Source organism: Vicia villosa, linkage group LG7, assembly GCF_029867415.1.
Source record: "Vicia villosa cultivar HV-30 ecotype Madison, WI linkage group LG7, Vvil1.0, whole genome shotgun sequence".
NCBI classification, from domain to species: Eukaryota; Viridiplantae; Streptophyta; class Magnoliopsida; order Fabales; family Fabaceae; genus Vicia; species Vicia villosa.
The window spans coordinates 46795173-46867261 of record NC_081186.1 but is presented as its reverse complement, the minus strand read 5'-3'; the positions used below and the strand labels follow the sequence as shown (position 1 = coordinate 46867261).

The following is a 72089-nucleotide window of genomic DNA, read 5'->3' as shown; positions in this document are numbered from 1 at the left end:
GACCAACTTTGACAAGGCATATCTTCCTCAATTTTTAAGATATGGAAGAGTTATAGGACTTTTTGGAAATCTCAAGATGTCCTCTACAAGCCACTTTGGAAGCATTTTTCCATTTGAAGAATTTATCTTGATGATATTGGCTTTGACAAAAAACTGCTTTTGGTTGACTTTCAAAAAAGACCTATAATGTTTTAATCCATATCTCTCAAATGAAGCTTTTTTAGACTTGGCATGTGAGATACAAAATTGTAGAGAATTCAATTTCCTTCAAAATAAGCTTTGGATGGAAAATTTCTGATGTTCCATGTGGGAATTATGGATGGTCAAAGTTCAGTTGACTTTTCCTATGAAAACCCTAATTTAGAAACTTTTGGCATTGTTGATTTCTGATCTTTCCTTGATGAACCATGATCAATTCTTGATCAAATGGTGAATTATACTTCAATATAAGGATGTTGACAAAAAATCAGGAGTTTTGACTGTACTTTGACCACAGTTGACTTTTAGGTCAAACTAGTCGACTGTTGACTTTCTGAGCAATTGAGTGATCAATCTTTTGACTTGAGCCCTGAAATTTGTCATGGAGGTAGTGTGGGGTATCATAGACCATATGGGATGTCTTGGAGCCTTAGGTTCATTAATTTTCCTCAAAACAACAAAATCCTAATTCTTGAACCTTGTTTAGGAGAGGGTGTCTTTGAGCTTTGTACCTTGATTTGAATTTGAACAAGAGAAATAGTATGGGCAAATTTTGGGGTATGACACATACCTGCAAAATCAAAACGCAAGACATTCGCAGTATATAAATTGCACAAATAAGCACATAAGCACATAAGCCCTAGGTTCATAGGTTCGACGTACTGGCTTAGGGTGCCTACCCTTCCCATTGGTATGTTCTAGAAGGTCTCATGGGGTTGTTCGTAGCCGCTGAGACTTTTTGTATCTTTGGATTTTAGAACAACTCATTTATCCATGAGGTTCGAGTTTTAGGGGTAGGTTCCCAGAGAGATCAGCCAAATACCAAGTTCAGCCCTCAACAAGGTCAAGCATCGTATCAGACATTTTTGGATATTTAACCCACTCTGAGTGGAATTATAATAAGACTCGTAGGCGATGTAATTCTCCTCTGGTCTTAAATATAATTCCCACGCTTAGGTTTAACACAATTTATATAACCCGAAATGCAATAAAACAGCAAATATTCACATAATCAAACATTAATTTAAATTGCTATAAATAAATTAAATTGCAAATAAATAAATAAAATTAAGAAATTTAAATATTTATATAAAAACATAAACCCTGGAAATTGCAAATAAATATATAAATAAAAAATTTAAATATTTAAATATAAAAAGAAAAGAAATAAAACCTAAACCCTACTCCAAAACCCTAATTTTGGCAAATTGGCCCAACCCTAAAAAATTCGCCAAAACCCTAAATGATTCGCCAAAACCTAAACCCTGCTGCCGCACGCTCGCGAAAAATGAACAGAGTCGCCACTAATATATTTATCCCATAAGGGAAAGGAATATCAGAAAACCTGACAAAGAATAAGAGCGAGGTCTTTCGACCAGAGAATCTAGGTACGGGAGTCGGTTACGCGAGGGGAAGGTATTAGCACCCCTCGCGCCCATCGTACTCGATGGTATCCACCTATGTTTGTTTCTATCTAAAGGGTGTGTACTATGTCTCCCTATATGTGAATGCATGCAAAAAGAAATACGGGGAAAAGAAGGAATTATTTACAATTGTGCTCGTTCAAGCCCCGCGACTTGATGCCTACGTATCCTTTTCAGGAATCAGAGCGCCGTAGTTCGGCTCACATGTTTTTGTTTGTTTTTGTGTTTTTTAGTTGGGCGGAGTTAACGTTCGCGCTCTTGCATAAGGGACGACCTACGATGCGTACGAGCGGAAATAACATTGCCCTTAAGAAAATGAGATGAGAGAGAGATTTTGAGTGTTTCGAGAAAATCCCTTAAGCAAGGGAAACTCGAGTTACTCTTTGGTTGGTGTTTTTTTAGAAATTGGGAACTTATGCTCGAATGGTTCCCTTAAGCAAAGGGAAATCCAAGCACTCGAATGATTCCCTTAAGCAAGGGAGATTCAAGCTTCCATTCCCTATTTAATGATTTTCACTTTTTTTATTAATGTTATAGGTGTTTTCTTTGTATTTTTTAAAGGGGTTTTATTTTGAGTAATTTGTTAGATGTTTTAATGTTGTAAAAGGAAAAGAAATGAAAAAAAGGGAGACTAGCCTAATTTCTAAACCTAGAGTTATTGTTTATACAAAGGAATACCTACCTAAAGTTAACATGGTAATGGAATCCAAAAAGAGCATATTAATTATATCAACAAAATAGGCCAAAAATATGGCCAAAAGTTTAAGCAACAAAATCACACAACAATTATACGAAAATAACATGGAAATGGTACAAAAGAAATAAAAGAAATGATCCAAAAATTAGTACTAAAATTAGTCTAAAAATACTACTATTTTTATGAGTTTTTTTTTTGTCAACAATCGCCTAAAAATCTAACAAAATGTTTAAAGGTTTTATTGATTTTAGAACCTAAAAATAATGGGAAAACTATGTGAAAAAGAACCTAAATCTAATGTGAATTGGCCTGAGTCAGGGGGTGTGAATGGAATTCAGGTGTATGCTGAGTGGTTCGCTCAGGGCCCAGGAGATTGAGGCCCAGGGTGGCGTTTTGTTACAGTTTGCTATATACCAAAAGGGAAGGATGGGCCATGGCAGGGGTGCAGCGCCAGATTCAGTCACAAGGCCCAAACATATTGTTTTTGTTCAGATTTTTTATTATTGGATTTTATTTTGATTCACTTATCATAAAAAAATAAAACAATTAAAGAAGAGAAAACAGGTGAAACGGTGCGTTTTGGCGTTTATGACTATCAGACTTCGTATCTCTGAACCTTAAATCCTTCCCTCTCTCGTTTCCTCTCTGATCGATTTCCGGCGGCCTCCGCCATCATAGCCGCCGTGAAATGGCCCTGAATCAGCAACCTTCCTACATGAGCCTACCCTAAAATCACGCTCCGAGTTCAATTACGTCCACAGATTACACAGAAAATCCTTCGTTTTGCTGGATCATAGAATTCCCTCACGAAACCCTAAGTTCTAGAAACTCAAATTAAATGGAGACAGCGAACGGGAAGACATCAAGACCTTGGGGAAGATGATCAGAGAAAGTCAATCTAACATACAATCGCAAGAAAATCGAAGAAAGGTCGAAGAATTACTTACCTGCGAGAGAACAGTCTGGCGCCTCTTCAAGGGAATTTGGCGAAATATACGCGAGGAAAACTTCAAGCCAGGTATCGTCCTTATTCTTCTTCTCCTTGCGTACACATACCCCTTGCTCCTCTTCTTCTTTTCCGATTTTCTCTTCTTCTTCTTTTCTGATTTTTGTGAACTACTGAGTGAGAATTAGCGAGAGAGTGAATTGTTATCGGTGTTGAATTGTTGAGTACGGAGGAGGATTCGATGAAGATGATGCGTGAGGTTTAGCTCTACCTTGTCGAAGCTTCGACGTGAAACTTCGAGAGGTATGTCGAAGGAGCTTTAGTGAGATGGAGGGTGAAGAAGGTTTTGTTGCATAGATAGTGTGAAATTTGAGAGGGGAAGGAGATGAAAATGGTGATGAACGAGGGTGATGAGAGAATGGCGTAGAGAAGAGGAATGATGTTGAATGGTGCGTGTTCAGAGAGTGGAAAGAGGAAGAAGATGGTGATGAGTGAATGGTGGTGGATGAGAGTGTAGAAAGTGGTGAACGTGAAGGTTTGAATCATGGAGGGAGTAGATGTTATATAGAGATTGAGAGGGAGAGATTCAGTTAGAGATTGAGAGTGATTGAAGGCCCTAGGATCTGAGAGTCGGTTATGAATTGGAGGGTGAAGATTTAGTTGGTTTGAGATGGTTATGAGTTCTGTTATGGAGGTTTAAACTTGTTAAAAGTTAGTTATTGAATTCTGTTATAGTAGTTGGAAGGTGTTAAAAGTTAGTTATAGGAGTTATTGAATACTAGAGTTTGGGAAATTCTGTTATAGGCAATTAGGAAAAGTTAGAAAAATCAGTTAGATGGTAATTAGACTTAGAATCTGTTAGGGAAATTAGAAACAGTTAGTTAGGGGTTGGCTCTGAGTTTTACACTGAAAGTTAGGTGGTTAAGAAAGGTATAAAAGTGGTTAAAATCCTGTTTTTTTTTGTTATAGGAATATTAGCAATTCTGTTACAAACTGTTTGCTAAGATGGGAGTTAGTATGCTATGGTTTTTTTTGAAATGTTATCTGAAATTGAATTGTGGACTGTTTTTTTTTTTTGGAATGATTTTGGATTGGATTTGTGGTATTTTGTGTGTATGTATGGATTGTGAAAGGATGGTGATTTGAATGTAGATCGTTTTGATAACTGAAACAGTTTTTCTCTAAAAAGCGGCGAAATGAACGGTTAATAACAGTAGGTTAGTGTATGACATTTGATGTATGTATGGTATGTTAACTCTTAGCTTGTATGGCTGAATGATTGGTTAGAATGTATCCTATCATGGGCTGATTTTTGTGTGTGAATGTATGGGACTGTCATGACAGTAGGTTCTGAAGTGTTAGGATTTTTCCATGGGCAAATATGATAGCATATGTTATTGACATGGGCTAAGTTTGTATTTATTTGAACTGGTTTTGAATGGTGCTAGTTTTTTGAGTGTTAGTGTTTGGACAGGTTTATTGATTGAGGTATGATTGTATGGTACTGTTTTGGTTTAGTAGAATTTAGGTTAGAGTGAATGGCTAGCTATGTTGAACCGTTTTTTTTGGTTAATCATTGATGTGGCAGCATGGTTTAATTTGAATGTGAAATGGTTTGTTTATTTTGGTCATTTTGAACATAGGACTGAAATTCTGTTAGTTAATGTTAGTAAGAATGGTAAAGTGTATGTATGAGTTTTTTCTTGTTTATACAGGGCTAGTTTATGACTATGTGGTGATGTTTGCAGGTCTGTGATATAGCATGAGACTACCTTGGCACTCATGGAGACCTATGCATGATTTGAAGTCATGAGAACATAATGGTGTAAGAGGGATAGCGATATCGAGGGATGAGAAAAATTGGCGATGACCTGAAGATAAACCCGAAGAGAAGTCTAGGATCGGTGCGTTAACTTTGGTCAACTGTTAGACCAAAAGGTCAATAGTTGACTAAAAGTCAACTTAGGTCAATATGTGTCAATTTCTTGTAATCTTTCTCTCTTTCTTTTCTATGTAATAATCATGTTGACTTGTAATTGACTTTTCAAGTAATGGACTTATTTCCCTCATTTGGATATAACTTTCCTGTTATCTTGAATGAGTATCCTGAATGAATTTTCAATATGACCTTTGATCCCATCTTGAATAATAATAAGGGCAATCCTGCAATCTCGATAAAATATTGGCTTCAATCCAAACCCTTTTTTAAACCACACTTGTGAACTGCATCTTTGCACCCTGACCTACATTTTGCAAATTAATCTATAAATCTTCCTTTTCCTTGACAAAGCTCCTCATTGAAGATAATATTTGAAGCATGGAGGAAAGCCTTGTCCTGAAGTACACAATAACCATGAATCCAGACCCTACTTTCACAGTCCAATGCTTTAAGGAGCACTCGATGAATCAGTGTTATTTGATATGTACACCTCAAAATCACTATGAACCCTTAATGATTCAAGATCCTTGGTCCCAATGTCAATTTTATTGGTTAATGAATGCATGATACGTTATATGACCTAATTGAGAGTATGCAGATGAAATGCAAAGTTTAAGCCAGATAAAAGTAAAGGGGTAGGACAAATTTGGGGTATGACAGCTGCCCCTATTTAATCATCTTAAATCTAAAGGTGAGATTGGCGTTAGCCTTTCGAACATTCGAGGTAGAAGAAGATTAAATACCAAGACCAGAAATTTGTCCTGAAAAGACGGTGTAAGGGTTATCCTTATTTTTTGTTTTTGTTTTGATATCTGCTGGGGAAAGAGATTTTGTTTTTCTGGTGGAAATATTTACAGTGAGTAATTGGATGAACGGTGATAGCTTGTAACGTGGTAGCGGTGCGAATACAAGGTTCTCAATGGAAATGATTGTTGTATGAAACTGTGATTGGAAAGTACGGGTTTGATGGGAAGATAGGATCCACTGACCCAAAAAATTGAAAATAAGGATAAATGACTCGAAACCGGGGTGAGATCAACAGATCCACGACTCAAAACCAGGGTGAGAATAACGAACTCACGACTCAAATCCAGGGTGAGTATAACGGACTCACGACTTAAATCCAGGGTAAAATCAACAAACCTACGACCCATGAAAGAGAATAATGACTTGCTAGGGATTGGAAATTGGTTTAACGGTAAGAAAATATGTATGAATGGTGGTTGTCAGGCGGGAACTGACTTCATCATCAGGCGAGAACTGAAAATGATGGAAAGGATTTTCCAGGGCGGAGACTGGACTTTGAAAAAAGGTTTGCCAAGGCGGGAATTGGGCTTTGAAAAAAGGTTTGCCAAGGCGGAAATTGAGCTCTGAAAAAAGGTTTGCCAAGGCGGGAATTGGGCTTTGAAAAAAAGGTTTGCCAAGGCGGGAATTGGACTTAGAAAAAGGTTTGCCAAGGCGAGAGTTGGACTTTGAAAGGGTTTGCCAAGGCGGGAATTGGGCTTTGAAAGGGTTTGACAGGGCGAGAACTGGACTTTGAAGAATGATTACCAGGACGGGAACTGGATTTGGAAAATGATTACCAGGACGGGAACTGGTTTTTGGAAAATGATTACCAGGACGGGAACTGGAATTGGAAAATGATTACCAGGACGGGAACTGGTTTTGGAGGTTTAGGCTTTATGAGGAATTCATCGGGAATGATAGTTGGGAAACTTATGGGGACAACATTCTCTGTGGGGATGTATTGCTGTCTGGCTGAGTATTGATTCGAATTATCTGGCTTATACTTCGTATGCATGTTTGAGTTTTTTGTATGGCGTAATGATCCACTTTGATGGATATGCTACGCTTTTGAGGATGCAATGTTATATGCAATGGAAACTATATGCAGAGTGCCAAATAAAGGCATTAGTGGTAGAGAGGCAGGATCATTGGGGTCCGTTGCTTGTTGTTTTGAAATGTAGCTTTGTTGGGGAGGTAGTGACTTCGTTTGACTTTCCCTACATCTTGAATTGCTTGGGGATTGTGAGCTTGAGGAGATTCCCTCGATTCACCATGTTGGGGATGAGAAATCCAGATAAGGAGACCAGGTTGGGGAAGTGGAACAACTCTCCTGAGAAATAAACTCATATGCTTGGGGAGAGACCAAAGTTCCAGGAGAAATAAACTCCTATGATCATGGAGAGACAATAAAACTCAGAAGATTGTGCCCCAAGCTTCGTGAACTACGAAGGAATTTGCCCCAAGGGATCCTTAGAGAGATTTGTCGAATATCGACGTAACTTCCCCAGATTGGTTGAACTCAAGAGAGATTCCTCGACTTAATTGCCCCAGATTGACCAACGGTGAATGGATGCCTCAGTTGACAGAGTCTTCACACAATCTTGCCCCTCGGAGTGATCAACCTTTTGAAGTGAATGGCTCATGGGATCGATCAACTTTTTTTGCAGTTATTTATTGTTTGATCTTCCTTGATGTCAAGTCTTTATTCACAAGTAAAAGATGATTGTTTTGAAGATGATAGTCCTAATGCAATGTTTATGCTAGCTTCGAAATCAAAGTTTATTGAAACGATGTTGTGACATTCAGTGTTTGAATTATTTGTCATATCGATATCAATGCAAATGGTAAGCAAACATCTAGGAGTCAGTTTTACGCGAATTGAATGTAGTATGATTTCAAAATAAACCCTGCTTCAATTAGGTCTTTTAAGGGTTGTAACGCGGCCTGGTTCACGGTTTTAGAAAGAAAGGATTTAAGGCTCAAAGTCTAACCTAACCCACCCATTCTTCGTGATGTTCTCCAGTCCTAAGTTCAACTTAACCTGATACGAGCGTTCATCCTTCAAGAGGAGTTTGAGATGATTGAAGAATCAATGAAGTATTTGGACATGGCAGTCACTTTACCTTTCGTTTTTGGTGTCTGATCACACGACTTTGTTCCTTTGATGAGGGTCTTATAACAATTGTTTTTCGCTTCTGCTTTGCTTTTTTGTTTCCCTAACTTTTGCCTGGAAATTTTTTTTTGAATTCTATTTTGGAGTCCAGCGGGATGTCCTAATTTTTGCCTAAGTCACTTGTTTTCAAGTTGTTGACTTAGCGAGCTCTTTTCTTTTTTTCAATCCTTTCTTTTTTGAATAAGTCGTGTGATCCTGAATCTTTGATTTGTGGGAGGTGATTGTGCCTGCCCCATTCTTTGATTGATGAAGGATTACCATTGTGGTATTGACTTTCCTCGACCTTTTGAAAGATAACCATTGTTGTATCCTCGGATGCACACTCTTGATGAATTTTGATTGCTCGATCAGGTTAATTGAACGCTACCCTGCCCCTGGGTTAAATGTGAGGGTTTTTTTTGTATAGAAAAGAAACTCCTACTTCAAGGCTCAAAGGGGTTAACGAGGGTCTATCTCCCTTATATCTCCGGTGTTTGGGGATCTGAAACAATGCCTGTACATCCTCAGCGGGGTTTTATTCAAAAGCACACAATTAGAGATTTTGCGTTTTTATTATTTTTCATCATTCTCCTTTTGATGTTTTTTTGCTTTAGTCAAGAGTTTGATATCGATAGACAGAAATATATGAGTGAACACGAATGGATTGATTCGAAACTAGCATATGCAATGCATTTTTATTTTTATTCAAACCAAACAAGTTTTACATGGAAGAAACATTTAACAAAACAAGGAAAATTACAAATGAAAATGCAAAAATGAATTGATGATTGCCACAATTGAGGGGGCTTGACTCCGACTGGACTTATTGCTCTTGAATACTTTCTGCAATTTCTTCCAAACACTTCAGATTACTTCAAAAGAAAACTCCAACGAAGTCACCCAAGAGTTGTAAAATTTTGTCTTACTTTAGGGATTCGAGCAATGCGAGTGATGCAATGCTCAAGATAAGAGTACGTCTTGCTTATCCCTCAATCGGGAGCCCCAAGCATAGATGTTGTAGAAGTATTCACCATCAAACATGGAGGAACCTTGCATGGCCATCAAACTTAGAAAAGCTATCTGTTGTGAGGAAAGACCAAAACACCAACTGAACGCCCATCCTCACGGGTACAACTGAGCATAAGAACCTTGAGAATGAGAGATGCTTCCACAGAACACTCTTGATTACCACCTGGAAAAGATTCCGACGAAGTCACCCAGGAATTTGTAGTGCTTTTATTATTATCCTACCAACGAGTTTAAACAAGGAATTTGTTGATTTTGGAGACTTTCTGAAATCCGGGCTCTTACTCGGGCAAGGGAATTCCATTCACACACATGTTTCCTCCTTGAAGGGTTATCTACCTCTCGCCAATCAATTGTTGTACTTTGGCTTTGAAAGCGTTGCAGTCCTCAGTTGAGTGCCCTACTGATCCAGCGTGATACCCACATTGCACATTGGGGTCATACCCAGGTGGAAACGGTGGAGGCTTCAGAGATTTGGGAGTCACCAACAAGCTTTGAACTAGATATGGCAGAAGTTTACTGTATGTCATAGGAATTTGGTCCAACGGAGCATTTCTTCGTCCCAAATTACTTCTAGGTGGGCACTGATTCAGATGGCCTTGTTGATGTGGAACACATTGCTTTTGTTGCAAATACTGAATCGGTTGTTGTTGGACCATCTGGGGTTGTTGATTGATAGTGGTGGCAAAGGCTTGTGGAATATACTGGCTAGGAGAATTTAGGACCATCTGATAGGCAGGAACCTAAACCTGAGGATAAACATGGATTTCCTCTTCTTCAATCTCAGAAACTGCATTTGTTTCACTTTTCTCTTCTTCTGTGAGTTCGGAAACGTTGGCAATATCCTGGATTTTACCCATCTTTAAGGCGTTTTCAATTTGTTCTCCTACGACAACCAAATTTGAGAATTCGGAGGAAGCACATCCAACCATCATGTTCAAATAGGGATCTTTCAAAGTATTCATGAACATGTCTACGAGCTCTCGTTCCAAAAGTGGAGGTTGGACTCTGGAAGCTAATTCTCTCCATCTTTTTGCACATTCTTTAAAAGACTCATCAACCTCCTGAGTTAAACTTTGGAGTTGTATTCTAGTAGGAGCCATGTCACTGTTGTACTTGTAATGCTTGAGAAAAGCCTCTGCTAATTCATCCCAAGTGCGGACATGGGTTCGTTCAAGTCGTGTATACCACTCAAGGGATGCCCCACTTAGGCTATCCTGAAAGAAGTGCATTAGAAGCTTATCATTTTCTGCATACGGAGCCATCTTGTTGCAAAATGCCTTGATGTGACTCATCGTACAAGTGGTACCCTTGTATTTCTCAAAATTGGGGACTTTGAATTTAGCTGGAATCTTGATATCAGGCACTAGGCACAAATCAATGGCATTTGAACCTGAGGAGCTTCGACCTTCTAAAGCATTCAACCTTTCTTCCAAAAGATGGAATTTTCTCTCATTTTCCTTGATCGGGAACTTGAAAACTTCCAGTTCAGAATTGTTCTCTTGGTGTGAATCCTCCTTGTTAGGAATTTCCACGGACACAGGTTTTGATCCCCCATTAGCAACAGTGGTCGGAGTACCATTGGTCAACTTAACAACACTTTGTCCGAGCTCTTCTCGCCCATGAATAACAGCATGGAGAGTCTCCAAGAGTTGGGTCATCCTCTCACCCATAGCATCCATGTCCTTACGAAGTGTAGCCTGATTTTGTTCAAGATGGTCCATGATTCTCTTCTGATTAATCCTTGTATGATACGGATGTGGGGAAGTCAGTTTCGTTGATGAAGCAGAAATCTGAATTGAAAGGGACCCCAATAAGCTTCTGAGAGAACTATGGAATGCATGATGGTATGAATGCACTGTTTCATTTCCAAGGGATCCTAAAGTCCTTTCACACACTATTTGTTTTGTTCTTTTTTTGAAATCAAAGCATTTTTTGTATAGAATATCTTTTCTCTTTTTCTATTTCTTTTTTGTCTTTTTTTTTGGAAATAGACTTTAGGATCTCTCACAAATGAAGTGGATAAAGCAATGATGTTATGCAATGCAAAAGAATGAGATCAAGGTCCATATAATCCTAGTAACCACTGTACAATCCTCTGAATAACTGATGTAGGTCAGATGTCACAGGATCAAAGGTTCGACGCCTTTTTAGAATACCATAATATCAAGCACCATGAGAACAGACCAAATAAAGGTCCGACCTCAACTCTGAAGAAGCAATGGTATGTAGGAGTCAAGGTTTCCTGTCCCACCCCAATCTCACAGGTATGTAATCTAGACACGGAAAAGTGGTCCCTAATGGTCACTAGGGTCTACAGTTCCCATGGGGTACAAAGTGTTTGAGGCAACAAGCGTGTCAGACACAGTGTTCCATGAAAGAACCTCGCCCAGTTGTGGTACCCCATGTCAAGCTCGATCATAGCAAGCGCTACGGGAGTCAACATGAGCATCCACGCTAATCCTAGGTGTCACTGGCCTGGGTAGTGGGCCTTTTACCTCACACAAACCCCCCACCTGCAAAACAAAGCAGAAAAATATGTGGCCCCCACGGGGACCCATAATATAGTCCAGATGCATGCGGAAAGTAAACATGATATGCAAGCATATATACAAGATATAAACATATAAACAGAATAAATAAACACCCAATAAAAGAAACAAACAAAGGTTAGGATCGACTCGCTAAGTACGGACCCGCAATAGGTCTAACATCCCCAGCAGAGTCGCCAGCTGTCGCACGCTGGCGAAAAATGAACAGAGTTGCCACTAATATATTTATCCCATAAGGGAAAGGAATATCAGAAAACCTAACAAAGAATAAGAGCGAGGTCTTTCGACCAGAGAATCTAGGTACGGGAGTCGATTACGCGAGGGGAAGGTATTAGCACCCCTCGCGCCCATCTTACTCGATGGTATCCACCTATGTTTGTTTCTATCTAAAGGGTGTGTACTATGTCTACCTATATGTGAATGCATGCAAAAAGAAATACGGGGAAAAGAAGGAATTATTTACAATTGTGCTCGTTCAAGCCCCGCGATTTGATGCCTATGTATCCTTTTCAGGAATCAGAGCGCCGTAGTTCGGCTCACATGTTTTTGTTTGTTTTTGTGTTTTTTAGTTGGGCGGAGTTAACATTCGCGCTCTTGCATAAGGGACGACCTACGATGCGTACGAGCGGAAATAACATTGCCCTTAAGAAAATGAGATGAGAGAGAGAGATTTTGAGTGTTTCGAGGAAATCCCTTAAGCAAGGGAAACTCGAGTTACTCTTTGGTTGGTGTTTTTTTAGAAATTGGGAACTTATGCTCGAATGGTTCCCTTAAGCAAAGGGAGATCCAAGCACTCGAATGATTCCCTTAAGCAAGGGAGATTCAAGCTTCCATTCCCTATTTAATGATTTTCACTTTTTTTATTAATGTTTTAGGTGTTTTCTTTGTATTTTTTAAAGGGGTTTTATTTTGAGTAATTGATAGATGTTTTAATGTTGTAAAAGGAAAAGAAATGAAAAAAAGGGAGACTAGCCTAATTTCTAAACCTAGAGTTATTGTTTATACAAAGGAATACCTACCTAAAGTTAACATGGTAATGGAATCCTAAAAGGAGCATACTAATGATATCAACAAAATAGGCCAAAAATATGGCCAAAAGTTTAAGCAACAAAATCACACAACAATTATACGAAAATAACATGAAAATGGTACAAAAGAAATAAAAGAAATGATCCAAAAATTAGTACTAAAATTAGTCTAAAAATACTACTATTTTTATGAGTTTTTTTTTGTCAACAATCGCCTAAAAATCTAACAAAATGTTTAAAGGTTTTATTGATTTTAGAACCTAAAAATAATGGGAAAACTATGTGAAAAAGAACCTAAATCTAATGTGAATTGGCTTGAGTCAGGGGGGTGTGAATGGAATTCAGGTGTATGCGGAGTGGTTCGCTCAGGGCCCAGGAGATTGAGGCCCAGGGTGGCGTTTTGTTACAGTTTGCTATATACCAAAAGGGAAGGATGGGCCATGGCAGGGGTGCAGCGCCAGATTCAGTCACAAGGCCCAAACATATTCTTTTTGTTCAGATTTTTTATTATTGGATTTTATTTTGATTCACTTATCATAAAAAAATAAAACAATTAAAGAAGAGAAAACAGGTGAAACGGTGCGTTTTGGCGTTTATGACTATCAGATTTCGTATCTCTGAACCTTAATTCCTTCCCTCTCTCGTTTCCTCTCTGATCGATTTCCGGCGGCCTCCGCCATCATAGCCGCCGTGAAATGGCCCTGAATCAGCAACCTTCCTACATGAGCCTACCCTGAAATCACGCTCCGAGTTCAATTACGTCCACAGATTACACAGAAAATCCTTCGTTTGGCTCGATCATAGAATTCCCTCACGAAACCCTAAGTTCTAGAAACTCAAATTAAATGGAGACAGCGAACGGGAAGACATCAAGACCTTGGGGAAGATGATTAGAGAAAGTCAATCTAACATACAACCGCAAGAAAATCGAAGAAAGGTCGAAGAATTACTTACCTGCGGGAGAACAGTCCGGCGCCTCTTCAAGCGAATTTGGCGAAATATACGCGAGGAAAACTTCAAGCCAGGTATCGTCCTTATTCTTCTTCTCCTTGCGTACACATACCCCTTGCTCCTCTTCTTCTTTTCCGATTTTCTCTTCTTCTTCTTTTCTGATTTTTGTGAACTACTGAGTGAGAATTAGCGAGAGAGTGAATTGTTATCGTTGTTGAATTGTTGAGTACGGAGGAGGATTCGATGAAGATGATGCATGAGGTTTAGCTCTACCTCGTCGAAGCTTCGACGTGAAGCTTCGAGAGGTATGTCGAAGGAGCTTTAGTGAGATGGAGGGTGAAGAAGGTTTTGTTGCATAGATAGTGTGAAATCTGAGAGGGGAAGGAGATGAAAATGGTGATGAACGAGGGTGATGAGAGAATGGCGTAGAGAAGAGGAATGATGTTGAATGGTGCGTGTTCAGAGAGTGGAAAGAGGAAGAAGATGGTGATGAGTGAATGGTGGTGGATGAGCGTGTAGAAAGTGGTGAACGTGAAGGTTTGAATCATGGAGGGAGTAGAAGTTATATAGAGATTGAGAGGGAGAGATTCAGTTAGAGATTGAGAGTGATTGAGGGCCCTAGGATCTGAGATTCGGTTATGAATTGGAGGGTGAAGATTTAGTTGGTTTGAGATGGTTATGAGTTCTGTTATGGAGGTTTAAACTTGTTAAAATTTAGTTATTGAATTCTGTTACAGTAGTAGGAAGGTGTTAAAAGTTAGTTATAGGAGTTATTGAATACTAGAGTTTGGGAAATTCTGTTATAGGCAATTAGGAAAAGTTAGAAAAATCAGTTAGATGGTAATTAGACTTAGAATCTGTTAGGGAAATTAGAAACAGTTAGTTAGGGGCTGGCTCTGAGTTTTACACTGAAAGTTAGGTGGTTAAGAAAGGTATAAAAGTGGTTAAAATCTTGTTTTTTTTGTTATAGGAATATTAGCAATTCTGTTACAAACTGTTTGCTAAGATGGGAGTTAGTATGCTATGGTTTTTTTTGAAATGTTATCTGAAATTGAATTGTGGACTGTTTTTTTTTTGGAATGATTTTGGATTGGATTTGTGGTATTTTGTGTGTATGTATGGATTGTGAAAGGATGGTGATTTGAATGTAGATCGTTTTGATAACTGAAACAGTTTTTCTCTAAAAAGCGGCGAAATGAACGGTTAATAACAGTAGGTTAGTGTATGACATTTGATGTATGTATGGTATGTTAACTCTTAGCTTGTATGGCTGAATGATTGGTTAGAATGTATCCTATCATGGGCTGATTTTTGTGTGTGAATGTATGGGACTGTCATGACAGTAGGTTCTGAAGTGTTAGGATTTTTCCATGGGCAAATATGATAGGATATGTTATTGACATGGGCTAAGTTTGTATTTATTTGAACTGGTTTTGAATGGTGCTGGTTTTTTGAGTGTTAGTGTTTGGACAGGTTTATTGATTGAGGTATGATTGTATGGTACTGTTTTGGTTTAGTAGAATTTAGGTTAGAGTGAATGGCTAGCTATGTTGAACCGTTTTTTTTTGGTTAATCATTGATGTGGCAGCATGGTTTAATTTGAATGTGAAATGGTTTGTTTATTTTGGTCAGTTTGAACATAGGACTGAAATTCTGTTAGTTAATGTTAGTAAGAATGGTAAAGTGTATGTATGAGTTTTTTCTTGTTTATACAGGGCTAGTTTATGACTATGTGGTGATGTTTGCAGGTCTGTGATATAGCATGAGACTACCTTGGCACTCATGGAGACCTATGCATGATTTGAAGTCATGAGAACATAATGGTGTAAGAGGGATAGCGATATCGAGGGATGAGAAAAATTGGCGATGACCTGAAGATAAACCCGAAGAGAAGTCTAGAATCGGTGCGTTGACTTTGGTCAACTGTTTGACCAAAAGGTCAACAGTTGACTAAAAGTCAACTTAGGTCAATATGTGTCAATTTCTTGTAATCTTTCTCTCTTTCTTTTCTGTGTAATAATCATGTTGACTTGTAATTGACTTTTCAAGTAATGGACTTATTTCCCTCATTTGGATTTAACTTTCCTGTTATCTTGAATGAGTATCTTGAATGAATTTTCAATATGACCTTTGATCCCATCTTGAATAATAATAAGGGCAATCCTGCAATCTCGATAAAATATTGGCTTCAATCCAAACCCTTTTTTAAACCACACTTGCGAACTGCATCTTTGCACCCTGACCTACATTTTGCAAATTAATCTATAAATCTTCCTTTTCCTTGACAAAGCTCCTCATTGAAGATAATATTTGAAGCATGGAGGAAAGCCTTGTCCTGAAGTACACAATAACCATGAATCCAAACCCTACTTTCACAGTCCAATGCTTTAAGGAGCACTCGATGAATCAGTGTTATTTGATATGTACACCTCAAAATCACTATGAACCCTTAATGATTCAAGATCCTTGATCCCAATGTCAATTTTATTGGTTAATGAATGCATGATGCGTTATATGACCTAATTGAGAGTATGCAGATGAAATACAAAGTCTAAGCCAGATAAAAGTAAAGGGGTAGGACAAATTTGGGGTATGACACCTGCCAAAACCTAAAGGAGCATAATAATTCACCATTTTTAGTTATCCCCAGCAGAGTCGTCAGCTGTAGCAACCTGCCCTAAAAATTAAGATTTAGAGTCGCCACCTATTCTACCAGGGCGAATAGGAAACCCTACGCAGTTAAGAGATCGGGGTAAGATATTATATTCAGGTCGAGGGAAGGTGTTAGGCACCCTTAACCCTTTCCTATGGCTTTGAATCCAAGGTAACAGTTTTATGGCTAAAATTATTAAGGTTTAATAGCTAAGGAAATGAATCGGGAAAAAATGAGATTTATGGGGAAGGGGACTCGCCTTGTTACCAAGTGCCTACGTACCTCCTTATGGAGGATCAGAGTCTACGTAATTCGGGCACAGGGTTGTACGCCTTAGAATTTGATATGATATGGTTTGAAGGCTTTTTGAATGGCCTATCGTAGTTTTAGAAGTTGTGATTTGAAAGGCATTTTGAGTTGCCTGATCGAAGTGATGAAAATTCGTAGTTTGAATAAGTGTTTTAAGATTTGGGCGTACAACCCTGGTTGGATGTGTTTTCGTTAGGTGCGATGATCAATAGATTTGATCATTATATTTAACGAATAAGATAATGTATTGCTGGCCATTCTGACCGATAGATTCGATCGTCACGGACAACAAATAAAATGTATTTTAGTTGTGTAATTAAATTTTATGTTTTATCATCACCTTTCATAACCAATAGATTTGGTTATTACATGACAATGAATTTCGTTATTTATGTTTTATTTATTTTATCTCTCGTCAATGCGACCAATAGGTTTAGTCGGATCGAGGAGAGAATTAGCCAAGAACCCATTAAATCAGAATTAATATTAATAAATAAATTAATTAGATTAAATTTATTTCTCGCCAATGCGACTAATAGGTATAGTCGGATCGAGGAGAAAATTGATTAAGGATCATGTTCTTGCCAAATGGCAGTGGGATTGGGCAAACCCTAATGCATTGTTAATCTTTCTAGGTTTTTTTTTGTGATTTTATAATTAAAAATGATTAAACTAAATTAAATCGAGTAATCGAAATAATCGGAAAATAAATCCTAAAACCTAATATAGCCCTAATCCTAATTTATATCTTAATCCTAATTTAAACAAATTAATTAAACTAAACAAAATTAATTATTATTTAACCTAAATAACTAAATAAATAAAAAGAATATATAGAAAAACCTGGGCTTGGATTACATATGATTGGGTTGAGTGTCCATGGTATGGACCTTCATCCTCCTGGGCGTCAGATCTGAATGGGTGTGATCCTGTGGTCATTGCATGAGAGTGCATAATGAGTTCCCTAGATGGCTGCGCACCGGATCTGTAAGCGTACCCCATTGCAAGAAAATAGAAAAAACACTAATTGACCATTGGGTATCGAACCCAGGTCTGCTTGGTTACCAACTTTCCTCTTTACCATGTGCGCCATCTTTACTTGTTGTTCTTAGGCTGCAAACACAAAATATATATAAAAAACCAAAATAACTTGAATTCAAAACGCGCGTGTCATACCCCAAAATTTGCCCATACCATTTCTCTTATTCAAATTCAAAGTCAAGGCACATGGCTCAAAGACACCCCTCCTAAACAAAGTTCAAGGAATTAGGGTTTTGTTGTTCTGAGAAAAATCAATGGATCAAAAGACTCCAAGGCACCTCATATGGTTTATGATCTTCCAAACTACCTCCATGACAAATTTCAGGTCTCAATTCAAAAGATTGATCACTCAATTGCTCAGAAAGTCAACAGTCGACTGGTTTGACCTAAAAGTCAACTGTGGTCAAAATGCAGTCAAAACTCCTGATTTTTTCGTCAACATTCTTATTTTGAAGTATCATTCACCATTTGATCAAGAATTGATCATTGTTCATCGAGAAAAGATCAGAAATCAACAAATTCAAAAGTTTTCAAATTAGGGTTTTCATAGGAGAAAGTCAAATGAACTTTGAGCAGCCATAACTCCCACATGGAACATCAAAAATTTTCCATCCAAAGCTCATTTTGAAGGAAATTGAACTCTCTACAAATTTGTCTCTCACATGCCAAGTCTCAAAATGCTTCATTTGAGAGATATGGATCAAAAGATTATAGGTCCTTTTTGAAAGTCAACCAAAAGCAGTTTTTTGTAAAAGCCAATATCATCAAGATAGAACTTTCAAATGGAAAAAAGCTTCCAATGTGGCTTATAGAGGACATCTTGAGGTTTCCAAAAAGTCCTAGAAATCCTCCATACCTTAAAAATTGAGTGAGATATGCCTTGTCAAAGTTGGGCAATTTCAAAGAGAAAAATCTGAAGGAAAAGGCTTCAAAATGGATTTCTTTGCAAAGAGGCCCAATATTTTATGATCCAATCTTGCTATGCAAGTCATCTAGAAGTTCCATGTCCAAATCCACGATCATTTGATTTTTATTTTATTTTTTATTGACTTTTTATTCATTAAAAATATGATTTAAGTCAAATAATTAAGAAAGTATGAAGAGATTTGATTGGGATTTGATTTTTAACCAATTTCTATCATCCAAATACTACATATTTAAGTCAATTTCGTGAAGTGCAAGATTGGTGATAGAAAGGAATAATTTTGGCCAAATTTGGGAAGAATAAAAATCAAATTTCAATCAAATTCAATTCTTGATTCAATGAAGATTCATCCATATTTTAGTGACCTAGATTGCTCTACTATATAACCATAACATGCTCAAGCCATGGGGGGATTTGGTTGGCCGCAAAAAAACTCTAACAGAGGTTTGAAAAGCCGTGGAAGAAAAGAACTTGCAGCCAACGTTTTGGATCGGTTCAAGCCAAACAAAGCTTAAAAACACGTCTCTCGACTCTCTCTGAAGCATTCCAGATTAATCCCCGGCGTTAACACATCCGGAACGTGGTCCCATACACTTCGGTTTGTAGCGTTTTTATTTTTTTCGATTATGAGCATTTACGCATTATAAATCCTTTTTGATTATGTAATTGTGTTTAGAGCGATGTTTGTAAGCTTTCTGGGTGGTTTAATCTTACTTTTGTTGTCGGAGAAGAATTCTGCCATGGCTAGGTTTAGGAAGCTTTGAATTGGGGATTTTGTGTAGAGACAATTACAGGTCAAATCAATGGATGCATTGAATTCGTGAGGTCTTGAATATTCGATCTGGTTTCTTTTTTGTGTTTATTGATGATGGTTTGCAGACTTTGATAGCAAGGACATATGGCTACGGTATAAAACTGTGGGTAAAAATCCCTACCATTTTGCAGAAAAACGCATGGAGAAGATGACTCCTTGGCTGGGCGCGCGCTCTTTCCGTTTTAAATTTTAACGTTTTATTTTTATACATATTATTTGTGAAGTGTATGTTAAACAGCGAAAAACATCTGGCTTGATGGCAAGTGGGGGGCGCCAGTGACTGTAAGGGGAGGGGTTCGATCCCCAGCCTTGCACGCTCCCTGTTATTATTTTTTCATCAAAGGCATGACTCAAAGATCCAGCGCTCCTCACTAATCAGAGCACATGGTATTCCTCATGTATCCACCCTTGGATCAACACCAACTCTAGATCTGACGACTATGAAGACGCAACACACCATGGACCTCCAAGGACTCCATCACACATGATGCAGCTAAGTGTTTTTTTAACATTTTTATTTTTAGTTATTCAATAATAATGTTTTAGATATAGTTTTTTTTTATTATTTTTATTTAATAAAAATTCTTTTACATAAAAGTTCTTCTAAATTTTCTTTTTTTATAAAATTATTAATTAATTAATTTAATTTGATTATTAATAATAATTAAAGGATTAAATTAATTTGATTGTTTAATTGTTTAATTAATTAGGTGATTAAAATACCTATTAGGGTTAGGTAATTTAACCGAAAATTTTATTTCTGTCGATCTGATTAATTAGGTTGAGAAACCAATAATTAATTAAATCTGATTTTCTCTTATTATTTAATTTACGCCCGAATCGGGGTTTGCGAGAATTAGCCATACACTGAAAAAATATTTCTTTGTGCATTTTTTTCAGGGTTAGCAACAGGGTTCATTCTACTGTGCGCCACGCTTATTACGAAGCTAAGTCCCGATTTTATTTTCATTTGAATGTTTATTTGCCTTATAAATTTGGTATTAGGGTTAAAACCTCGAAAGTCAATGGACTCTTTTGCACTCACTTCTTTTGTTGTTTATTTTTGCCAATTTTTCAGGGTTAACCTCGAGGCTACCCTCGACTACGAACCAAATCAAATCAAAAGCTAAGTCCTATTTCATATTTATTTTAAATATTCATTCTATTTTATTTTGCTTTTTTCATCAAATTAGGGTTAGCCCTAATTGTTATTGAATTAGCTATACACTCACTACTTTCTGTTTATTTCTCCCTTTTCTGATTTTCAGGGTTTGCCAACCGCCAAAGCTCGATAGTCGGTAACCCTAAAACCTATCTAATTTATTTTTTTTAATTATTATTTATGTCAAACCTCTTGCACTGCTGGTCCGCTGGTTTCTTTTTTCCCTTCCCCATAATATTGTATCTACTTCGAGGTTGTATTGTGTGGCCTTGAAGGCACTTAAACTGTAATATTATATTATTGCGTGGTTAGTAATCCTAGGGAGTGCAAGCCTGCAAATTGATATAGAATCACTAAACTCTACAAGATAATATACTTGAATACAATCACATGATTGATGCACCCACACACCTTTTGGGGTAACCTCTTGTGTTGCCTGTTGCCTGTTGCCTTGTGTTTTAATGCAGAATAGCCAAAGTCCCTCGAGTACAGGATACCTCAGCAATGTTGCCCTCGGTTCATTCAAAGGTCATAAGTCCCTAATGATGCTGCCTTCGATTCGCCAAATATGACCTCGTCCCTCGAAGTTGCCTACGAAGTGCTGAGGTATTCTCTGGTTGCCTAACAAAGATGGCTATTCTGATCATTCCCTTAGACTACCTGCCCCTCTATGGCTAGGGACAATCTTTGGCGAACGATGATTCGACGACCCTTCAACCTCCAAATCAAAGGACTTCCTTACCCTCCTATGGTATGGATAGCCCTGAAAGGCTAAAAGAACATTTTTTATCTAACCAGGTAATTTGCCCTTAATTGCATGCTCTGGTTTAAAATCTTTTTCTACCCTTTTCTCAAAAATCTTCAAAAAGCTACGCTTATTTACAAGCTAAAGTCTTATTTCTTTTCTACACTTTTTCTTTCAAAAAGAGCAAAGCAATTAAGAGCCCATGGAAAACCATGGATGCAAAGGGTGCCTTACACCTTCCCTTTGCATAAATTACCCCCCGAACTCAGTTTTTATTTAAAAGGTTTTTCCTGTTCTTTTAGCCTTTCTGATATTTGGATAAAATAAAAGTCGGTGGCGACTCTTGCTTAACTGCGACATTTCGAATAAAGTCAGTTCACCGTATTACAGCGCGCCCTCACTGTTCTTCTTCTCCGATTGGCTTGCTGCGGTTCAGACGCGATTTGGCTACAAAACCTCTTGTAGCTATAACCTGCAAGTCCTCAAAATCAACAATATGTAATGTAAATTCAAGAAAAGGCCACGAATCAACTCGCAATTGCCTCCCGAGTACGATAGCGCCCACGATTAGGTGTAATTTTGCCTCAAACATGAAACCCCAATTTTGAAGCTCTGAAACCTAACAATAGTGGATTTGTGTACCTGCACTCAAACCTTAATTAATCTATACCGAGATCTTCGTAACATCACTATGAACCAATATATGCAATCAAATTATTCCAATCATGCAAGAATTATGGCAATCGATACACAAAAAATTTCAACAAAACTGTGAGCCTTATGCCATGATTCTGGATGCCTTGGTCATTAGTAACAATTGGTATTGCTTCAGAGAGACTCCAGAAGTATGTTAGAATCAACAAAAATTCGTGACCCAGCTTTCCTCCCCAAAACCGATTGGCTCTTTTTTCTTTGAATTTTTTTTTTGGAATTGGTACGAGTCCTTTTTGTCTGCAGCCCCCTGTTGATGCATTTGCACTGTCTTTTTATAGTGAAACCTTAGGGTTTGATATTTAATTGTCAATGATTTTCCTTTGGTAAGATTTGGTGTTTAATGATTATGTACGGTTTATAAGCGGATTTGAAATTTGATGAAGATTTGATTTTTGGCAGTATCTTTTGATTTGGAGATGGTGAATAGTGAACACGTTTCTACTTTGGTCTTGATTCTTAATTATATTTTCCTGTTTTTTTCTTTTGACTCAAAAGACATAACAATAATTTTTAATAATATTTAATAATAATAATTAATTAATAGTAATAATAATAAATAAAATAATAATATAGTCTATTTTAATTTAACATGAGAAATCAAAATAAAGAATGATAATGATAAATAACAATAATTGAAACTAATAATAATGATAATTCTATTAATAATACTAATCAATAAATATTAACCCTAAATAATAATATTAATATTAATTCTAATAATACTCCTAATAATAATATTAACAATTCTAATAGTAATGAATAATAATAGTTAGTAAAATTACAAAAATAATTCTAATAATAATAATAAAAAGTAAATGGTAAGTTGAAAGAAAAAAATGAGTAAATATAAAATAAATTATAATGACTAAAAAACCCCAAAAAATTAAGATAGATGGACCAAATGACTGGGCTCAAGTACCTTCTAATTTTAACCCCATTTTAATTCCGGATATTTTATAAGAGAGTGGGTTTAACAATCGAAATGTTAAACCCCATGACTCTTAATTTAATACCCCTGATGAATTAATAGATGTAGATTTGATCGGGTAAATTTTGGGGTACAACATCTTGCCGTACCTGTTCTTTTATATATTACTTTATCTAACACTATTATCTGTTTTACAAAAAATTAAGCCAATTCTAAGAGAGAACTAACATACAGTATGCACCGAACAAGAGGCTGTTAGAACAAGATTTGTTCTGATCAATTATCTTAGTTTTGATGATAACAATAATATGAATTTTGCTTAAGATAATATGGTACTCTAATCCAATGCAATTTCCTTTTCAGGAAATATATAAAGAGTACGCATAATTCAGCGCTCAGAAGCTTTGTCTCAAAGGGTTCAGCATGCAACATCAGAACATGGTCTGGCAAGACATCAGAAGATGGTCGAAGCAGAATCAGAACATGGGTCTATGGAAGCATCAGAAGAACAAGAGAACAGAAGCACTGAAGTTCTGATGGTATCACGCTCAGAAGCACTTCAAGGTCAGAAGATCAGAAGATGCTCTGCACCAAGCTGTTTGACTCTGATGATATTCAAACGTTGTATTCACAAGCATCAGATCAGAAGAAAGTACAAGTGGCAAGCTACGCTGACTGACAAAAGGAACGTTAAAAGCTATTCTAGGCTACGTCAGTAGACACAGCGTGAACAAGGCTCGAGGTAGTTGACAAAAGCGTATAACATTAAATGCGATGCTGTACGGAACACGCAAAGCATTAAATGCATTCAACGGTCATCTTCTCAAACGCCTATAAATATGAAGTTCTGATGAGAAGCAAGGTTAATGATTTTAACGATTCTGCACCAAAACAACTCATATTAACTTGCTGAAAACGCTGTTCAAATTCAAAGCTCAGAATCTTCATCTTCATCAAAGCTCACTACATTGCTGTTGTAATATATTAGTGAGATTAAGCTTAAACGATTAAGAGAAATATCACAGTTTGTGATTATCGCTTTTAATAAGCAATTGTAATACTCTTAGAATTGATTACATTAAGTTGTAAGGAACTAGAGTGATCGTGTGGATCAGAATACTCTAGGAAGTCTTAGAGGTTATCTAAGCAGTTGTAACTAGAGTGATCGTGTGGATCAGTAGACTCTAGAAAAGTCTTAGAGGGTATCTAAGCAGTTGTTCCTGGAGTGATCAGTGTGTGATCAGAAGACTCTGGAAGACTTAGTTGCTGACTAAGTGGAAAACCATTGTAATCCGTGCGATTAGTGGATTAAATCCTCAGTTGAGGTAAATCATCTCTGCGGGGGTGGACTGGAGTAGTTTAGTTAACAACGAACCAGGATAAAAATAACTGTGCAATTTATTTTTATCTGTCAAGTTTTTAAAGCTACACTTATTCAAACCCCCCCTTTCTAAGTGTTTTTCTATCCTTCAATTGGCATCAGAGCGCCGGTTCTAAGGTGCAAGCACTTAACCGTGTTTAGAAAAGATTCAGGAAGAGAAAAACGCTTCAGTAAAAGATGGTTGATGAAAGTGAAAAGTCTACACCTGCATCTACATCTGGCTCTGCTGAGCAATACAACGGTAACAATGGTTATACTAGACCGCCGGTATTTGATGGTGAAAACTTTGAATATTGGAAAGATAAACTGGAAAGTTACTTTCTTGGTCTAGATGGTGATCTATGGGATCTTCTGATGGATGGTTACAAACATCCAGTGAATGCCAGAGGCGTAAAGCTGACAAGGCAAGAAATGAATGATGATCAGAAAAAGCTTTTCAGGAATCATCATAAATGCAGAACTGTTTTGCTGAATGCTATCTCTCATGCTGAGTATGAGAAGATATCTAACAGGGAAACGGCCTATGACATATATGAGTCCTTGAAAATGACTCATGAAGGAAATGCTCAAGTCAAGGAGACTAAAGCTCTAGCTTTAATCCAGAAGTATGAAGCCTTCAAGATGGAGGATGATGAAGACATTGAAAAGATGTTTTCAAGATTTCAAACTCTTACTGCTGGATTGAGAGTTCTTGACAAGGGATACACCAAGGCTGATCATGTAAAGAAGATCATCAGAAGCTTACCCAGAAGATGGGGTCCTATGGTGACTGCATTCAAGATTGCAAAGAATCTGAATGAAGTTTCTCTGGAAGAGCTTATCAGTGCCTTGAGAAGTCATGAAATAGAGCTGGACGCAAATGAGCCTCAAAAGAAAGGTAAGTCTATTGCATTAAAATCCAATATCAAGAAATGCACTAACGCTTTTCAGGCTAGAGAAGAAGATCCTGAAGAATCAGAATCTGAAGAAGAAGATGAACTGTCTTTGATCTCCAGAAGGCTAAATCAACTCTGGAAGACCAAGCAAAGGAAGTTCAGAGGCTTCAGAAGTTCAAAGAAATTTGAACGTGGAGAATCTTCTGATGACAGAAGATTTGACAAGAAGAAGGTCATGTGCTATGAATGCAATGAGCCTGGACACTTCAAGAATGAATGTCCAAAACTTCGGAAGGAAAATCCCAAGAAGAAGTTTCATAAGAAGAAAGGTCTTATGGCAACCTGGGATGAGTCAGAAGTTGATTCAGACTCTGAAGATGAGCAGGCCAACTGTGCGCTGATGGCGACAGAAGATGACGGATCAGAATCTACATCAGAATCAGATTCTGAAGAGGTATTTTCTGAACTTACTAGAGATGAGTTAGTTTCTGGTCTAACTGAACTTCTGGAACTCAAGTCTCAGATCAGTCTCAAATACAAGAAGCTGAAAAAGCTATTTGAATTTGAAACAAAGAAGCTTGAGTTGGAGAATTCTGAATTAAAAGAAAAACTTTTAAAATTATCCAATAATGTTGGATCTCCTTCTGATTCAGAAAAATCCACTCCTAGTCTAAACCATATTCTGAAAGAATATGATTTAAGTTTCAGGAAGTTCTTATCTAGAAGTATTGGCAGAAGTCAGCTAGCTTCTATGATATATGCTGTGTCTGGAAACAAAAGAGTCGGCATTGGTTTTGAGGGTGAAACCCCATACAAACTTGAACCTGTTGATGAAATGAAATTCACATACAAGCCATTGTATGATCAGTTCAAGTATGGCCACTCCCATGATATTAGGCACACTTCACATGCTCAAAGTTTTCACATAACACACACCAAAAAGCATGTGACACAACCTAGGAAATATCCTGAAACTCACATTAAAAATTATCATGCTGTTCCTCCTTCTGCTTACAATGTTAAACCCAAGTTCAATCAGAACTTGAGAAAATCTAACAAGAAAGGACCCAAGAAAATGTGGGTACCTAAGGATAAGATTATTCCTATTGCAGATATCCTTGACTGCAAAAAGGACAAAGCACAACATGTCATGGTACCTGGACTCTGGATGCTCACGACACATGACAGGAAGAAGGTCTATGTTCCAAGACCTGGTGCTTAAGTCTGGAGGAGAAGTCAAGTTTGGAGGAGATCAGAAGGGCAAGATAATTGGCTCTGGAACTATAAAGTCTGGTAACTCTCCTTCCATTTCTAATGTACTTCTTGTAGAAGGATTAACACATAACCTCTTATCTATCAGTCAATTGAGTGACAATGGTTATGATATAATCTTTAATCAAGAGTCTTGCAAGGCTGTAAATCAGAAGGATGGCTCAATCCTATTTACAGGCAAGAGGAAGAACAACATTTATAAGACAGATCTGCAAGATCTTTTGAGTCAGAAAGTGACTTGTCTTATGTCTGTTTCTGAAGAGCAGTGGGTCTGGCACAGAAGATTAGGTCATGCTAGTTTGAGAAAGATTTCTCAGATTAACAAACTGAATCTGGTCAGAGGACTCCCTAATCTGAAATTCAAATCAGATGCTCTTTGTGAAGCATGTCAGAAGGGCAAGTTCTCCAAACCTGCATTCAAGTCCAAGAATGTTGTTTCTACCTCAAGGCCATTAGAACTCTTGCACATTGATCTGTTTGGCCCAGTCAAAACAGCATCTGTCAGAGGGAAGAAATATGGATTAGTCATCGTAGATGATTATAGCCGCTGGACGTGGGTGAAATTCTTGAAACACAAGGATGAGACTCATTCAGTGTTCTTTGATTTCTGCATTCAGATTCAATCTGAAAAAGAATGTAAAATCATAAAGGTTAGAAGTGATCATGGTGGTGAATTTGAGAACAGATCCTTTGAAGAATTCTTCAAAGAAAATGGTATTGCCCATGATTTCTCTTGTCCTAGAACTCCACAGCAAAATGGAGTTGTAGAACGAAAGAATAGGACTCTGCAAGAAATGGCCAGAACCATGATCAATGAAACCAATATGGCTAAGCATTTCTGGGCAGAAGCAATAAACACTGCATGCTATATTCAGAATAGAATCTCTATCAGACCTATTCTAAATAAGACTCCCTATGAATTGTGGAAGAATAGAAAGCCCAACATTTCATATTTCCATCCTTTTGGATGTGTATGCTTTATTCTGAACACTAAAGATCATCTTGGTAAGTTTGATTCAAAAGCTCAAAAATGTTTCCTTCTTGGATATTCTGAACGCTCAAAAGGCTACAGAGTATACAATATTGAAACATTGATTGTAGAAGAATCAATCAATATCAGGTTTGATGATAAGCTTGGTTCTGAAAAACCAAAGTAGTTTGATAATTTTGCAGATTGGGATATTGATATATCAGAAGTTGTTGAGCCAAGAAGCAAAGCATCAGAAGCAGAGCTTCTCAGAAGCAAAGAATCTGAAGATCAAGTATCAGCTTCTCTGGAGAATCTAAGCATTTCTGAAGAACCATCTGTCAGAAGATCATCCAGACTCATCTCTGGTCATTCAGAAGATGTCATTCTTGGAAAGAAGGATGATCCAATCAGAACAAGAGCATTCCTTAAGAACAATGCAGATTGTCAATTAGGTCTTGTATCTTTGATCGAGCCAACTTCTGTTGATCATGCTCTAGAAGATCCAGACTGGATAATTGCTATGCAAGAAGAACTGAATCAGTTTACAAGGAATGATGTTTGGGATCTTGTTCCTAGACCAGATGGATTCAATATAATCGGCACAAAATGGGTCTTCAGAAACAAGCTCAGTGAGAAAGGCGAAGTGGTAAGGAACAAAGCCAGACTGGTGGCTCAGGGTTATAGTCAGCAAGAAGGGATTGACTATACAGAAACCTTTGCACCAGTGGCCAGGTTAGAATCTATTCGTCTATTAATTTCATTTGCCACTCAACATAACATCACTCTCTATCAAATGGATGTTAAGAGTGCCTTCTTAAATGGTTATATAGATGAAGAAGTTTATGTCCATCAACCTCCTGGTTTTGAAGACTCTATGTCTCCTAATCATGTTTTTAAATTAAAGAAATCGTTATATGGATTGAAACAAGCTCCCAGAGCTTGGTATGAACACTTAAGTTCTTTCCTTCTGGATAATGGTTTCACTAGAGGAAAAGTGGACACTACTCTCTTTTGTAAAACCTTTAAAAGGGATATTTTAATTTGTCAAATATATGTAGATGATATTATTTTTGGAACATCTAATGCTACACTTGGAAAGGAGTTTGCTGAGTCTATGCAGGCTGAGTTTGAAATGAGCATGATGGGAGAACTCAAGTATTTCCTTGGAATACAAATAAATCAAACATCAGAAGGAACGTATGTTCACCAAACCAAGTATGTGAAGGAACTTCTGAAGAAGTTTAATCTTCTAGACTGCAAAGAAGCCAAAACTCCTATGCATCCAACATGCATCCTAGGTAAGGATGAGGTAAGTAAGAAGGTAGATCAGAAGTTATACAGAGGTATGATCGGATCTCTTCTATATCTGACTGCTTCTAGACCTGACATTTTGTTCAGTGTTTGTTTGTGTGCTAGATTCCAATCAGATCCTAGAGAATCTCATTTAACTGCTGTTAAGAGAATTCTAAGGTATCTGAAAGGTACTACTAATGTTGGCTTAGTTTACAGAAAATCTAAAGAATACAACTTAGTAGGATTCTGCGATGCTGATTATGCTGGAGACAGAATTGAAAGAAAAAGTACTTCAGGAAGTTGCCAATTTCTTGGAAGTCATTTGATCTCCTGGTACAGCAAGAAGCAAGCAACTATTGCTCTATCAACAACAGAAGCAGAATATGTCGCTGCTGCTGGTTGCAGTACACAGATGCTCTGGATGAAGAGTCAGTTAGAAGATTATCAGATATATGAGAGTAACATTCCTATATTCTGTGATAATACTTCTGCTATATGTTTATCTAAGAATCCTATTCTTCATTCAAAAGCTAAACATATTGAGATTAAACATCATTTCATAAGGGACTATGTTCAGAAGGGTGTTATATCTTTAAACTTTGTTGATACAGACCATCAATGGGCTGATATCTTTACAAAACCCCTGGCTGAAGATAGGTTTAAGTTCATTCTGAAAAACATCAGTATGGATTTATGCCCAGAATGAGAAGATGAGAAGTTCTCATGTATGAGTATCTTCTGAAATGAAAATGGACAATTTTTTTTAATCAGAAGTTCTGATTGAAATCTTTTAGAAATTATGATTCGGTTATTACTAACGTTTCATTGTCTAAGTTGATTCAGAACCTCTTTTAAAGCAAAACAGCTGTAACGTTTTATCTCGGGATGGTAAACCTGTCGTTACTGTTCATGGATAAGCGCGCGTGCAGTTGAAGGGACGCCGACCATAGGTAACTGTGCTAGTCACCTCATTTGTCTTTATTATCTCTCCTCACGTCACGTAACATTAAATGCTTTTCATCATTTGCTCTTTTTCAGTTTTTCTTTATATTCTTCAAACACCTCTCCTTCCCTCTCATATTTTCTCTATTCACTCTATCTTTTTGCATTCATATCAAACCCTACCTGTTCATTTTCTGCAAATCCATCATGAACTCTTCATCAAGCCCAGGAAATCATGAAAAAGATCTAAACAAAAAGAGGAAAGCTGTTGAAACATCTCCCTCCAAACCCAAAAAGATAAAGATCACCTATGACCCTCTCAAGGTGAATCCATTCGAAGCAATGTTATCTGGAAACTATTCTAGACGTGTGTTTCAACCCCCTGGTGAAAGCCCTCCATCATCTCCATCTTCTTCCTCATCCTGTTTCCTTCTAGACTCAACTTCCTCTTCATCTAACCTTTCCTCTCCCTCAACCCATTCCGAAGAAATCTCTTCATCTTCACCTGCTGAGAATGTTGTCTCTGATAAAGATTGTGGAAGATCTGCATCAGAACCAAGTCTCCCTGACCCCTCGCCTGAAAGCCCAAGAAGCAGTCAATGAGGCGTTTCACTCCTTCATGGCATGCTGGCACAGACTTTGTCTTAGCTAGGGTCTTAGGATTTGGTCTTAGTAGTTTTATTTTCCTTGTTGCATCTGCTTGTTAAAACATCTTCATGTAATATCTTTTGATTATCAATGAAAAATTTTCTTTGATTTACATTCCAGTGATTTTATTTGTCGTTTTATACATCTGAATCTTTTGAAATATTCTTTTTGATGTTATGACAAAAAGGGGGAGAAGATAAATGATAAATGATTTGATTAATCTATCTCAGTTGCTGGGTAAAGCTCCCACACATTCACTAACAAGAACTGCAAGTTCTATATGGTTTAAGTGTTTTGCAGGTATAAAGAAGTGAAGAGAATCTTCAAAGCAAACACAAGAAGCAAAACCATGGAAACTGAAGCAAGCCGAGTGCTGTCAAGCTTCAGAGATAAGAAGCAAGAAAGAAGAATGAATCAGAAGCACTGATAATAGAATTTGATCCATATTTGTCTATTTGGTCTGACAAAATTCTATTTGCTCTGATACATTATTTAAGCCTATATGGCTCTGATACATATAATGTTATGGCTCTGATACATATCATGTGTTCTAATATACATTTTATGTTCTGACTCGTTCATGCTGACTTTTGTCGTTTAGTTTTTGTTCTGTAACATTTCAGGATGTAGAGATGCTCTGATGATGCTCTGGTACATTCAACAATGTTCTGATACAAATCTAGCATGAAGTGATGTTGGTAGAAATTCAAGCTCTGAAGCTATCCGAGGGAAGCAGAAATTCAAAGCTGCGAATGTTCTAAAGATCCAGAAAATTCAAGTTCTGAAGCTGTCCTGAATGGAAGCAGAAATCAGAAGCTGTGAATGTTCAGAAGATCAAAGAAATTCAAGTTCTGAAGCTGTCCTAGATGGAAGCAGGAATCAGAAGCTGTGAGTGTTCTAGGGATCTAAAGAAATTCTAGTTCTGAAGCTGTCCTATGGAAGCAGAAGTCAGAAGCTGTGAATTCTCTGAAGACAAAAGCTTATATGATCGTCTCTACCGAAATAATCAGGGAAGTCTTTTATTAAAGTTCTTCGAGTATTTATTTCAGGGGGAGATTATTTATCTCAGGGGGAGATTGTTAATCTCAGGGGGAGACATATTCATATGCTTATGTTATAGCTGTGTAATTTGTCTTTTGCCGTATGTTCTTTCTGATCGCAAATTCATATCATTTATATATGTTTTTGTCATCATCAAAAAGGGGGAGATTGTTAGAACAAGATTTGTTCTGATCAATTATCTTAGTTTTGATGATAACAATAATATGAATTTTGCTTAAGATAATATGGTACTCTAATCCAATGCAATTTCCTTTTCAGGAAATATATAAAGAGTACGCATAATTCAGCGCTCAGAAGCTTTGTCTCAAAGGGTTCAGCATGCAACATCAGAACATGGTCTGGCAAGACATCAGAAGATGGTCGAAGCAGAATCAGAACATGGGTCTATGGAAGCATCAGAAGAACAAGAGAACAGAAGCACTGAAGTTCTGATGGTATCACGCTCAGAAGCACTTCAAGGTCAGAAGATCAGAAGATGCTCTGCACCAAGCTGTTTGACTCTGATGATATTCAAACGTTGTATTCACAAGCATCAGATCAGAAGAAAGTACAAGTGGCAAGCTACGCTGACTGACAAAAGGAACGTTAAAAGCTATTCTAGGCTACGTCAGTAGACACAGCGTGAACAAGGCTCGAGGTAGTTGACAAAAGCGTATAACATTAAATGCGATGCTGTACGGAACACGCAAAGCATTAAATGCATTCAACGGTCATCTTCTCAAACGCCTATAAATATGAAGTTCTGATGAGAAGCAAGGTTAATGATTTTAACGATTCTGCACCAAAACAACTCATATTAACTTGCTGAAAACGCTGTTCAAATTCAAAGCTCAGAATCTTCATCTTCATCAAAGCTCACTACATTGCTGTTGTAATATATTAGTGAGATTAAGCTTAAACGATTAAGAGAAATATCACAGTTTGTGATTATCGCTTTTAAGAAGCAATTGTAATACTCTTAGAATTGATTACATTAAGTTGTAAGGAACTAGAGTGATCGTGTGGATCAGAATACTCTAGGAAGTCTTAGAGGTTATCTAAGCAGTTGTAACTAGAGTGATCGTGTGGATCAGTAGACTCTAGAAAAGTCTTAGAGGGTATCTAAGCAGTTATTCCTGGAGTGATCAGTGTGTGATCAGAAGACTCTGGAAGACTTAGTTGCTGACTAAGTGGAAAACCATTGTAATCCGTGCGATTAGTGGATTAAATCCTCAGTTGAGGTAAATCATCTCTGCGGGGGTGGACTGGAGTAGTTTAGTTAACAACGAACCAGGATAAAAATAACTGTGCAATTTATTTTTATCTGTCAAGTTTTTAAAGCTACACTTATTCAAACCCCCCCTTTTTAAGTGTTTTTCTATCCTTCAGAGGCAAGCTTAGAAATTTCGTGTTGAAAGTCGATTTAGCTAAAACTTATGATAAAATAAGCTCGAATTTTCTCAACAAACCCTTCATCGAGCTTGGCCTACCTGAACATTTATCATGGAAGCTATCACAACATACTCTATGAAAGAGACCAATGCTCTTGGCATGTTAGGGAGTTAACTTCACTAGTAGAATCCCAAAGCACAAAGATTATCAGCACATGATTGATAGAGTTAACAACAAGTTGTCCCACTTGAAGGAGAAGCAGCTTTCGATGGGAGGAAGAGTCACTCTGGTTAAATATGTTCTTGAAGCTATCCCAACATACTCTATGATGAGCAATGCTATTCCTAATAGTTGTCTGAAAGAGATTCATAAAATTCAGCGCAACTTCATTTTGGGCGACGGGATAAACAATAAACACATGCATACTATGGGATGGAATATTATGAAACCTAAAGATGAGGGGGGGGGGGGCTTGGCATGAGAAACATAGTTGAGATGAACAAATCTTTCCTGGGATCTTAAGAAAAGGGGAAGTGATTTGAGGTGTAAGGTTATAACATGAAAATACAACAAAAATAGTAGTTATACTGACATATTTGAAGCCGAAAGCTACGACTCCAACCTTTGGAGGAATCTTTTCAAGTTGAGACCTCTGATTCAGCAAAATGAGATAAAAGTGATTAGAAACGGGAAGAACACCAAGGCTTTTAAGGACTGCTGGGTCGAACCTAGACTCAAACTCAAAAACTGCCTTCAAAATAGTAATGCTAACCTTGATATAGACAACTCCACTGTCGTTGATCTAGTTAATGATAGAGGAGATTGGGACTGGACGCTTTTGAGACTCACATTCCCTCTGATATTGTGAATAAAATTGCCTCTAAGATTCCTTCTTGTGACTTGATGGGGGGAAGATGACAGTATGTGGGGAGGATGCGCTTATGGAGACTTCTCTATCAAAACTTCCTACGAAACAGTTACAACAGATGGTCAAATCCACCAAGATACAAATTGGAAGAAAATTTGGCGGATTCAGATTCATGAAAGAGTGAGAATGCTTATCTGGCACATCAAGTGGAATAGCTTGAAAACAAAATATTTTCATCCTAGGCGCAACTTTAGTGACCCTATATGCCATGAGTGCATAATCTCTGGTTGCCATGCTTTAATCTCATTTTTATGCTTCTTCTCTAATCTCTCATCTCTTATATTTTTTCTTATCAATATTATCATTTTCTCTTTTTAAAAAAAATTATCCCACCTCTTCCTCTCTAATATATCATCTCTTATATTCACTCTTTTTCGTCTTCTCAAATTTCTCCTCTCCTCTATTTTTTTTTTCTATTTCACCATAACACTTTTCATATTGTTTTATGTTATAGTTTTATGTTTTTTTATTCATCTTTTGTCTAATCTAAATTGTGTATTTTAAACGAGAAGTTATATATTGTCCAAATTAATATGGTGGATGTTGTTGTTATTTGGAAATATATGAATGATGAAACACAAATTTATGTTTTTCTCTATATGTGTATGTGTGGTTCAATAAATTTTGTAAAAAACCAAACAAACCTAAATCGTATTTGTTTGGTTTGGTTTAATTCGGTTTTATTTATAAAAACTTATTAAGCTAAATCAAACCACATACTTTTTACTCTTGCGGTTTGAATGAATCTACTATCTACTTCTACTATTCTACTATATATTATTTACTAGAAAATTGATCAAACTTTCATTATTGCCCTTTCCTAAAATAAAATTTGCACTACAAATTGGACAAAATGGTAACTAACAAAATCACCCTACCACTTTTCAAATCAATACTAGACACTTGGCACAACCAAAGCTTCTACCATCCATTCTCACTTTTCTCTATTCTCTCCCTTACTTTATTATATCCTCACCCTTTCCCTATTCTCTCTCTTACTTTATTTTAAAATGTAATAATTCAATATTTTATATCATATTTTTTATTTACTATCATTAAAAATATATTTTATCAAATTGAATAATACTACATAGTCATTCAAACAACTAACTTTTTATCTTACGGGTCACTATCAAATTATTACCTTTATTTGAAAATAAAATTCTTATTTTCAAATGTCAAATTTTTTTCTTTCTCCATGTCACAAGTATTTTATTATTATTTAATACAATTGAATTTATATAGTAATTGTTTATTTTACAATTATGTAATTCTATTTATGTTAACATGTGTATCTAAATACATCATTTGTCAAGTTTATCATTATATTTTGTATAATCACACATGCTGCATCGCAAACACCTTATTCACTAATACATATACCGCCATTTTGCATCTTCCTTGACCTAGACGCAATAGTCACATGAAAAAAAAAACTTCTAGGAACATATGGGAGCTTAGGTGCTTTATAAATAGGGATTGAGCCCCTTAGACATGAAAGTACATTTCTAATCTCACATATAAGTTGCTTACCCTCTATCCAACTTTGATATAAGAGTGCCTTTTAAAACAATTTTTTTTCCTTTAAGAGAAGAAGAATACAACTAGAAACTTAGACTCAAGTGGTTACAATTTCTTTTAGAAACAAATAAAAATAAACTTTTTAACTTAACAAGATGATTCAATTAACACACTCACAACCAACAAAGTTTTATTTTCAAATTTACCAAAACTACCAAATAGTACATAATTATTAAGAAAGCAAACAACCAAACATAGGACCATGTCCTATAAACTCATACCATTCCCTTTTATACTAAATGGGAAATCATAAAATACATTTTTATAATCTTATTATATTATAATTCAAACCCAACCAATAGAACATTTTATGCATTTAGAATATAATCATCAACCTTAAGAAAGGTCTTAAGAGCAAACTCTTTAATGATCTCAGGTTCAGGAACCTCTTGGCTATTTTTCTCATACTCAGTGGACCATTTCACCAAGCTTCCATCACCCTTAGGAGTTACACTAATGTCTCCCTTAAAATTCTTGAAGTAGTTGAGAAGGTCCCCATCAATAACACTATAGGTTAGTGTCCTCTTTGAATCATCAACCACATCAATCTTCTCTTTGATTATCTTCACAAGTGGTGACCCTAAAAATTATCACAAACAGTTCAAAATGCAAACAACAAATATCCTATTAATCATTATATAAAATATTTATAAGGAGAAAGTTTAAAAACACCTTCACCAAAAGTTATTAGGCGTACAGAACCAACACTCTTCCCATCACCTTCTAGAATCTCAATGCTTTTGTAATCATTGGGAAAAGCCTTAGGGAATATAGCTGCAGACTCCTTAATAATACTCCAGAACTTATCAGCATTAGACTTTACTTCAATTTCTACCTCAAGCTTTCCATTGGTAGCCAATGCCATTGTTTATATCAATCACAAGCTGAAAATATATGTATTGAATATGTTATGCTTATGAAAGTTTGAGACTCGTATATATAGAGAGAAAATAGGTTGGAAAGAAAAAGAAAAAATAATGTATAATTTAATACACGTGGTGGTTGCTCAACTACCTCTATGAAAACATTTTATGAAGTTGCATTTTATGTAGATATTATTTATCAAACAGAAATAATAAGTTAGAAGAATCTGCATTTTTTTTTCAATTGAAGGTAAAAAAAAATTAAATAATTGTAACAATATTTTCGGTGGTAGTGAAATATGGTTAAATGTTTTATTTTTGGAAAGGTGTTTATTCAAGCAGGGGATTGTGTTTTGGCAAAAAGAGTTAGTTGTTGAGTCACTATACTAGAACATAGTAGTACATAGATGTGGAAAATGTACTATCTAGGGCTTCTTTAAATCACCTATATGTTTATGAATATATTGTTGCACCCCAATTTTTGACCTCTGAGATCCCATCATTTTCTAAGTGTTATGATCATTATCATTATCATTTATCATCATGCATATTTTTATTTACTAACAAAAAAATAAAAAGAAAAAAAGTTTGTTACTTGTGTATTAAAAACAGGAGAATGATCAAGAGGAAGCTGAAGAAATTAGGGTTTTGAGGCCCACAAGAGGTTCAACATTCTCTCAAGATTCAAAGGTTCCTTCAATCAATATTTGGTCCTCAAAGATTCATTTCAACAAGCTCAAAAGCTTTGAATCAACCAAGCTGGGATTCTTCATTCATTCACTCGTTCATTGCAGGATAATTTCGTGTTCATTTGAAGTGTGCCATTTTCAATTGGTGAGATTTAAGATACTTGTTTGGAATTTATTTCATGGTTTTTTGGCTCATGGTGAAGAATTGATTCATATGGATTATTTGAAAGTTGGTACAAGTTTGAAACAATTCATGGAAATTTCACCGAAATTGCAAGAAATATCTTTTAGTCCATTTGTTGAAAGATTATTTCAAGTATGGTTTAAAACCATAAATTCAAGAATTAAAAGTTCATTGGTGCAAGAACATTCTTCACATTACTTTCAAGGATTTTCCATTCAAGAATATCCAATATTCATGGTTCATACAACTTCATTCAAAGATTTTTAAAGGAAATTCAAACATTCAAAAATGAAGTTCATTCTTTACAAAGTTCCAAATTTCAAATGAATTACAATAGAGACTTTGTCCAAAATTCAAGATTACAACATTTCAAGTCTAATTCAAGGTTCAAAGATATTACAACTTTCAAATTCTATTCACTTTCAAGAATACAAGTTCATACAATTCTAAAGTGGAATAAATTCGGATTACAAAGAATAAAAGAAAATGCAATGCTTTCTTGGATTCTTCAATCTTCAAAGTCTTCATCCTTCAAGTTCAAGCTTCTTCATGCTTTCTTCAAAGTCCTCATGCAACATGAAAAAAGAAACATAAGAGGGGTGAATTTAGCAAAAGAATAATTCAAGACAAAAAAGGGGTGAGATTAGCAAAGAGTTAACAAATAATTCAAAAAGGAATCAAAGAGATATTTCATGTCCACTTGCATAGCTCATGTCATAAGAAATATCTCATAAAGAATATTCTTTGCCAATCAAGTTTACCAAATGCCAAACACATCCTTAACCTTTCCTATAAATAGAAGGCCTCACTTCATTGCAAATCACACACAAAAGCTACTATACTACTAGCTTTCTCACTTCTCTCTCTTTTTATAATTTTCAAGTTACAAAGTTCCATAGTTACAAAGAAGGGAGAGGTAGTTCTTCATACCTCACTTGAAGATCTTCATCTTCAAGCTTCCAACCACTTGAAGTTCATCTTCAAGTCTCCCTAATATCCAAAGAGGTGTTATGGCATCACCTTCATCAAAAGCCTACAACATGTCAACAACAATCCAAAGTTGTTAGCAACATCAACAACAACAATTCAGAAGCAAAGCAAAATTCAGCAACATCCACAATTCATCAGTTCATTTCGGTTATGTAACAACAACTCGCAAAGCCACGGTTCAGAATCACGCAACAACAACTATTCTGAAGTTGCAGCAACAACATGTTCAACGGTTCAAAAACACAGCAGCGGCAACAATTTGCACAGTTGCAAAAATTCAGAGCAATACCAACAATAAACTAACTTGCAGAAATTCAGAAAAGAACTCAAAGCTTACCTCAACATCAAAACCAACCGGCAAAAATCTCCTTGCCGTAGGTAAGCCAATTCTAATCTCACTCTCAAATATTGTTGTTGCCATGGATATACTTCTCTGTTAAAATAAAATTTTCAGAACACATAAAATAGCATAAGTTATTGTTGCTATACTGTTAAATCTAAGTAAAAACAAAATTAAGAGGTGATACCTGGATTTTTCCTCTGGTTCTCCTCCCATGGCCGAAAATCATTCACTAAGAGGGAGAGTTTCTCCACTGTGAGAAACCGAGAGGCCAGAAGCTATTGTTGTTTGTTCGCAGCAAGAGAGAGCAGAGATCGTGAGAGCAAGAAATCGAGAGAAACCGAGAGAGTGAGGCAAGTAGCTATGGCTGTTGTTCCTCTTTGGCTTTTTTCAGAAAAGTAACGTGAGGGAGAAAGGAAAGAGGCGCTGCCTCTATGTTTGGTTTTTAGGGTTTTCTCAAAACCCAGCTTGCATTAAGAGGAAGGTGGATCCGGGTCATCCTGACCCGACCCGGTCCGGCCCATCCTTTTTCTTTTTTTATTTTAATTCAGTCTTGGGCTCTCACCCCCTTTCAGGTTTTCTACACCTCTGGCCCAATTATTAGTTCTTTTAACTATTTCTTTTAGTTTTCTTTAAGAAATTGTTTGCATAAAAAGACTTAGTATTTTATTTTAATATAGGATTTAGTTTTGATTTTCTAATCCTTATTAAAAATGACAAAAATATGTTGTGAGATTTAAGTTTTCTTAGAAATATTTTTTATATGTTTAGAAGTATGTTTTTTTTAAAGATATTAAAAACACAAAAAATATTTTAGATGCATATTTAATTTTATGTTTTCTAATTATTTTCTTCCTTCATGAAAAATCACAAAAAATGTCTTTTCTTAGATTAATTTCATTTGAATTTGATATTCTCATATAATTTTAGTGTAATTAATCATTTAAATTATCTAATTTATCTTTGGTTATTTTGCACACATTACTTGAATTTTCTAACTTCATCCGAGACTTCGAGATTATTTCTCTGTTGTTCTCTGTTTTGTCTGTTTGTTTGGTCTTTCATTTGCTGTAGAAGTCCATAAACAATTACTGGATGATCATGGAATTGCTGAAAGTTGTGAGCTTATCCGACGTTCTTTTCTGCTGAATAAAAGATCAAATATGCCAGAGATTGTATGCAGTTGATTTAAGACTTTTGGAAATTTATCGTGTAGTCGCTATGATTCTATCAAGCTTCTGATAAATTTTCATTAACTTTAAATCCGAGATCATCATTCACTCACCATCGATCTTCACTAACATCGTGGATATACTTGACTAGCTTCAAGATGATTCACGTGCTAACATACTAACAATTGACTTTAATTTCCGCATTTTATTATAGTGTTCTTTATATTTCTTGCTTTATGCTTTATTTTATTATTTATTATTTATGTTTCTGTTATTTTTTCTTTGTCCATTTGGACATATTATTTATATTTCTGTTATTTTTTCTTTGTCCACTTGGACATATTATTTATATTTCTGTTATTTTTTCTTTGTCCATTTGGACATATTATTTATATTTCTGTTATTTTTTCTTTGTCCATTTGGACATATTATTTATGTTTCTGTTATTTTTTCTTTGTCCACTTGGACATATTATTTATATTTCTGTTATTTTTTCTTTGTCCATTTGGACATATTATTTATGTTTCTGTTATTTTTTCTTTGTCCACTTGGACATATTATTTATGTTTCTGTTATTTTTTCTTTGTCCACTTGGACATATTATTTATATTTCTGTTATTTTTTCTTTGTCCATTTGGACATATTATTTATATTTCTGTTATTTTTTCTTTGTCCATTTGGACATATTATTTATGTTTCTGTTATTTTTTCTTTGTCCACTTGGACATATTATTTATATTTCTGTTATTTTTTCTTTGTCCATTTGGACATATTATTTATGTTTCTGTTATTTTTTCTTTGTCCATTTGGACATATTATTTATGTTTCTGTTATTTTTTCTTTGTCCACTTGGACATATTATTTATATTTCTGTTATTTTTTCTTTGTCCACTTGGACATATTATTTATATTTCTGCTATTTTTTCTTTGTCCATTTGGACATATTATTTATATTTCTGCTATTTTTTCTTTGTCCATTTGGACGTATTATTTATATTTCTGCTATTTTTCTTTGTCCACTTGGACATATTATTTATGTTTCCGCTATTTTCTCTTTGTCCATTTGGACATTTATATTCCGCTATTTTCTCTTTGTCCATTTGGACGCTATGTTTATGTTTCCGCTATTTTCTTTTTGTCCACTTGGACCATACTTTACTTTTATGCTAAAAAACTAATAAACAACAAAAATCTAAAAAAAACGCTTAAGGTTCTCTCTTGGACTACTGGTTACTATCCCTAGCATTTTGGAGATTTGGACTTATGGACTTAGTGCCTCTGGACCCCTATTCTGTTATTACTCTATGGTTGTTCTGTCTGTCTGGCATTGGATTGTTGTCTGTTTGTGTATGCAGGTATTTCCTTGAAAGTCCTTGATGGTTAATTCCAAGGCATTGAGATAAGAATTTTACCCGAAAACAGCCGTTACTCTGCCCGATTTTCATCAGAATTTTAATGTGCTTAATGCAAAGTGGTGCTAAAGATAATAAGTTCATCTGGATCCCCAAGTGGTAATGCGTCGGCCAACTGTTGGTTTCTTATTTTGGTTAGATCATTCTCTCCTTAAACTTTTATTTTATGCACTAGGTTAGCCTCTTCACCTCCTTCACTTCTTACATTTTCAAAATCTTCTTCCTTTTTTTTCAAAATCTTCTTATGTTTGTAAAACCTTTTTTTAAAAAACCTTTCTTAAAAATGTCTTTTGCCCTTAGTGGCTTTTCTGCAAAAGTTTAGACACGATTAATTGTTGTAGTGAGTTGCGATACCCCACGATTTTGAAATTGATTGATATAATGAGATCTTTTCTGCGTGAGAGAGCTAGTGGCATACTCGTTGATTTTATCCGAGTTGGAGCCCTTCTTTCATTAGCGATGCAAAGAACTCATTTGTTCTCATGCTCAAGATCAATGGCCGAGTATTTCTCTCCGACGATGATAAAGTGTTTATTCGTTTTTTTTAAAACCGTTTTCCCTTTTAAGCGGAACTACATTAGCTCTGACTTCTCCATTGCACCGAGGAGGTATGTAGGCACAAGGCTTAATGTCTTACCGAGCTTATTTTAAAAAATCAAACAAGAGCAAAGGTGATCTAAGCAAAACTAAGAGCCCATGGATAACCATGGATACAAAGGGTGCTTAAAACCTTCCCTTTGTATAACCAACCCCCCGAACCCAAAATCTGTCAAAAGGTCTTTTTCTGTTCTTTTATGCCTTTCCTAAATGTTGGATAAAATAAAAGTCGGTGGCGACTCTTGCAAAAAAAAATATATATATATAAAAAATCAAAGAGAGCAAGGAGTCAGTTCGTTCGCCTCAAAAAACCGAGTTTACAGAACTGGCGACTCTGCTGGGGATTTGAAAAATCTTTTTAAAAGAGGGGTTACCTTAGAGTTTTAGATCACTTTAATATTTGCTTATACTTGTTTATTTTGTTATTTTTGCTATTCTGGATATATGTGTGGTTCCGTCACTTGAGATACATTATGGACAAATCCTAACCCGGATTAAGTACACATAAGATTTAGGTGGAGGGTATAGTCATGTATGGCATACAAGGAGTTCAGTCCTTAAAAAGCTGGCCTGAGAATCCTTCCGCTCAGTGGAGGTTCCTTGTTGGTAATATATGTTTAGCAAGTTCAGTTGCGAAGACATTATTGCTTTCATTGAACTGTAGAAGCTGAGTTGGCCGTAGAACCCATTAACCCATCCTGGCCTTATTAGGTTGTGGCGCAGAAACTATTCAAGTGAAGACTTGGATTAGTTGTCATGCGGAGAGCCACACTCAGACGAGTTTTTCTTGAGAATATTATTGGCTCACAAGTTCAGTTGTGCAAGCCGGTAATATCCGAAAGAAGAATGTGGACTCTGACGTATCAGTAGAACATGTTGTGCAGGTGATTAACCCCTAGTACTATCCCATGTTTGGTTCTTTGACCTCATGCTCGTGACGTTGAACTTTTGAACCTATTATATGTGCCCCATGTTTGTGTTACCATTTCTGTATATGTGGCATTCATGCATTCATACATTCATAAAAATCTTTTCCTTTGATTTCCAATGAACTCATAGGTCTTTTTTTTGTAAACATCGTAAGTTTCATCAAACTCAATGGATCTTGGGTGTTGATGGGGTGAAAACTCTAATCCACCAAAATGGATGATTGATTTTGATGATAACCTGATCAATGCTTTAATCCAATGCTTGAATGTTTGCAAATTAATATCTTAAGTTCTTTGAAACTCAAAAAAAAAAAATTAAAAACAACAATTACATCATTTGCATACATACATTCAGGTTATCCATGAAACTTATCCTTGTCTGTCTCCATCTTCAAAGTTATCTGTCTACCATCGAGTTGATTCTTCCTCCTCTAAATCCTCTTCCATAAGGTTTTAGGTCTGATCTTCATTGTCCTTTCCATCAAGGGGCAGCAGGCCATGATTTAGAAAGATGTTTCCCTGCTGTTTGCATTTCCTCAGTTGTATTGTTTGCTTTTAAACTTTTTTCATTCCTGAATGTTAATTTTAATGAAATGAGCATCGTATGTTTGAATTCATTTTCATCTACTATGTCTATGTTTATGCTTCTTTTACAAAAAAAAAAAAAGAAAAAAAAATTCTATTTTGCTTTCTCTATCAAACTTGTGTTTTATGCAAAGATTGGAGGGAGGATGATGACAACGAAATACCCAGGTTGTTGAACTGTATGCTTTTAAATAAAACTTTGTTGACGATGTACAGGCATTGTTTCAATTCCCAAATACTGGAGAAATAAGGAAGTTAATCCCTTGTCAACCCCTTTGAGCCTAGAAGTTGGTGTTTCTTTCTATACAAAATAACCCACATTTTAACCCGGGGCAGGGTAGTTCCCAGTTAATTTGGTTGTGCATTCTATTCTAAGAGAATCATTCAATACACCTTTCAACAAGTGTTTTAATCACAAGCTTTCCCCCGCATACATCAAAGAAATGTTGGAGATGCCGAGCAAAAGCCAATGATGGGTCATTATAATCATTAAGCAGGATAGTCACTATCTTTCAAAAAAAAAAAGTATCAAAAAAGAAAATCAAAGAAAAGCCTGCTAAGTCAAACTCAAAAAATGACTTAGGCAAAAATTAAGGCATCCCGCTGACTGTGAGTTTAAAAAATAAACAGTTCAGGCAAAAGTTAGGGATATCAAAAGAAAAAAGGAGAGATAAGTCAATAAATTCTTGAACCACAAAATGTTGTGACTATCAAAAGGAAGAAGTGACTGGCATCTCCAAGTTTTCTTGGCTTGTGAACTATCATCATTACAACAGGTAAAATTCTAGAAGTCTCTTGGAACCTGAATGCATATTTTGAATTAACTGGGTTTAGGAATGAAGATCATCACGGAGATGGGGTGGGTTACAAAAATTTTGAGCCTTATACCTTTTATTTTAAACCGTGAACCTGACCACATTACAACCTTCAAAAGCCCTAATTGAAGCAAGGTTTATTTTAAAGCATACTACTACAAGGTTGCGTAAGCTGACTCCCAAGAGATTTTCCAATCATTTGTTTTGATATCATACTTTTACTTTGAATTTCTCAAACCATTGTGTTTTGACCAATAATTCCATTTTCTTTACATATATAACATCTTTCCAATAATGATTTTGACTTCAAAAAATATGTTTTGAGCATTGCATTAAAATTACCATTCTTGAATGAACATTTATTTGCGAGTAAGCACTCATCTTTAAGGAAGTTCAAACAGTCGAGAAACTTGATCAGTGATCCTATCAGGGGCACGTTCCTTCAAGATCCTGTTGTTCAAATGTTTAATCAAGATTTGTTGATCAGAATATCCTCTGCAAGATGTATACTGTGGCAAGTCTTCCCAACATTCATTTCAAGAGTTGAATCTGTGATCAATTCATCCCCAACATAGTTCAACTGAAGCCATGATCAATTAACTTGCAACAATTATTCAATCATGGGCAATCTTCTTCAGAAATACTCAAGCCAATTTTATCAGTTATTCTCAAAGGATCATTTGTTTGATACAATTATCAGTGTGACCAGAAGTTTGTTCAAGCATCTTCTTTCCAAGCGGATTTTTTAGAATTTCCGTGTTGAGGAATCAAAGCTCCAATCTTGCCTCACAAAAGAGTCAATTCCAGTCGTCATAGATAACTTTAACATCATGCATAAAAACAAAATCATGCTCATTTACATTCTTCTAAGGTCCTGTTATTGTCAACATCTTACCTTGAGATCAAAGTCCAACTTACTTGGCACCTACCCAAACAAATTTATCCTTTTGATTCGTTTTGTCTGTATCTATCTGATATTCTTCATGATATGTCTTGTTTGTTCTGACAATTTTTCAGAACTTTGTCACCTTTTATTCAAAGCTTCTATGGATGTCCCAATTCCCAATAAAGTGTTATTACCTCATTCAATGTCACTCTTGAATGTCTCTGAGTTCAATCATGTTTTATCTTGATTTTCGTTTGATGCTGTTGCATTCATGGTTTATCTTAAAACGCTTTTGATATTTTCTTCTTAAAGTTCAAATCATGTTTTACCATGATTGACCTTGATGTTCTCTAATCATGTTTTACCTTGATTGTCACTTGGTATTCTCTAATCATGTTTTACCTTGATTGTCATTTGGTAGTTTTCAATCATGTTTTACCTTGATTGTCATTTGATGTTATCCAATCATGTTTTATCTTGATTATCCATTAATGGCATCCAATCATGTTTTACCTTGATGGACCTGTGACGATTATCTAATCATGTTTTACCTTGATTGTCCATTGATGATTATCCAATCATGTTTTACCTTGATTATCCTTAATGACATCCAATCATGTTTTACCTTGATTTTCATTCGATGTTGCCCAATCATGTTTTACCTTGATTGTCATTTGATGTTGTCCAATCATGTTTTACCTTGATATTCATTTTATGTAGCCACATTCATGTATGCCTCAGATATTCTCTTCTCAAAGTTCAATCATGTTTTATCTTGAAAGCTTTTGTCAACTGTTTCTTTCTTGTGTGAAGTCTGATTCTATTCCTAGATGACGTATACCTTTTCCCCAACGGAGTCTGTTTACTTCTCCCCTGTGGTTTCCTATTTCCATCTCGTGGAAATCATATGCATTCATAATCATAAGCATTACATTGCATCTCAGGTTCAAAAATTGTGTTTTTATATATATTTAAGTCTCTTCAATCACGTCGAAACGAAGATTTACAATCTTCACATCTCCGGATAGAAGAAACTTAAATAGGGGCATCTGTTGCACCCCAATTTTTGACCTCTGAGATCCCATCATTTTCTAAGTGTTATGATCATTATCATTATCATTTATCATCATGCATATTTTTATTTACTAACAAAAAAATAAAAAGAAAAAAAGTTTGTTACTTGTGTATTAAAAACAGGAGAATGATCAAGAGGAAGCTGAAGAAATTAGGGTTTTGAGGCCCACAAGAGGTTCAACATTCTCTCAAGATTCAAAGGTTCCTTCAATCAATATTTGGTCCTCAAAGATTCATTTCAACAAGCTCAAAAGCTTTGAATCAACCAAGCTGGGATTCTTCATTCATTCACTCGTTCATTGCAGGATAATTTCGTGTTCATTTGAAGTGTGCCATTTTCAATTGGTGAGATTTAAGATACTTGTTTGGAATTTATTTCATGGTTTTTTGGCTCATGGTGAAGAATTGATTCATATGGATTATTTGAAAGTTGGTACAAGTTTGAAACAATTCATGGAAATTTCACCGAAATTGCAAGAAATATCTTTTAGTCCATTTGTTGAAAGATTATTTCAAGTATGGTTTAAAACCATAAATTCAAGAATTAAAAGTTCATTGGTGCAAGAACATTCTTCACATTACTTTCAAGGATTTTCCATTCAAGAATATCCAATATTCATGGTTCATACAACTTCATTCAAAGATTTTTAAAGGAAATTCAAACATTCAAAAATGAAGTTCATTCTTTACAAAGTTCCAAATTTCAAATGAATTACAATAGAGACTTTGTCCAAAATTCAAGATTACAACATTTCAAGTCTAATTCAAGGTTCAAAGATATTACAACTTTCAAATTCTATTCACTTTCAAGAATACAAGTTCATACAATTCTAAAGTGGAATAAATTCGGATTACAAAGAATAAAAGAAAATGCAATGCTTTCTTGGATTCTTCAATCTTCAAAGTCTTCATCCTTCAAGTTCAAGCTTCTTCATGCTTTCTTCAAAGTCCTCATGCAACATGAAAAAAGAAACATAAGAGGGGTGAATTTAGCAAAAGAATAATTCAAGACAAAAAAGGGGTGAGATTAGCAAAAAGTTAACAAATAATTCAAAAAGGAATCAAAGAGATATTTCATGTCCACTTGCATAGCTCATGTCATAAGAAATATCTCATAAAGAATATTCTTTGCCAATCAAGTTTACCAAATGCCAAACACATCCTTAACCTTTCCTATAAATAGAAGGCCTCACTTCATTGCAAATCACACACAAAAGCTACTATACTACTAGCTTTCTCACTTCTCTCTCTTTTTATAATTTTCAAGTTACAAAGTTCCATAGTTACAAAGAAGGGAGAGGTAGTTCTTCATACCTCACTTGAAGATCTTCATCTTCAAGCTTCCAACCACTTGAAGTTCATCTTCAAGTCTCCCTAATATCCAAAGAGGTGTTATGGCATCACCTTCATCAAAAGCCTACAACATGTCAACAACAATCCAAAGTTGTTAGCAACATCAACAACAACAATTCAGAAGCAAAGCAAAATTCAGCAACATCCACAATTCATCAGTTCATTTCGGTTATGTAACAACAACTCGCAAAGCCACGGTTCAGAATCACGCAACAACAACTATTCTGAAGTTGCAGCAACAACATGTTCAACGGTTCAAAAACACAGCAGCGGCAACAATTTGCACAGTTGCAAAAATTCAGAGCAATACCAACAATAAACTAACTTGCAGAAATTCAGAAAAGAACTCAAAGCTTACCTCAACATCAAAACCAACCGGCAAAAATCTCCTTGCCGTAGGTAAGCCAATTCTAATCTCACTCTCAAATATTGTTGTTGCCATGGATATACTTCTCTGTTAAAATAAAATTTTCAGAACACATAAAATAGCATAAGTTATTGTTGCTATACTGTTAAATCTAAGTAAAAACAAAATTAAGAGGTGATACCTGGATTTTTCCTCTGGTTCTCCTCCCATGGCCGAAAATCATTCACTAAGAGGGAGAGTTTCTCCACTATGAGAAACCGAGAGGCCAGAAGCTATTGTTGTTTGTTCGCAGCAAGAGAGAGCAGAGATCGTGAGAGCAAGAAATCGAGAGAAACCGAGAGAGTGAGGCAAGTAGCTATGGTTGTTGTTCCTCTTTGGCTTTTTTCAGAAAAGTAACGTGAGGGAGAAAGGAAAGAGGCGCTGCCTCTATGTTTGGTTTTTAGGGTTTTCTCAAAACCCAACTTGCATTAAGAGGAAGGTGGATCCGGGTCATCCTGACCCGACCCGGTCCGGCCCATCCTTTTTCTTTTTTTATTTTAATTCAGTCTTGGGCTCTCACCCCCTTTCAGGTTTTCTACACCTCTGGCCCAATTATTAGTTCTTTTAACTATTTCTTTTAGTTTTCTTTAAGAAATTGTTTGCATAAAAAGACTTAGTATTTTATTTTAATATAGGATTTAGTTTTGATTTTCTAATCCTTATTAAAAATGACAAAAATATGTTGTGAGATTTAAGTTTTCTTAGAAATATTTTTTATATGTTTAGAAGTATGTTTTTTTTAAAGATATTAAAACACAAAAAATATTTTAGATGCATATTTAATTTTATGTTTTCTAATTATTTTCTTCCTTCATGAAAAATCACAAAAAATGTCTTTTCTTAGATTAATTTCATTTGAATTTGATATTCTCATATAATTTTAGTGTAATTAATCATTTAAATTATCTAATTTATCTTTGGTTATTTTGCACACATTACTTGAATTTTCTAACTTCATCCGAGACTTCGAGATTATTTCTCTGTTGTTCTCTGTTTTGTCTGTTTGTTTGGTCTTTCATTTGCTGTAGAAGTCCATAAACAATTACTGGATGATCATGGAATTGCTGAAAGTTGTGAGCTTATCCGACGTTCTTTTCTGCTGAATAAAAGATCAAATATGCCAGAGATTGTATGCAGTTGATTTAAGACTTTTGGAAATTTATCGTGTAGTCGCTATGATTCTATCAAGCTTCTGATAAATTTTCATTAACTTTAAATCCGAGATCATCATTCACTCACCATCGATCTTCACTAACATCGTGGATATACTTGACTAGCTTCAAGATGATTCACGTGCTAACATACTAACAATTGACTTTAATTTCCGCATTTTATTATAGTGTTCTTTATATTTCTTGCTTTATGCTTTATTTTATTATTTATTATTTATGTTTCTGTTATTTTTTCTTTGTCCATTTGGACATATTATTTATATTTCTGTTATTTTTTCTTTGTCCACTTGGACATATTATTTATATTTCTGTTATTTTTTCTTTGTCCATTTGGACATATTATTTATATTTCTGTTATTTTTTCTTTGTCCATTTGGACATATTATTTATGTTTCTGTTATTTTTTCTTTGTCCACTTGGACATATTATTTATATTTCTGTTATTTTTTCTTTGTCCATTTGGACATATTATTTATGTTTCTGTTATTTTTTCTTTGTCCACTTGGACATATTATTTATGTTTCTGTTATTTTTTCTTTGTCCACTTGGACATATTATTTATATTTCTGTTATTTTTTCTTTGTCCATTTGGACATATTATTTATATTTCTGTTATTTTTTCTTTGTCCATTTGGACATATTATTTATGTTTCTGTTATTTTTTCTTTGTCCACTTGGACATATTATTTATATTTCTGTTATTTTTTCTTTGTCCATTTGGACATATTATTTATGTTTCTGTTATTTTTTCTTTGTCCATTTGGACATATTATTTATGTTTCTGTTATTTTTTCTTTGTCCACTTGGACATATTATTTATATTTCTGCTATTTTTTCTTTGTCCACTTGGACATATTATTTATATTTCTGCTATTTTTTCTTTGTCCATTTGGACATATTATTTATATTTCTGCTATTTTTTCTTTGTCCATTTGGACGTATTATTTATATTTCTGCTATTTTTCTTTGTCCACTTGGACATATTATTTATGTTTCCGCTATTTTCTCTTTGTCCATTTGGACATTTATATTCCGCTATTTTCTCTTTGTCCATTTGGACGCTATGTTTATGTTTCCGCTATTTTCTTTTTGTCCACTTGGACCATACTTTACTTTTATGCTAAAAAACTAATAAACAACAAAAATCTAAAAAAAACGCTTAAGGTTCTCTCTTGGACTACTGGTTACTATCCCTAGCATTTTGGAGATTTGGACTTATGGACTTAGTGCCTCTGGACCCCTATTCTGTTATTACTCTATGGTTGTTCTGTCTGTCTGGCATTGGATTGTTGTCTGTTTGTGTATGCAGGTATTTCCTTGAAAGTCCTTGATGGTTAATTCCAAGGCATTGAGATAAGAATTTTACCCGAAAACAGCCGTTACTCTGCCCGATTTTCATCAGAATTTTAATGTGCTTAATGCAAAGTGGTGCTAAAGATAATAAGTTCATCTGGATCCCCAAGTGGTAATGCGTCGGCCAACTGTTGGTTTCTTATTTTGGTTAGATCATTCTCTCCTTAAACTTTTATTTTATGCACTAGGTTAGCCTCTTCACCTCCTCCACTTCTTATATTTTCAAAATCTTCTTCCTTTTTTTTCAAAATCTTCTTATGTTTGTAAAACCTTTTTTTAAAAAACCTTTCTTAAAAATGTCTTTTGCCCTTAGTGGCTTTTCTGCAAAAGTTTAGACACGATTAATTGTTGTAGTGAGTTGCGATACCCCACGATTTTGAAATTGATTGATATAATGAGATCTTTTCTGCGTGAGAGAGCTAGTGGCATACTCGTTGATTTTATCCGAGTTGGAGCCCTTCTTTCATTAGCGATGCAAAGAACTCATTTGTTCTCATGCTCAAGATCAATGGCCGAGTATTTCTCTCCGACGATGATAAAGTGTTTATTCGTTTTTTTAAAAACCGTTTTCCCTTTTAAGCGGAACTACATTAGCTCTGACTTCTCCATTGCACCGAGGAGGTATGTAGGCACAAGGCTTAATGTCTTACCGAGCTTATTTTAAAAAATCAAACAAGAGCAAAGGTGATCTAAGCAAAACTAAGAGCCCATGGATAACCATGGATACAAAGGGTGCTTAAAACCTTCCCTTTGTATAACCAACCCCCCGAACCCAAAATCTGTCAAAAGGTCTTTTTCTGTTCTTTTATGCCTTTCCTAAATGTTGGATAAAATAAAAGTCGGTGGCGACTCTTGCAAAAAAAAATATATATATATAAAAAATCAAAGAGAGCAAGGAGTCAGTTCGTTCGCCTCAAAAAACCGAGTTTACATATATAGTAAGTGTTTATTCTTTTTAGGTTCAGATGTCTGGTAATCACTTTCTAAAATTAAATTTTTGATATAAATTTATGTTTAACACCTATGTTATTGTAGATATGTAATGTTATCATATTGGTTAATTGATTGAGATATTATCAATTAAACAATCGATCATGATTCAGTTAGAATATATATAATAGACCATGTTACATTAGAAAAAAAGTTTAATAAAATCTAATCACTACAAATTATTTCACCGTTAATTTCATTATCATTACTACTTTATAGTTTCTTAATATATGTAAAATCAATTTAAAGTCCCTTTCAACTTGAGATAATATTAGTTGTTAAACGACTATTTTATTGCATTAGTTTGTGTGAATACGTTACAAAAATACTTACTTTTATACTTCATCAATTCTACAGCTCTCTAATTTATCCCACGTGATGAAGCGTTCTCTATATTTGGTTGGTTTCATATGTTGCTACTCTTATTTGTTCTTTATTTGTTGAGATACTAATATTGTTATTTGCAACAATGATTTTGCATGAGAATCTTATGAAGGGATTTCAAGAGAGAAAAGTTAATGTTAAATCTTCTTCAAGAAGGTCTTTTCGGCTTGTCCCTTTTACTTTTAAGGTCGTTATTGATGTTCATGTGTCGGTGGCCAATGCATTGCACTATAAGAAAAGTTGTATATTGTTAGGGGATTTAGCCGGGACAAAATTTCAGACAAAAAAAATAACGTTTTTTGGGATAAAGTACCTCACAACGCATAATTAAATAAAAACAAAAAACTAGAAAATTTCTTCACCCACCTCCTAACCTTCTTGTCCACCCCTGGTGAATTTACCACACTACTCCTTGTTTCGGAAGTTCATTTCCGAAAAGGTACTTTTTTTGTTAAAAAATGTGTTTTCGGAAATGTATCTCCGAAAACGTGTTTTTTTTAATATAAAATATTGATTTTGGAGATGCATCTCCGAAATAAAGTTACTTTTCAGAATATGTGGTGTTTTCGGAAGTTCATCTCCAAACGCACCCCCTTGGAGGAATTCGGAAATGAACTTCCGAAATATTCCAAGACCAAATTGGTCTTGGAATGTTTCGGATATACACTTCCGAAATAATTAATAATTATTAAAAAAAATAAAATCAAGGTGAATCAATACAATTAATAGGTATAAAATCAAGGTGAATCAATAAAATGAAGGTGAATCAATAAAATCAAGGTGAATCAAAACATCCTAAACTATTTGAAAGTTAAAAATTATTGGTAAAATACCCTTTTTGGTCCCTTAACTATACCCCAAGGTCCATTCTGGTCCCTTATCTCTAAAAAGTGTCAAAGTGGTCCTTTAATTGTTCAAAAAGGACCACGTTTGTCCTTTCTGTCAGCTCCGTTAGTCAAAGTCAAAGGAATGGCGTATGTGGCTTACATGTGGCAGACAGATGTTTATTTTAATTACCAGATGGTTTATTTTAATTTCCAGATGGTTTATTATTATTATTATTATTATTATTCAATTGAAGAATACACATGAAGAACACAAATGAAGAACGCCTGAATGTTCTTCGTGCATAAATATTGAAATTCACCCACCTACCCCAAATTATGGAAACTTAAAAACTAACCCACCTCAAATCATCTCATAAGCATCAATTTATAATCAGAATCCTCAAAAACCTGGATCGAAGCTTACAAAATTAGAAGAAAAAAAACCAATTCTAAATCCAGATGAAATCAAATCCAGAAAAAAATCCAGATGAAATCAAATCGAAGAAGGTACATCCATTTCTCAGAACGAAGTTGTTACATTTCTCAGACATGGAAGCAACCAGAGTGATGAAAAATCCCCATGCGATTGGAGGTTGATTGTCGTAACCCTTGAATCAGAAGAACATTTAACTTTCTCCCATTTGCAATAATAATCAAGAGCACGATTTTAATTGATTGAAGTTTTCAGCTTTTGCATCACGTCACCATCTTGACCAAGCAGAGACAAAGATTGTAGAAAACAGTAAAACGAGATGAAGAACATTGGAAACTCCGAAAGCCATTTAGGGTTTTGTTGTTGATGAAAATGGTTTTTGACTGAAGAAGAAAAACAGAGAGAGTAGCGTAAGAAAACAGAGGCATCCATGGAAACCGGGGGAGAAAGGACTGATTCTGATACCGGGACGGAGATCGAGAACGATAGCGCCCATGGTTGTGCCTTCGCAGCGGCGTCTAGGTCTCTGCAACATAGTAGAGAGAAGCTTGAGGGTATTTTAGAGTTTATGGGTTTAAAGTAATTTTGCTGAAAATCTATTAAATCAGATTTAAATGCAACATATAATCATTTTTTAAATTTCCAATTTATCTTTATTGTTTAACCATGGATCTTAATACTGAGAAATGTAACAACTTCATTCTCAGAAATGGATGTTTTTTTATGTTTTTTCAGATATAATAAAATTGATAATAAATGTGAATGAAATAGATAACATCAATTGTAAAGTGGTTTGTTGGTAAGTTGAGATAGCTTGCAAGCAAGGTGGCCTTGGTTCAATTCTAGACTTAATCAAAAAAATTGGAATGTTTTTTCAGAATTTTAAAGCCTTTGAACATCAATATGTGCCAAGTCACCTGCCACACGTATGACCAAGTGCCACGTCAAATGCCACACAAGCAAAAGTTGACACCGTTAGTAAAAATTTGACGGAAAGGACTAACGTGAACCTTTTTGAACAATTAAAGGACCACTTTGACACTTTTTAAAGATAAGGGACCAGAATGTACCTTGGGGTATAGTTAAGGGACCAAAAAGGGTATTTTGCCAAAATTATTTTACTAACTTATATAAATCAAAAACATTTTAATTCCATAAGTAAATTTTGAATTATATAGAATTAAATATAAAATTTATTCATTAAATAAAATTAAGACAAAATCTTTTTTTAATTTTTTTAAACTAAATAAAAAATTATCTCATTTTTAATTATGAATCAGAATAGAAATATATAAATATATAATAATAATTATTAATTTTGTAAGTGAAATATATAAATATATAATATATAAATATATAATAATTAATATATAAAAATATAAATATATAATAATCATTATAAATTAAAACACTCATTTTTTTAATTTTTATAATTATTATATAAATATATAAATATATTTATAATTAATATATAATAATTATTATATAAATATATAAATATATAATAATTTTTATAAATATATAATAATTATTATAATTATTATATAAATTTATAAATTAAAACACTCATTTTTTTAATTTTTTTTGTAAATACATAATGATTATTATAAATATATAAATATATAAATAAAAAATTATAACTCATTTTGTAAGTGAAATTATTTTAATTATTTTAATTAAAATTATTTTAAATTTTAAAATATGAATCAGAATAGAAATATATAATAATTATTATTCATAACTAATAAATTATATCAAAATATATAATTATTATTATTTATTACTCATAAATTATATCAAATTTATAATATATAAATTAATTCATATCCTAAAATTAATTTTTGGAATTTTTAGATTTTTTTTGTTTTTTCGGAGATGCATCTCCGAATTAATTAAAATCCCAATTTTTGGGATTTTTTCGGAAATGCACTTCCGAAGTCTGAAAAAATTTAGAAAAAAAAATATTTCGGAAATGCATTTCCGAAGCAGGGGTAAATTGGGATTTTCGCTGGGGGTGACCCCCATAGGGAGGTGGATAAAGAAAAAACCAAAAACTATTGTGTGGAGAGACCCCTTGCTAATAACAAAGAAGGAAATATTTGAATTTTGAAAAGGGTAATGCTAACTTGTGCCTCAAAGGCACAAGTTAAGCGATAAATATAATAAAATTTACTTGGAAATTGTGTGTTGAATTTAATATTAGGTTATAATTAATTGTTTTATTGCTTTTCTCAATACAAATTTATTATTTATGGATTTTTTAATATGTGCCCTTGGGTCACAAGTTAGCATTATCCTTTTGGAAAGGGTAATGCTAACTTGTGCCCCAAAGGCACAAGTTAATAAGCGATAAATATAGTAAAATTTACTTGGAAATTGTGTGTTGAATTTAATATTAGATTATAATTAATTGTTTGCATAATTGCAACTTTAGTCCCCCTATTTTGTCTTTTTATTGATTTTGATCCCTCTATTTTAAAAACCATTATTTTAGTCCTCTTTTTAAGCTTTTTGTGCAATTTTCATCCCCCTATTTTGCTTTTTTCCGCAAAATTAATCCCTATTTTTGTTCATTTTTCAATAGAAAATTCAAAAGGGGGACCAAAATCGTGGTTTTAAAAATGGGAGGACCAAAATCGAAAAAAAGACAAAATAGGAGGACCAAAGTTGCAATTAAGCCTTAATTATTTTATTGCTTTTCTCAATTCAAATTTACTATTTATGGAAGCAATTCAAGGGACAACCCTTGCCTAAAGTAAATGACGCTAAAAAGGATTTTTGTTGGTCAAGTGGTACAGAGATTTGCGAGGGGCTCCTCCATGTAATCTGACTAGATTAAATTTTTTAGGGTTTACCCTACGCAATAAAGACATGCAATTGATGTTTCCCAGACAAGCAATTTGAGAGGGGTTCCCCCACGCAATAAATGACCGTTTAATTTCTGACGGGTTACTCCTCGCCCATGTGACTGTGTGCAATTAATAGTCACCAAACCCACCGCTTCAGTAACATTATAAGAAATTGGAATTTTCTTTACAAACCCCACCGCTTCCCCCTCTCTTTCCATTCAACAAAATAAATTTTTAAACATCTTCTTCTTCCATGAATCATAATACTATCTCAACTCCGCAGTAAAAAATCTTTAGATAATATTAATATATGATTCAATTATATACTTATTTTATTTTTTAGATATAAATTATAATGTTATTTTTGTTCTGTTTGATGTTTTTTGTACCAATTATTTTTTTAGAAGAACAATATTTTGAAAGAAAGCTTTAAAGTCTACAACAAATTTATTTTCAATTAAGATACAAATATAAAATTTATAAAATTTTTATGTATGTGTGTTTATGTTAGAGATTTATTGTGTTTATGTAATATATAGATTTGAAAATTTTTCACTCCACCCCATAGACATTTGACGCACCACCGAATTGACAAAACTGCTTTCGTGTTTTCGTAGATGCACTACAAAAAAACTGCTCTGCAGCGACGTGGATCCCACGTCGCAACATTAACAATCATGTCACAACCAAACAATAGCGACGTGTGCTGCTATGTCGCAGGAGCACGTGTGGCAACTCAGTAGCGACATGGACACCACGTCAGAAGGTAGCGACGTGACTCCCACGTCGCAATAAAGTTATATGGGGAACACCCCCCTGCACGCAGAGCAGGTGTGGCAGGTGTGGGGACTGTGATATTGACTTCTATAGCGACGTGGGTCTCACGTCGCTACTTTGAATGTTATTTTTTTTTTAAAATTAAATAACGCAGGATTAATTGTATTTTTATATAATAAATTAATTAATTTATATAATAAAATTTATATAATAAAATTTATATATAATAAAATATATATAATAAAATTTATATAATAAAATCTATAAAATATAATTTATATAATAAAATTTATATAATAAAATTTTATAAAATAAATTCATATAATAAATTTTATATAATAAATTCAATTAAATAAAACTAAAAATTTAAAACTAATATTTTAATGAATTAAAATGTAGAATAAGTTACATAAATATAAATTTAAAACAAATAAAATACAAAATGTTTTTAAGAGGCATCATCATCATTCGGAAAATAATTATTAGGATTAAAATCATCATCCACTCCGTCATCCTCCGGCTCTTGATGAGGAACATTACTGTAATTTCCACCTCCTTGCATAAATCGTCTCATCTGCTCCTCCATCTCAACTTGCTTCTTCAGAATGCCCTCTATCTGCCGTGCATGCTGTTGCTCCATAATTATCAGGATTTAACTACACATGTTATATTGAACATATGTTAACCATAAAGTTATTATTTTTTTAACTACACATTTTAAACTACACATATTAGAAATATTATTTAATAAAAATACTACTATTATGTTTTTGTTACATATATAGTAATAAAAATAAGAAATAAGAAATATTACTATTATGTTTGAAAATATACAAACACATACATATTATGTTTTTATTACATATATATACAAATTCAGTTTTAAATCAATTATATATGAACAAAATAAAAAATAAAAATAAAAATTGTTTTTATTAAATATATCATATACATATACATATACATATTTTGTTTTCATTATATATATATATATATATATATATATATATATATATATATATATATAACATATATATAAAAATTCTTTTTTAAAATATATAAATATAATATATATTCTGTTTTTTTTAAATATAGTATAATATTACCCATTATAATAAATAATATATATAATAAAAACTAAAAATGAAAACTTTATAATATATATAACTATTAAATTAGTTTTGAATATATTAAATTTGTTTTAGTTATAATAATCTATTTTTTAAAGTGAGGACTTTATAATATATATCTATATTATATTCTTAAAAATGAAAACTTTATAATATATATAACTATTATATTCGTTTTAAAATTATATTAATATTTATAATAATCTATTTTATATATTGTAAAATATTAAACAAAATATTCGTTTTAATAATATTAATATATAATAATTTTAATAATAGTTTTAATATAATCTATTAGATATGTTTATACTCTATTAGATATGTTTCTAACACCTACTTCAATTCATAACCCAGAATTCATACTCAGTACAGCAAGTTACAAATTTTATTTTCAACTATTCCACATTAGAACTTATTAGTACAGCAAACATATCTAATTTTATTTTAATATAACCTAATAAATCTATTAAAAATTATACCTAATAAATCTATTAAAAAACTTATCTCTTTAAAATCTATACAAAAATAACCTAATAAATCTATTAAAATATACTACATTAGAAAAAAATAACTTACCTCTTCTTCAATCTACTCCTCCTTCTTCAATCTACTCCACCTTCTTCAATCTTCTAAATCTATACAAAAAAAAAAAATTAAAAACAGAATATAGAATGAAATTATAAGAAAATAATGATGTAACCTTAATTACCTTTGATATAAAAAAAATATTTGGGATTGAATTGGTATTTCAATTGGATTTTGAGAGAGAAGGGTTGGATTTGGAAGAGAAGGTTGTGGTTCTAGGTTTGGTTTTGTAGAGGAAAACGAAAATGAATGTGTTCTTGTATGGTGGTGGAGTGAAGCGAATTTGGTACATAAATACACAATGTAGCGACGTGAGAATTACCTCGCTATTTGCCACGTGAGAAACACGTCGCAACATGGCAACGGTAACATTAATTAATGTCTCTGACTGCAAAGCTAATTAATATCTCTGTTGTGACGTGTATCTAACGTCACAACCAAATTTTTAAAAATTTGAATATTCCCTCCATGTGAACGTTATGCCTTTTAATGATTTAATTTATAAATTTAATGTAGCGACATGTATACCACGTCGCTACTTTTTTTCACATAACCCAATGCCTGACTTCTAATGACTTTATGGCTATAAAGTTATTTAATATTTAAAAACACCTTGCGAAGTGATGTTCACGTCGCTACAGGAAATTTTGAGCCACGTGTTTTTCACGTCGCTAATATATGTCGCTGGCGAGAAGATTTCATGTAGTGATGCATCTCCGGAAACACTTTTTTTTAAACAAAATTAGTTTTTTCCGTAGATGCATCTACGGAACCCCTTAAAATATTGTGAAACGTGGGATTTTCCCAATTAATTGGGAAAGTTAGAATGTTCCGTAGATACATCTACGAAAAGGTTTGATAGAGTTTGAAAATAGAGTATTCCGTAGATGCATCTACGGAACTTGTGATTTTCTTAATTGATTGAGAAATTAATTTGAGATTTTCCCAATTAATTAAAAAATTAATTTGAGATTTTCTCAATTAATTAATTTGTAACTTAATTTGGGATTTTCCCAATTAATTGGGAAAATCCAACTTTCACTATGTTTTAACGTTACTTACATGTCATCAAACTTAATTAATCTGGGATTTTCCCAATTAATTGGGAAAATCTCCAATTAAATTATAAATTAGTTGAGAAAATCCCAAATTTTCAATTAATTGGGAAAAATCTTCCTTAGTTACATCTACGAAAATGTTAGATAGGGTTTGACAATAGAGTGTTCCGTAGATGCATCTACGGAACTTTAGATTTTCTCAATTAATTGGGAAAATCCCAAAATTCACTATGTTTCATACGTTTTCGTAAATGCATCTACGGAAGGAATCAAATTTTTTCAAAATACGGGGTGCTTCCGGATGTACAAATACGGAAGTTGTGGACAAAAATGGAATTTCGTGTAGTGTTTAAGAGATCTATCGGGTAGGATGAGAAATTTTCATAGATTTATTGTGTTTGTGATATATTTTTTTAAAAAACAATATTTTATTGTATATCTATATATATATATACATATATATATATATATATATATATATATATATATATATATATATATATATATATATATATATATATATATATATATATATATATATATATATATATATATATATATATATATTCTATAAATTGTTTCTTAAATTTTTTTATTTTAAAAATATTTTTCAAATTAATATTTTAAATACAGTTTATTTATTTTTAAAAACAACATCTTTATTGATTTTGAAAATTATTATTTACTTTTTTTTTTCGTTTTTTTAAAGTAACTATATAAAGAGTGTATATTTATTAATACTTATTTATATAAAACAGTATTTTATATTGCTTAAAACAAAAAAAAAAATTTGTATTAAAAATAGGTGTATTAATATAAATAATTAAGTTATGTTTAGTATTAAAAATAAGTTTATGTTTAATATATTTTTTTTGTGTGTTAGTAAATATTATACTATTTATTTAGAAAACAGTATTTAACAAAGATTATGTCCCCTCACTCTTTTGGTAAAACCAAAGCAATTGGTTTGGTTTTATCAAAGAGTGAGGGGGACATGAGCATTAAACGCAGTTTTATCATTGAAACGTTTTTTTTGTTGAAGTGTGATCTGAAAAGGAAGAGAGTGGTGTGACGCTGCTTATTGAGCACTTGAGTGCTCTTGAGTTTAATTGTGTTTCCAACGTGAAATATGAATGATGGTTTGTACTTGTTTCTCACTTTCAATCTGATTCGTCTGATTGCCTTCGCCTATATAAGGATAGAGGAAATTTGGGGGGAATTTTGCAGCCTATCCGATTGAATTTTCCTTATTTTCTTTGACTCTTTACCTTTTCCCTAAGAGTTTATTTCCTAGAGTAATTGCCATCCCGCATTCAAATCTTCAATCTTTAGCCTTCTCCTTTGTTTCATTTCCTATGACCTTACCCTTCAAGGTAACTTCTTCTTTTTCTTCTTATTCTTCTTCAAAAAGGGGAATGGAATATGAATTTCATTCCCTTTTTTCTATCAGTGGGGATTTTAAACGGGAGATTATCTATCTGATTGATGACTTTGAAATGGAAGGAATGTCTGGGAATTCTTTTTCTAAAAGATCTTCTTTAGTGATTATTTAGAAGCTCTATTTTCAAGGAAGTCCAACGAGGGAGAGGATCTTATTGAGAAATCAATGAATCCATTGTCTTGAATAAGGAAGAAATAGAAGTTGCCCAACGAAGGAGGGAACATATTGGTGACTTTATATGTCTATATTGGGGGATGAATGATTGTGATCCTAGCGATGTTGAAATCACACGCCATTTGGAGTACTCGGGAAAGCCTAATGTTGTCTCTTGGATCATACTCGATGATCATTTCAAAGCTTATGAACTGGTATGAAATGGGATTCAGTTAGCTAAGGGAAATAATTCCAATAAATACCATTGGGTGGCCATTGAAGTGATATGGACTCCTTCCACTTTGAACATTGGTGTGGCTATAACAAATGCTGATATTATGGTCGACTGCCCAACGGATTGGTCGGTTCTTCCAATAGATCTGGAAGAAAGGATATGCAGCTATTTTTAGGGCTCCTCAGTTCCTCTATACGAATACCTTTTTACCAGGTCAGGGGTACATTTCCCTTTTCTAATTTTGAGGTGGCTTTGATGAATCGTCTGAGAGTTTCCCCCTCGCAGCTTCGTCCTAGAACTTGGACTTACATGAAGGCGTTCCAACTCGCTGACGAGCATAAATCTTAGAAACCTTCTCTTGAGCTCTTTTTGGAACTCTTTTATGCGGTCTGCACCTCTCGAGATGATGCATGGTGTAACACTCCAATTTACCCCGTCGAATAATAATAAAATCAGAGTAATAAAATTTCAATCGAAACATTCATCACAAATCAAGATGTCACATTCTTCACATTCATAAACATTTGCTTATAATTAATAACGGATACATAACACATTTAAGTCGGATGAACCGAACACAACGACATAACCTTCAAAACATCTTTTATTAAGCCGCAGAAAGTATTTATAAATCATTATTCATAAAAGCTTCAGCTATCGAATTAAATTCAACAAAGAAAACAAATAGCGTTCATCCCCCTCCAGTGTTATGTATCAGATCGACGACACCGACTCGAACTAACGAAAGGAAACATCCTACTCCTGCTCACTTGCACTTTACCAACATAGGGGTAACATTCAAACAGAAGGGGCGAGATATCATAATAATATAAAAAAGCGTATGGTAACTAGTATATGATAATAAATTCATACACAATTCACCACTTCACAAAGCATCAATATCATTAATCAACAAGTAGTAAACAAGTATTCAACAACAGCAGCTCATCATCACATCATTAGTTATAGAAAGATTCATCATCAAATAGCTCATCATCGTTCATCACTCTGCAAAATGCAATAAGACCAACAACTATGTGAATGCATGAGGTACCAACAGTGAAAATCCCCCATCTTAATTTCCAGTAAATAGAGGCAGCAACAAAGCATACACCTTCATCTTAATTTGACAATCCAGGCCATCTTACAGAGCATAAGCCCCCATCACGAATGCAATGTATGCGACACAACATGCAACATCACAATTATGCAACCCTAAGGCATAAACCTTCAAAAAACGCCAACATAGGCCATCGCTTTTTCGTCATCGCAAAATCACATCACGCAATCACAAACAACAATTATCAAACAAGATTAGAAAGTCTTTCCCAAGCAATCGTTCATTCCAAAGCAAAAACATGGGGAATTGAAGTAATCGGTTTTCATCAAAAATCCTTTCAAAAACCATTCAAATGACTCCAGTAAATTCTAGAAAATTCACTAAAATTCTTGATAAATCAGTGATCGGTAAAATAGCAAGTGTACTATTTTGCCTCTGTAGTAGTAATAGGGAAATTCCCCGAATGTCGATCTCAAGGACTACGTAGTAATATCGAGTTCAAATTGTAGTTCAATTAAACAAAAACTAATGTTGGGGTTGTGTTTAGAAATTGTGACTAAACAATAATTAAAATAAGCAGAAAAGTAAATAGACTTTTTGCAAAATATGAGTATTATGCTAGGGTAAAGTGTGTGATTGTTCCTGTAATAACCTTGGATTTAGATCTCCTCAACAAGTTCATACTATTCAATTACCAGCCCTTTAGGATATTTTCCCCTAATTCCTTAGCGGGAAAACCTTTGAACATTCATCCTAAATCCTAAGTCCTTAGAGAATTATGATGAAATCAAGCCTTTATGTTATCAAGAGTTAACCGGTAACTATAGGGTATCCATAGTCCTAGGTGATATCTACTATAGTCTAATTGTACAAAAACCTTAACAACCGCTGTCCAGCTGGTTGTTAACCGTAAATCAATCTTGTTGGTCCGACAAAGAAAGCATAAAAACCTTGTACAATTAAACTAAATAAGAAAATAAATCTATTGATGAACTCAGGAATTCAAAATCATTACATAATCAAATCAGGGACACCCCCTAGCATTAGGGTTTAGTTACTCATATTGTTCAAAGAAAATAAAATATAAAATAGAGACATTACAAGAATTGAGATGAAAGTTGATCTTCAATCGCTTCCGTTCATGAAAACCATCTTCTCTCCCAAACCCTTGTTTTCTCCGATCTTCAATCGTGTCTTCTCCTAGCCAAAAAGTCCTCTAATTCATCGTTAAAACTCTTTTAAATAGTGCAGACTCACTTAGGTTGGTTGGAAGTACCCAAAATGCCCCTTGGGTCAACACTTAATAAAAAATCACAAAAATAGCAAAATCAGCGTTTTAGCCAACACTGCCCGTGTCAGGCAACACGGGTGGCCGTGTTGGCCCTCTGAACTTAAATTCTCGAAATCACGCCCAGCACTGCTGACACGGGTGCCCGTGTTAGGTAACACGGCCCGTGTCAGCCCTTAACTTCAGAATTTGCCTTTGAGTTCTTCAGCAAAGTTGTAGCCCTTTTCGTTAGCGAAATTTTGCCACCGGAACCGCGTCATTCCGAGTTACGAAGCTCTAGTTATGATCAAAATACTACACGCCTGTCACGATGAGAAACATGCTGAAAATTTCCAGATCCCACACTTGCTAACACAAGCCGTGTCAGCCCCGTGACTTTCATCTCTTTTGCATTTTCTTGGCCACGCTTCATCCTAACACGGCCAGTTTCAGGTGACACAGGTGGTCGTGTCAGACCTCATGTAGCTTGATTTTTCACTTCCTTCGAAACTCCCCTTTTTGTACTTTTTCGCATAGATTTGTCTCAATTTATTCCTTTGAGCCTGCAAACAGTAAAATACACAAGCAATGCATAAAATGTAGAAGAATGAAGTAAAATACTTGACAACATAAAGCAAAGACGACTAAAATCAACGGTAAATAAACGTGTAAAAACCACTGATCAAACTCCCCCAAACTTAAACTGTTGCTTGACCTCAAGCGACAATTACAAGAGAAAATGACCTTCCAAGCACACCGGTGTTCATACGTGAGATATCCGTTTGTATTGATCAAGAAACAGTTGGTCTGGTATTCACATGACGTGACGAGTTTCTACTAGAACATTAAACCTTAAGCTCCCCTTTCGGATACCTCTCCAACTATGCTTTGCACTTAAGTCTCTTTCCGATTTTCCTCCTCTTTCATTCGGACAATCACATTAGGGCACTGCATTTCTTATAATGATCATCACATGCATGAGACGAATCAAGGCTTTTTATTTTCTTTTTCTGGCACCAAACGAGCAACATTTGCTACTTTTAATTACCGATGAAATTTTTAAACTTTACAGTTATATATTGTCCTTTTTAGACGACGTTTGGGGATCAACCTCCTTTGGGCTGAATAACCGGGTGAGGGTTACCCAACTTAGCGAGCCGATTGTCTTTTACCGCCTTTTCATCATCTGGTGCCAACTTTATCAATTTTTTTCTCAACCAGTCATCATGCATGTGAATCTGAATTATGCCAGACTGTATCAATAAACTACTCTAGGAGTACTTCTCAAGAGACAAGTACTATGGTGCAAATCTACATGTTAGACTCGTATTTCTTTTAGGGAACCAAGGGTGTTTAAACAAACCTCTTCTTGTCACATTATTCTGAAGTTCCTGTCCTCAAACAATCCTCCCTTCATCTCTATATACTATTCCCCATCGCTCTTTAAGATCAAAATTAGAGGGTAGTGCAACTCTAACTGCAGCTTCCTAGCATTCACCAGAAAGTCCCCCTTTTTATTTCCTGAAACAAAAAACAAGCAAACACAAAAAGAAAAATAAGTTGTTAAAAGCATGGGTTGCCTCCCACGAAGCGCTTCGTTTAACGTCGCATGGCTCGACGATCCATTCCCCTTGTTAGGGTGGCATATATGACACAAAGAACGCATCATCTTTTTTCTTTCTTTTGTTTGGTAGCAATCCCATAAACTTAAAGTACTGATGATGTTGCTGCCAAATCCATTTTAGCTTGATTTTATTGAACAAGGCATAAATGTCTTCCAGTACTTTGTCAATTTCTTGTCTTTCATCTGCCTTGTTGTAAAAATAGTTTTTGGGGATACTCTCTTGTTGAAGATTTTCTTGTTGGATGACCACATCTTCACAAATTATTAAATTTGTGGTTTTATCCAAAACTCGATCATCTTCAAGTTTCCTTATTTCTTCTTCCCCATATTTCTTTTTTACCTCAAATTCTTCTATTCTTACTGCATCCTCTTCATCTGATATTAAGCATTTTTCTTCTGGTTCCACATATTCTTCTTCCAACTCTAACTTTCTCCAAATAAACCTATCTAGATAAAAGTTAGCTTCCATACATTCATTCATAAGGATTCTTACCTCTCTCTTATATGCTTTAAAAATTTTAGTCGCCTCTTCCAAGGTGACTCCTGAATCAGGCGACCAACATGCAGGAGATACAGGTGGCAATGTATCAAAACAATACATAGCTACAAAACTCAGACAATTTGTTAGTAGCAAAGTATAGAAGAATTCATGAAGCAAAAATAATCTGACTCTTTTTTTTTATATTTTTTTTTATGGTAAAAACAAATTCAAATAAACAAAAACAAAATTTTAGTTGACGAGCAACAAAATTACAATTGAACTAAAATCAAAACTCTATATTTTGGCAGTCCCCGGCAACAGCGCCAAAAACTTTATCGGTAAAATAGCAAGTGTACTATTTTGCTTCGGTAGTAATAATAGGGAAATTCCCCGAATGTCGATCTCAAGGACTGCGTAGTAATATCGAGTTCAAATTGTAGTTCAATTAAACCAAAAACTAATGTTGGGGTTGTGTTTAGAAATTGTGACTAAACAATAATTAAAATAAGCAGAAAAGTAAATTGGCTTTTTGACAAATATGAGTATTATGCTAGGGTAAAGTGTGTGATTGTTCATGTAATAACCTTGGATTTAGATCTCCTCAACAAGTTCATACTATTCAATTACCAGCCCTTTAGGATATTTTCCCCTAAATCCTTAGCGGGAAAACCTTTGAACATTCATCCTAAATCCTAAGTCCTTAGAGAATTATGATGAAATCAAGCCTTTATGTTATCAAGAGTTAACCGGTAACTATAGGGTATCCATAGTCCTAGGTGATATCTACTATAGTCTAATTGTACAAAAACCTTAACAACCGCTGTCCAGCTGGTTGTTAACCGTAAATCAATCTTGTTGGTCCGACAAAGAAAGCATAAAAACCTTGTACAATTAAATTAAATAAGAAAATAAATCTATTGATGAACTCAGGAATTCAAAATCATTACATAATCAAATCAGGGACACCCCCTAGCATTAGGGTTTAGTTACTCATATTGTTCAAAGAAAACAAAATATGAAATAGAGACATTACAAGAATTGAGATGAAAGTTGATCTTCAATCGCTTCCGTTCATGAAAACCTTCTTCTCTCCCAAACCCTTGTTTTCTCCAATCTTCAATCGTGTCTTCTCCTGGCCAAAAAGTCCTCTAATTCATCGTTAAAACTCTTCTATAGTTCAGACTCACTTAGGTTGGTTGGAAGTACCCAAAATGCCCCTTGGGTCAACACTTAATAAAAAATCACAAAAATAGCAAAATCAGCGTTTTAACCAACACTGCCCGTGTCAGGCAACACGGGTGGCCGTGTTGGCCCTCTGAACTTAAATTCTCGAAATCACTCCCAGCACTGCTGACACGGGTGCCCGTGTTGGGTAACACGGCCCGTGTCAGCCCTTAACGTCAGAATTTGCCTTTGAGTTCTTCAGCAAAGTTGTAGCCCTTTTCGTTAGCGAAATTTTGCCACCAGAACCGCGTCATTCCGAGTTACGAAGCTCTAGTTATGATCAAAATACTACACGCCTGTCAGGATGAGAAACATGCCGAAAATTTCCAGATCCCACACTTGTTAACACGAGCCGTGTCAGCCCCGTGACTTTCTTCTCTTTTGCATTTTCTTGGCCACGCTTCATCCTAACACGGCCAATTTCAGGTGACACGGGTGGTCGTGTCAGACCTCATGTAGCTTGATTTTTCACTTCCTTCGAAACTCCCCTTTTTGTACTTTTTCGCATAGATTTGTCTCAATTTATTCCTTTGAGCCTGCAAACAGTAAAATACACAACCAAAGCATAAAATGTAGAAGAATGAAGTAAAATACTTGACAATATAAAGCAAAGACGACTAAAATCAACGGTAAATAAACGTGTAAAAACCACTGATCAATCACTATTGTCCAAGACCTAATTCATTTTTGCAAAAATAAAACTTTTTATGACTGAGCTCGCTTAGCGCGGCTAGTTTGCTAAGCGCACTGTCGATTATGCAGAGAATTTCTGTAACTGGTTTGCTACTGCCGCAACCCCTAAATCCCCCATAAATCCATCCCACTAAGTCCAATTTTACGAAAGAATCATGTATTCATGCTCCTCTATTCATATAGCATCTATTGGGATCCTATATTCCCAATTCTACGACGTCACTTTCGACATCAAATTTACGGTCAAAACACAAATTTTCACGAAACAAAACAACAAAGTCAGAATTCATGCAATATAAGCCACACAATATACATTTAACATATAACAACAAGAATCATCATCAAACATATATCAATTTATCAATTTCATGGGAAATCCTCTGCAAAACCTAAGTTATCAATTTAAAAACCAAAACCCTCATTCTTACATACAAATCATCATACTCAACCTTATAGAGTTAGAACCCCACCCTTACCTTGGATTGGTGATTCTCTACTCTTCTAATTAATTCCTTGCCATAGCCTCTTTGTGCCTCCTCTCCTCTTCTAGGAAAACTCCTCTTTTTCATGTTCTTTCTAATTTTCCCAAATTCTCTTTTCTCTCTTATTTTAGTTAACCCTTTACTAACTTTTAATCATTAATGGGCTTAACAACAACACCCCCACTAATTCACTTGATACGAATAACTCCGAATAGGAATCTCTCATCCTACTCTCTGACCCCTGAGTCATGTTTGGCAACACTTCGATTACCACTCATCCGGACATAACAAATACACAACACTATTCAACCAAATATACATGCTAATAATTCAACATCTTCGCGACATAACAGTTAACAAACATAATTATCACTTAACAACATTATCAAAAGCAGAAGCGCATGCCCAATGGTATTCCCATATATATATATATATATATATATATATATATATATATGTCAATCATCAACAAAACAATAACAACATCATTCACATCGTCACATCATCTTCATAGTGACATCAACATAATCAAACATTGTTATAATATATAGTAATACGCATTATTTCTGGTACTCAACACCCAACCAATCAACAACATCATAACAGTGGTAACAAAATCATTATAAAATCACATAGCATCAATTCAACATCAACATGTATTATGAAATTGCAACAATTCACAACGAACACTTTCAAATTTAGGTATTACACCATACAACCTTACAATAATACAACATTACAATATCAACAATCCACCAATTGAATCTGAAATTCAATACATCTGTTGACATGGCAACAACACGAATAATATATACACCTTTCATCTATCACTCTCATTCTAGAATGTCCAATAGTTTGCATCAGTCCCGCAAGCTTCGGATGTTTGACCCTAGACTCCTGACAAGTCACACCACATAGCAAAACAATACCACATCACGCTTCAGCTGCACCACTTTGATCATCAAATTCGAATCAATGTCCTCATTTTATTTCTATAAACTACCACATCTACAAGTTTCACATCTGGCTTATGACTCTCTTTAATATCCATCAGACAGTTATTGTTCACTTTATATATCCGCAACTGTGCATTCTGCGGCATTAGTTCGCATACAATCTCAAGCCTTCGAACTGTCCAATAAGTTCCAACTCTTTCATAGCCACTTTTTTTTTAGGTTCACATGAAATGGTGAACGACCATCCTCACGATAAAATGTCAATCACTTTACACACCATGAAGCTAGCAAGAAAAGTCTATCTCATCCAACACAATCCAGTCTACTATCAACAAGAGATTAAGAGTGATCAGTTCCTCAATTTGTAAATAGATAGCTGACAACCATAATGGAGCATAAACCATCCTTACTAAACTATAATAGCGTGTTAGAACAAGATTTGTTCTGATCAATATTCTTAGTTTTGATGATAACAAGGATATGAATTTTGTGTGAGATAATGTGGTACTCTAATACATTGCAATTTCCCTTTCAGGAAATATATAAAGAGTATGCACAAATCAGCGCTCAGAAGCTTTGTCTCAGAAGGTTCAGCATGCAACATCAGAACATGGTCTGGCAAGACATCAGAAGATGGTCAAGGCAGAATCAGAACATGGGTCTATGAAAGCATCAGAAGAACTTGAGGTCAGAAGCAGAAGCACTGAAGTTCTCATGGTATCACGCTCAGAAGCACTTCAAGGTCAGAAGACAAGAAGATGCTATGCACCAAGCTGTTTGACTCTGATGATATTCAAATATTATATTCACAAACATCATATCAGAAGAAAGTACAGGTGGCAGGCTACGCTGACTGACAAAAGGAACGTTGGAAGCTATTAAAGGCAACGTCAGTAGACACAGCGTGAACAAGGCTCGAGGTAGTTGACAAAAGCGTGAAACATTAAATGCATAGCTGTACGGAATACGCAAAGCATTAAATGCGCTCAACGATCATCTTCTCAAACGCCTATAAATATGAAGTTCTGATGAGAAGCAAGGTTAACGACTCTGAACCAAATTCTGTGAATATTAACTTGCTGAAACGCTGCTCAAATCCAAAGCTCAGAAACTTCATCTTCATCAAAGCTCACTACATTGCTGTTGTAATATATTAGTGAGATTAAGCTTAAACGTTAAGAGAAATATCACTGTTATGATTATAGCTTTTAAGAAGCATTGTAAAACTCTTATTTGATTACATTAAGTTGTAAGGAACTAGAGTGATCAAGTGTTAATCAGGATACTCTAGGAAGTCTTAGCTTGTGTCTAAGTAGTTGTGATTAGAGTGATCACGTGGTGGTCAGGATACTCTAAGAAAGTCTTAGCTTGTGTCTAAGCATTTGTTCCTGGAGTGATCAGGTTGTGATCAGGATACTCTGGAAGACTTAGTCGCGGACTAAGTGGAAAACCATTGTAATCTGTTGCGATTAGTGGATTAAATCCTCAGGTGAGGTAAATCACTCCGTGGGGGTGGACTGGAGTAGTTTAGTTAACAACGAACCAGGATAAAAATAACTGTGCAATTTATTTTTATCGTTCAAGTTTTTAAGACTACACTTATTCAAACCCCCCCTTTCTAAGTGTTTTTCTATCCTTCAATTGGCATCAGAGCGCCGGTTCTAAGGTGCAAGCACTTAACCGTGTTTAGAAAAGATTCAGGAAGAGAAAAACGCTTCAGTAAAAGATGGCTGGTGAAATTCCAACAAATCCAGCTGCATCTACATCTGGATCTGCTGAGCAATACAATGGTAACAATGGTTATACTAGACCACCAGTATTTGATGGTGAAAACTTTGAATACTGGAAAGATAAACTGGAAAGTTACTTTCTTGGTCTAGATGATGATCTATGGGATCTTCTGTTGGATGGTTACAAACATCCTGTTAAAGCTACTGGTGTAAGGCTCACGAGAAGCGAAATGAATGATGATCAAAAGAAAGATTTCAAGAATCATCACAAATGCAGGACTATTTTGCTGAATGCTATCTCTCATGCTGAGTATGAGAAGATATCTAACAGGGAAACGGCCCATGACATATATGAGTCCTTGAAGATGACTCATGAAGGAAATGCTCAAGTCAAGGAGACCAAAGCTCTTGCACTAATCCATAAGTATGAAGCCTTCAAGATGGAGGATGATGAAGATATTGAGAAGATGTTCTCAAGATTTCAAACTCTAACTGCTGGATTGAGAGTTCTGGATAAAGGCTACACCAAGGCTGATCATGTAAAGAAGATTATCAGAAGCTTACCCAGAAGATGGGGTCCAATGGTAACAGCATTCAAGATTGCCAAGAATCTGAATGAAGTTTCTTTGGAAGAGCTTATCAGTGCCTTGAGAAGCCATGAAATTGAGCTGGACGCAAACGAGCCTCAGAAGAAAGGTAAGTCTATTGCATTAAAATCTAATATTAAAAAATGCACTAACGCTTTTCAGGCTAGAGAAGAAGATCTTGAAGAATCAGAATCTGAAGAAGAAGATGAACTGTCCATGATCTCTAGAAGGGTAAACAACCTCTGGAAGAGCAAGCAAAGGAAGTTCAGAGGCTTCAGAAGTTCAAAGAGATTTGAACGTGGAGAATCTTCTGGTGACAGAAGATCTGACAAGAAGAAGGATGTCTGCTATGAGTGCAATGAGCCTGGACATTACAAGAATGAGTGTCCAAAACTTCAGAAGGAGAATCCCAAGAAGAAGTTTCATAAGAAGAAAGGTCTTATGGCAACATGGGATGATTCTGAATCAGAATCAGGATCAGACTCTGAAGGAGAGCAGGCAAACTTTGCGCTGATGGCGACAGAAGATGATGGATCAGAATCTACATCAGAATCAGATTCTGAAGAGGTATTTTCTGAACTATCTAGAGAAGAGTTAGTTTCCAGTCTAACAGAGCTTCTTGAATTAAAAGCTCATCTTAGTATCAAATACAAAAAGCTGAAAAAGCAATTTGAATTTGAAACTAAGAAGCTTGAGTTGGAAAATTCTGAATTAAAAGAAAAAGTTTTAAAATTATCCAATAATGTTGAATCTCCTACTGATTCAGAAAAATCCACTCCCAGTCCGAATCATATTCTGAAAGAATATGATTTAAGTTTCAGGAAGTTCTTATCTATAAGTATTGGCAGAAGTCAGCTAGCTTCTATGATATATGCTGTGTCTGGAAACAAAAGAGTTGGCATTGGTTATGAGGGTGAAATCCCATACAAGCTTGAATTTGTGGATGATATGAAAATATCACACAAGCCTCTGTATAACCAATTTAAATAT

The 72089-nt window shown here is 34.8% G+C and overlaps 1 protein-coding gene across 1 annotated transcript; it reads right to left on the bottom strand.

Annotated features, from left to right (window-relative positions):
* Window positions 1-35417: 35417 nt before the first annotated feature.
* On the bottom strand, window positions 35418-36213 carry LOC131617183 (MLP-like protein 423). The gene is made up of 2 exons (XM_058888530.1): window positions 35986-36213; window positions 35418-35893 (listed from the first exon to the last, which is right to left on the bottom strand). The coding sequence occupies exons 1-2, from the start codon at window positions 36176-36178 to the stop codon at window positions 35622-35624; spliced, it is 465 nt and encodes a 154-aa protein (XP_058744513.1). The 5' UTR covers window positions 36179-36213; the 3' UTR covers window positions 35418-35621.
* Between the last annotated feature and the right edge of the window lie 35876 nt (window positions 36214-72089).

Bases quoted from the DNA above. Each gene is read 5' to 3' on its own strand.
- LOC131617183 (XM_058888530.1), bottom strand. From the start codon at position 36,178: ATGGCATTGGCTACCAATGGAAAGCTTGAGGTAGAAATTGAAGTAAAG. The intron at 35,894-35,985 runs GTGTTTTTAAAC...GATAATTTTTAG, and splicing joins CCTAATAACTTTTGGTGAAG to GGTCACCACTTGTGAAGATA.